The sequence below is a fragment of the Argentina silus genome (assembly GCF_951799395.1).
Source record: "Argentina silus genome assembly, chromosome: 14".
Lineage (NCBI taxonomy): Eukaryota > Metazoa > Chordata > Actinopteri > Argentiniformes > Argentinidae > Argentina > Argentina silus.
The window spans coordinates 1,794,661-1,866,749 of NC_139668.1; the positions used below are offsets into that span (position 1 = coordinate 1,794,661).

At 41.9% G+C, this 72,089-nt stretch overlaps 4 protein-coding genes across 4 annotated transcripts; 3 read left to right on the plus strand and 1 right to left on the minus strand.

Moving 5' to 3' along the window:
• Positions 1–1,075: 1,075 nt before the first annotated feature.
• On the minus strand, positions 1,076–7,682 carry ftcd (formimidoyltransferase cyclodeaminase; the record flags this gene model as incomplete). The annotated part of the gene is made up of 14 exons (XM_083684631.1): positions 1,076–1,207; positions 1,305–1,400; positions 1,786–1,924; positions 2,391–2,434; positions 2,905–3,066; positions 3,608–3,737; positions 3,842–3,903; positions 4,091–4,222; positions 4,321–4,458; positions 5,170–5,349; positions 5,509–5,597; positions 5,785–5,913; positions 7,062–7,245; positions 7,629–7,682. 14 exons carry the CDS (start codon positions 7,680–7,682, stop codon positions 1,124–1,126), a joined length of 1,623 nt encoding a protein of 540 aa, XP_083540757.1. The 3' UTR covers positions 1,076–1,123.
• Positions 7,683–10,128: 2,446 nt separating this feature from the next.
• cnot9 (CCR4-NOT transcription complex subunit 9) lies at positions 10,129–21,361 on the plus strand. Its single transcript, XM_083684426.1, has 8 exons — positions 10,129–10,264; positions 13,021–13,200; positions 13,302–13,417; positions 13,514–13,623; positions 15,394–15,503; positions 15,599–15,697; positions 15,780–15,871; positions 20,882–21,361. The coding sequence occupies exons 1-8, from the start codon at positions 10,247–10,249 to the stop codon at positions 21,048–21,050; spliced, it is 894 nt and encodes a 297-aa protein (XP_083540552.1). The 5' UTR covers positions 10,129–10,246; the 3' UTR covers positions 21,051–21,361.
• Positions 21,362–25,071: 3,710 nt separating this feature from the next.
• On the plus strand, positions 25,072–38,252 carry plcd4a (phospholipase C, delta 4a; the record flags this gene model as incomplete). Its single annotated transcript, XM_083684817.1, has 15 exons — positions 25,072–25,096; positions 25,214–25,372; positions 25,740–25,968; positions 26,598–26,727; positions 26,928–27,159; positions 29,069–29,270; positions 29,532–29,676; positions 30,154–30,306; positions 31,253–31,420; positions 32,845–33,001; positions 34,927–35,043; positions 35,643–35,821; positions 35,966–36,098; positions 36,196–36,345; positions 38,161–38,252. 15 exons carry the CDS (start codon positions 25,072–25,074, stop codon positions 38,250–38,252), a joined length of 2,271 nt encoding a protein of 756 aa, XP_083540943.1.
• Positions 38,253–39,924: 1,672 nt separating this feature from the next.
• Positions 39,925–54,579, plus strand: slx9 (SLX9 ribosome biogenesis factor). Its single transcript, XM_083684873.1, has 6 exons — positions 39,925–40,228; positions 40,492–40,603; positions 48,412–48,480; positions 51,406–51,565; positions 53,644–53,712; positions 53,989–54,579. Exons 1-6 carry the CDS (start codon positions 40,013–40,015, stop codon positions 54,113–54,115), a joined length of 753 nt encoding a protein of 250 aa, XP_083540999.1. The 5' UTR covers positions 39,925–40,012; the 3' UTR covers positions 54,116–54,579.
• The last annotated feature ends 17,510 nt before the right edge of the window (positions 54,580–72,089 follow it).

Consider the following 72,089-nt stretch of genomic DNA (forward strand, 5'->3'; position numbering starts at 1 on the left):
GCAAAGATCCTCAATTCTTGGCGCAATGTCTGATAAACATAGCCTCAAATCATCCTTGATTTGTGCACGATTGCGGTATTTGCGGTATTTGCTTCATCGTACCTTTGAAGCTTTTTTGCAGCTGGTGGTGCGTCGGTTGCCTTGTTGGTCCTCACTAGAAATCTCTCCATTTTTGTTTGGTTTTGAAATAATTTGGATATGGATTAGTTGTGTTTTCAATAAAGTTTAGGCTATGATGTAACGATGTGTGCGTGTGTGGCTATGTTGAGAGACTAGTATCGGGGGCTAATCAGTCGGGACTTAGGCACGATCTTTAATACAACAGTACACAATAACGATTTTGCAGGCAATGCAGATTTTATTTTAAGATTTAACAATTGTAGTCCTTTGTGAGTGGGTGAGTGTGTGTGTGTCTTAGTCGCGTGGGTCGTATAGTTGTGTTCCAACACGGTGAAAAAGTTGCTAGCTAGTTAGCTAAGTGCACGCCTAGCAGTTAAAAAAATTACTGGCTAGGGCTGAGATGGGAATAATCTTTAAAAAGACTGTTTGTGGGGTTAGTCTTTAAAAAGACTGTTTGGGTTTTGAAGTATAGGCCTAAGTAAATCGATATCGAGATTGATAACAGATAGACTAGCGAGAGTTGGCACAAGCGAACTTGGCAAGAGACTAGACTAGAGTGAATGGAGCTACGACGCGTGTGCGGACGCTTATATAGTAGCACTTACGTGACGTCGCGTCACAGGCTCAAAATACTACCCCCTGTATTGGTAGATTTGAAATGAAACTGTGTGGTTGATTTGTTTGTGTGTTATAATAGTCCAACCACTTGCATTTCGACATGGGGGGAATCTGTTGCATCTCATTTGTAGGTCTACTAATAGCCAGTGAGTCCGTGATTTTTCGTTTTTTTTTTTTTGTTTGTTTCCCATCCTGTAGCCTACTCGCGCCCCCCGGGAGAGTGTCCGCGCCGCGCCCCACCGGTTGAGAACCACTGGCTTAAAGCATCCACACTAGAGCCAAGATGAATGATTGTTTATTTTGTACAGTGTCATTTACGGTAGTAGTGGTAGTTGTGAAGGCCTGCTTTGTGTCCTAGGCTATAGGGGATACGTCGGTAGGAACTTCACTTTCTTCTGTCAGCCGTGTCTAGGATGGCAGAAACGTTCTCTCTGGCCTCTCCAAGCAGTACTGAAGCTCTCTGCTGAGTCTGAAACACACAGAGGACATCATGTCGTACACCACTGGCCATCACCAAACATGTTCTTCCTTGTTTATTCACTTTCCCGAGATAGATTATGACTCACAGTCAATTTGAAGGGCTCATCTGTGATGTCTTTGAGGTTAATCACAATATTGTAGTATGCTCCAAAAACAGCTGTCTCTAGGGCTTTAGCTGCCACCTGCACCACAAGAAAAGATAAGGAAGGAAGATTGTGGGTTGTGGGTAAAATAAGGAAGATGCTACTGCTACTGTAGAAATACAGCTACTGTAGGCTATATCCAGCTCTCTGGAACATCAGTCGTTGATACGGCATATGAATAACCAGACATTTTCTAATGATATCCTGAAGAAGGCTGGCACTGTAGGTATACCAGAGGAGATGAGTTGAGGTGGATCAAATGTTCCATGTCTATATCATTTAATCAAGTCTGTGCGTGCCCTCAAGCAAATGTTTATATATAGCCGGCACTCTGGTATGCTTGCAAGTCCACAGACAGATTTTGCCTTTGTTTGTTCTTTGTTTCAGCTGAGTGTCTCAACAGTGTCTCACAGCCCACTCGTACCTGGAGGTCAGACTTGCAGGCCACGTTTCCATAGAGCACCATTTCTTTCAGACAAGGCCACAACATGTTGACTCGTTCTGCCAGAGACAGGGGAATCCTCACAGCTTTCTTGAGACCCTCCTGCATGGCAGCTTCCCTCCTGTACCAAGGGTAAGGGGACAGTAGGAGAAGGTGGAGGGACAATAGTAGAAGTAGAGTGGTAAGATACTGTAGATGTGAAACATTACAAGGTGACAACATCACTCGAAAAGAAACAGCGTTTTTCACTAACAGACATGTCCAGGCTTTGTGGCTGATGGCACAGGGAGAAGGCGTGTTGCCAGTTAGGGTGTGTTGCGACTGAGACCTGTAATTAGTTAACTAGTTTCACGTTAGTTTAATTTTTTGCATCATCACATTTCTGAAATAGTAAACACTGGAAGCAGGTCCAACTGGCTGTGCTAGATATGGAGTTGTTTGTGTGTTCTGTGTACAAAAATTACATTCTTGCCTGAAATATACTCCTTGGTGACAGAAATGGAACACATAATATACTTGACTTGTATGCGATGTAGTCTTTATTCTGTGACTGATGTGTCTCAAGAATATTAATGAATGATAATCACCTTTTGACCTCATCTGCTGTGTTTCTTGGCATTTTCAATGCAGCCTAAAACAGGTTGAGGGAGTGAAAAATCAGTATGAATAGGTGTTTAAATGACTAAGAATGTCAGTATGGGTGGCGATTATGAATAGCCTTTTCAAGCACAGACAAAACATAAACCTCATATTGTGCTTCATATGAGCTAACACTAAATTAAGCAATGGCACTGCACCCTATGATGAGAATGTAACTGGTTTGAAATGGGAGTGGCTATATTAAGTGGCTATTATTAAAGTGATCCATTGAAGAAGAGACAAAAGGGTTATGACATACAATAGTTGTTCCACCCCCCACCCCCCCTTGTTCCCTAACATTTATATCAATGATCCTGTTCACATTTTCACGAAGCCATAATACAAATACCAAGACCTTAGGTTGAGCTTTGAATGCAAGCAAAGCAGTTACAAATGAGCATGGTCACATATATCATATCATACGGCTGGTATCTCCCTATAGAATCATTCCTTTCCCCTCACCATGTAGCCATTGAAGGCTGTGGAGTCTGCATCCACCATGACCAGCAGCTCATTCATGGCCTGGTGGAAGGGAGGGATGAGTCTCCTCATGACGCTGTCCAAACCCTCAAACTGCCTCTTCCCATAAGTCATCTGTCCAACCATGGCTCCCAGGGCAGCCCCCTGAAACACACACAGCCATGTACCATAGACACACACTCAGCACCACACAGGTGGGCCTACACTAGACACTTGCTGCGCTGTGACAACATATGGTTTTGAATCATCCATATTTAATTGCACTGTTATAATAATAATAATAATAATAATAACATATAATAATAATATATGTCATTTAGCTGGCGCTTTTATCCAAAACGACTTACATTGCAGTGAGTGCATACATTTTTCAGTATATATGGTCCCAGTTGGAATCGAACCCACAAGCTAAGGGTTGTTAGCACCATGCTCTACCAACTGATGCAGACTGCTGTATGTAGACAGGTGTATTTGTATGTCTGTATGTAGACAGGTGTATTTGTGTGTCTGTATGTAGACAGGTGTATTTGTGTCTGTATGTAGACAGGTGTATTTGTGTCTGAATCTAGACAGGTGTATTTGAATGTCTGTATGTAGACAGGTGTATTTGTATGTCTGTATGCAGATAGGTGTATTTGTATGTCTCTGTGTGTGTTTAAGGCACATGAAGGTGGAAGGTTGTTACCATGGCAGCGACAGCAGCAGAAACCGACCCCCCTCCTGGGGCCGCGGTCCTTGCCCCGACGCTCCGGACAAATTGCTGTAACGACAGAGACACCAGCCGCGTTTCCTCCTGGGTGCTCTCCACCATGTACCTACAGCAACGACAGTCATCAACACAGATATGCTTCAGGTACATACACCTGCTCCCCTGTTGTCCAGGAGACATCACAACAACAGTCAGATGATCTGCACTCACTCTATTATCCTCTCCTTGGGATTGAAAGGCCCCAGTGAATCAAGTCCTAGTTTACTGATGACCTAGAGTGGAGAGAGAGAGAGAGAGAGAGAGAGAGAGAGAGGGAGGGAGGATGAGACAGGTAAAAATAGAGAGAGAAATAGTGAAATGGAGGAAGAAAGAGGGGGTTTGGAGAGATCATATGAGATGTATTCATTATTTAGAATAGTTTAAGATGAACATATATGTTGTATATCACCTGATACTTACCAGTCGCACTTTGTGCTCTTCCTCCACGATGAAGAGCTTGTCTCTGTGGATGTAGAAGTCAGCACAGTCCAGCACGGCTCTCAGAGGGATCAGGCCTACGATCTGAGAGCCTACCACCGGCAGATTCAGATCCTGTATCGCAGAGGAACGAGACGTGTCAAGAACTCTCAACGTGTTGAAATGGATGAAATAGAAAGTGTTGACTGTTGTTGTCATTGTTGTTGTTGTACCTTGGCGACTTTGCAGATCTCTTCGTACACAGTGTGGACAGGAGTGAGCTCAAAGTCCAGGATGTTGGTGGAGACTTGGGCGATGTTAGCCTCCTCCAGGAACCAGCCCATTCCCTGGACCTTCTTTAGGACACCTGGCTAACGTAGCAACACACCAAACATCAATTCAATGCAATCATTTATAGAACCATGTCATCCAATAGGTGGCAACACACCTGTTTGAGAGAAGAACATTTTAGACAAACATTCACAATGACCCATAATTCCCTAACAAAGCTACATTACATTGCTTTCTCCTGTTGCTAGGGAAACTAAATGTGAACTGTATTACGTCTGTGCACGTGTTCATGCATATGTTTTGTTGGGGTGATTGGCCCTGGTGTGAAGTGTGGGGCCCTCCACTTCTTCTAAATAGAATTGCCACACAAGGTCATTCATCTTTGAGGTCTTTTTTAAATGATCTGCACTAGGCTAATACTACTAATGAAAAAGATAACATTTATGGTTCTTCAGCCTATAAGCTTCTTGCGTCAAATAGAGCATGGCGCTAACAACACTTAGGTTGTGGGTTTGGTTCCCGCTGGGACCATATATGCAAATGTAAGTCGCTTTGGATAAATGTGTCAGCTAAATTGCATATAAAAAAAAGCCCCTGTGTATGTCTATGACCCAATCTTCAGGCTAGAATGACACCTGACACCGCCCCCTATGGGTCTTTCAGAAGAAGCATTTAAAATGGTTCAATATACTGTAGAACCTTTTGGAGTGCCATATACTATATGTATCAAAGCATGGTACCTGTTTTGGTTCCATATAGAACCATTTTTACGTAGACCGTATCAAGCCTACCTGGTCTTTGGCTCTTCCCTGTTCCCGGATGTCTAATGCGATCCGATGGGCTTGTTCCTTGGTGCTGAGGAGGTTCACGTTGTAGGCAACAAGGAACTTGCGAGCACCTGTTACCGTGGCTCCCCACGAAGGTACGAATGTGGCTGGGCCGTAGTCAGGAGCCCACTCCTCTTTCTTCAACTGAAAATACATGATCATTTGTTCAACCACTTGTCTCATGAAACACATATATCTTCTAAATATCACTTGAGTATCAAATTAAATTGCGCTAACATTTTATTGTCAGTGTGGAAGATATAAAGTAGTATAGTCTCATGTATCTAATGAAGTTAGCCTCACTTTCTCAGACAGGGCCTCATATTCTCCTGCCCGGACAGAGGGAAGGGATCTCCTGTTCTCTTTCTGAGCTGCTTCTCCGTAAAGATACACTGTGGAGAAACAACATGTTCTGTATTAAACATAACGATTTGGCTTGAGATGAATAACGGATGGGATATCTGGGTCACCCTGCTGTTGTGCTATACACTCTTAACGATTTTTGTCGGAGTTTGTCAATACAGCTGAGTAGATCATTTGTAGAAATGTAACTGAAAACCATCAGAGAGGAAAACCAACCAGGTATATGCAGCGCCTCTGTTAAACGCTGGGCAAAAATGTTGGCACATTTGACACAGTCGTCCATCGTCACGTTCTGGACAGGGATGAAGGGACACACGTCCATGGCACCTGTGCGTGGGTGCTCGCCTAAACAAAACAGCATATTATTCTGTAAACATTATGAACAACTCATCAACAGTGGCATGGCATTAGGGTTTATGTGAGATAGTAGCGTGAGTTTCAAGTTTGGGAGAGCCTGGGTGGTCCTCCCCCATAAAATAAATGACAATCGAAAACGCATTTCCTGAAATTGTACACATTTTAACAGGACACTAATAAATGTAGGGCCCGTTTACAATTAAAATCCATGACATAAAACGGGACAATTGGGTCTATTGGAAAGGCATTTTAATCCAACAGGCCCAGATTTTACATGACTATTTGTTGCGCATGTTGGCCACCTGTCTCCAAGGTGGGGTTTGGTGTGGAGGGAGGCTGTGCTCCACCTGTAAAGATTTGATTCAGCTCGAACCCAACTGGACTCTACCGAAACGATCAGTGCAGCCGCCTGGTCAAGATGGGCAGGGTATTGCACCATGGCCCAAGACCAAGACACTCTCCCCCCCTCTGCAATACATGTAGCCAAATCTTAATTGTCTGTATCAATGGTCGCCTGCAAAGTCAGGGAGCTAAATAGTTGTGTCCACTACATGTTGCACTCACTTGAGACGCAGCAGTAAACCGTTCACCAGCGGTTACTGTTTAAAAGATAGGGCAGGATCAAGAACGGAGAGAATTATAAAAGGAGAAATTAAAACAATTTACTCCATGACAAATTGACTCCATCAGTGTCAGTCTTGAGGTTAAACTATAGGCCAGCCACCAGTCACCCTAACTGCAAATGAGATAACGCCTCTGCTTAGTGAGAATAAATGATTGACTTTCATCATAATCACAGGACTAATTATATAATTTTGGTACATTTATTTGAATTTACTTTTGGGTAAGCTTAGCTTCCCCTAGCCTATGGAACCACCTTGGTAAAATTACTTTTATATTGAATATTCGGTTTTAATATTGGATATTCATTTTTCTCTCTTCGATGGCTCTTCAACCCAGCATAACATGTCTATGAAAATGATATATTCTGAGTCAGGGGAGGATGGAGAAACATCAACGCTATCTGTGAGTTCAGGTCTTTGAACTCCTCTGTCCGAAGAGTCAACAGTGTGGCAGGGGTCATGTGAGAGGGGCCAGCTCAGTTTCAGATGAGGAAACATGTTTCTGTCTGTCACCTGAGTGTTTGGTCATGTCGATGAGTGGTAAGGCTGTGCGTGCTGCGTTAAGAGCCCCCTCCACCACAGCCTGAGGTGAACCTACAAAGGTGTAGACAGTTCGGTTGGTGGAGGACCCGGGGTCCACATCCAGCAGACTGCATCCCTCAGTGCTGGAGATGGCATCAGCAATGGCATCAATCACCTGCATGCAAGCATCTAGGGTTAACTCTCTCAGGATACTGCAGTGCACATTGACCCATATACAACTGTTCAGAAAATAGCACTGTCATTATGTATCAAATAAATAAAGTCTAGTCAAGGGATAATACAATTGTTTGTTTCTTTAGGAATGTCTTCAAACTTCTCAACACACTCATCCCAAAGGTTGAAGAATAATTCAAATAATTCAACTTCAAATAAAACACAATTATTACGGCCAACCTTACATTTGAACAGTACTGTACTAGTGCTGTACTGGATGACCGACAACAGCTCATGTGTATTGTCTGAATCACATTACCTGCTCCTCCAGACGATACTCCTGCCACAACTTAATCCAGCTCCAAACCTCCCACACCCACTCACCTCTTTGTTGCGGCCCTCTGAGAAATTGGGCACACACTCCACCAGCTTAGCCATGGTGTCTAGGTATCACAGGACTGACAAAGGGGAAAATGGGACAAAAATCCTGCTGTCTGCTCCCAGTGTACAAGCAAACATATCCAATCAGTCCCTTCATCCCCAAACCCCACATTTAAGCAACAGTTGAACACTGGAACACTGGTTGAATTATTAACCAGCTCTACTGTCTTCTATGTAGGTCACTTGGCAATGATTCCCTCACTGCTCAAATCATTACCCAGACCTGAGAGGCTGACATGATACAAATACTTGTTACAAATATGATACAAATATTTGTTTAAGTAAGTGAATCATCTATCCATCAGTCATCATAAGATAAAGTAATCAATGCTCGGACCAGCGGCCATAGGCAGTCATTCATTTTTTAAAAGTCCCATTGAGACCAAGATCTCTTTTACAAGGGAGCCCTGCATACACACAGTTTACAGTGATACATAATACACATACAAAATTACAACATAATAAAACACAATCAGGAAAAACAAACTGCCCTAGCGGCACCAGAGCAACCAACTGAAATGTTCTCTGCAGATTGTTCCAGCAATGAGGTGCACCACAACTAAAATCGGATTTACTCAATTCAGTGGAGACCCAAGGAACCTCAAGAGTAAACCAACTCTGAGAACGAGTTGGGTAATTGATGTTTTTGAATTTCAATAACCTGGGAGTTTATACAGTAAGGCTTTATACACAAACAGGAAGTACTGCAGAGATCTACGGGACTTTAACGAGGTCCAGCCAACTTTTTGATAAGGTATGCAATGCTGAGTATTAAACTACCACCTGTGATAAAGCGAATGGCGCTATAGTAGATGGCATCCAAAAGTTTAAGAGTAGTGGCTGCTGCACATCGATAGATGACATCACCATAATCAAGCACTGGCATGAAGGTTGATTGCACAATCCACTGTCTACTGTTCAGGGAAAGGCAAGATCAATTCCTATAAAAGAAGCCCACCTTAAATCTTAGCTTTTTAACAAGCTCCTCTGTATGTTTTCTGAACATCAAGTCTTTGTCAAATCAAATGCCCAGGTATTTATAAGCAGGACATGTTCAATGGGGGCACCACCTAATGTACATATGCAGAAATCAGATACATTTTTCTGTGATTTGGTAAAAACATTAAGCACCAACCTCAGCCCGACAAATGCTCTCTGCAGGACAACGAATGCGGCGAACGCCCCCCGTTTGGTTAATAAGTAATGTTACAGAGGGGATCTAAAATGGACAGATTGCTGGGCACAAACAGTACAAAAAAAAGATAAGCCCTTATTGGTAAAGTGAAATACTCCTCCTCCTGCCTGCTCTTAGAGCCAGTGCTGCTGTTGCTGTACTGTAAAAAAAAAAAAAAAAAAAAAAAAAAAAAAGAAGTCAATCATAACAGACAAAATAAAGTTAATATTATAATTATTAATTGCTGTCCTTGTGAATAGTAAGACAGACATGTCTAATAAAACTGAGTATTTTAGCGAGAGATTTGACCACATATATCCTAGAGAGTAGGCATACAATGTTATACATTAAAGTGTATTTACTATTTGTTTTAGTTTTTTGTCTAAATTGGTCTCTGGTTTGGACCACTGATCTAGAAATCTAGAAATGAGCTCAGTGTTTTCAGTCAAAGAGAGTGCAAACCTTAATTATCAATGGTGGGGCGGCAGGTAGCCTTGAGGTTAGAGAGGCCGGCCAGAAATCGGAAGGTTCGATCCCCAACCCAGGAGGGAGCCGGATGTGAGCTGGCGACTGGAGGGTTGCTGGCATTATATCTAAGGTGATTACCACTGCCGTTGTGACCTTGAGCAAGGCACTTCAGGCACTGCTCCAGAGGTGCAGAAGATGGCTGATGCTGTGATCAGAACTGTGAGCTCTGTTCTCCCTGGGGGTGTGCACGTGTGTTGTCTGTTGGAAAATTACCACATTCCAACAGTTGATTCGATTGACTGTATGGCTAATAAAACATTGTTTGTTGTTTGTTTTGTGCGAGTGTACCCTATGTATTTTTATATTTATATTTATTCTGCTATCTACCTATGTTACTGTTAATACATATATACTGCTAGACTGCATTACCTACACTGTTTATACTGTAATTTATTTATTCTGCTATAATGCTACTGCTACTCATATACTGCTACACTGCACTACTTATATTATACTGCACTACTTACTGTTCATATATTGCACTACCTGTAAATACTGTTCATTGCACTTTCTGCTATTTTGCACTTCTGGTTAGACGCTAACTGCATTTCGTTGTCTCTGTACTTGTACTCTGCACAATGACAATAAAGTTGAATCTAATCTAATCTAATCTAATCTCATCCTTCTTTCTGTCTCATGTGAGCGGATGACCCCTAGTGGACAGAGAGGCGCACAGCAGCAGAATAAGTCACATGACCAGGCAAGTCAAGTTGAAAGGTCAACAAACGCATTTGCGCTCTCGCGAGCATCGTTCTCTGTTTTCACAACAGAGAATATTTTTATTTTACCAAACGGTCTGAAACTATCTAAAATAGGTACTCAACAGCCCACAGGTGACCATATCCAAGCGCTGCAGAGAATGCTGGCTACAGGAGCAGTAAGTACACTAAATATGGCGCTTATTTTGTTATTATATTTTGCTCGCCTGCACAACTTAGGCCCAGTCGTACTTCATTGAATTTGAATGGGCAAATCACGCTAGCTAGTTAGCTTCCTTCCTTCCCCGTGTTAGCAAAGACATTAGCTCGGTAACCCATTTAGTTTATGTACTTTTATTTTATTCAACCCTTATTTTACCAGGTAAATTAACAGAGAAGATATTCTCTTTTGTAGCAACGACCTGAGCTAAGAGTAGCCGGGATAGCATCCTCCTCTAGCTTTATAGGGGCTATGCTAGTATGGGCAGTCGAGGCTTTGCCATGATGTATCGAAATTAAAATGACCCCGCCAAGACACAGTATGTGATAAAATCCTTCTTTCACTGACTGTGGTGGTTCTTCGTGTGGTTGCCCCATTTGACGTGCATCAAGCTTGGCAAATGTGCATTGCAAAAAATAAATAAACGCTCTTTTCAACTACTTGATGCGGGGTATACTACGAAGCGATCTTAGGGGGGAGTTAGCGAGCTAACTTGAACTCCAACTCGGGATTTCGTTCAAATTAGCCCGCTAACTCTCTTTGCTTGCTATTACATTACTGTGCAAGATACATACCAGAGTCAGTGAACGAAGGATCTTATATACAAAGCGGGGTCTTTTTTAAATTTATTTCGACACATGGCAAAGTCTCTGACTTCATCTGTATACAATTGGACTGGACTGGGTGAGGATGCTATCCGGCTAGGAGAAGTGTTGCCGGGAGAGGAGAGGGGGACGATTAGGTGGACATTTAGCCAGGACACCGCCCTTAACGCGATAAACCAAGGCGGAGAGGGTTACAACTCGGGGACGGGGACCTCGGTTTAACCTAGAGATATGCCTTAACGTCTCACCTGGAGGATTTAGTATAGTAGACTAGGAAATAAGCTGTTGGAAAGTACCTGATTGTGTTTTGTTTTGCGAGGGTTGGACGTGCTGTTAGCTTGATCGCTAACTAACACACCTTACGGTGTTAGTTCGGCAATAATGCCCAAGAGCCCGTGATTTATCGTGACAGGTGTCGTGTTAGTATGTATTCCCCTGTCAGATAGTGTTCCCCTTTATGAATTGTGGTTTTAAGAGTTATCTAACTTGGCAAAACCTAATTGATGATGGCTTACCTACACGTCACCATTGCATTCCAAGCGTTTTCATGCATTTTAAAGAATATTTTAACATTCATTATTTAACTCAGAGCATTCATTGATGTTTTGATGACCAAAATTAATCAAGATTTTCATTTGAATGATATTACTGATTGCATCTGTAATCTTATATCACCTGCAAGTGTCAGAAACGTCTTCCAAATGAATACATCAAAATACATAGATAATTATATTCATACAGCCGATCTAAAGTGCATGGGCATGGGAATATCAAAATCACTGTTATAATATTTACTGAAATGTGATGAACAAGGTTATTACATGATGACAATCATTACTGAAGTGGTAATTAATCATAATTGCAAAAGTTGAGTAATTTTTCTAGCCTCTTCGCCGTTCCAAATAAATTCACCCAACATTGAAGCCGCGCTCAGCATCCACATGACTTTCTGTAGTATAAACATGACCACATCACTTGGTTACTGAGTTACAGAGCCACACAAACCTAACTTTGATACACTGTACATCGATGTCCAACCAGGGCAGGAGGGGAATGTGATCACAGCTAGCTGGCTCTCATATATTGTTGCCGGCGAACGATACAATCTGTGCTTAACCCCAACCCTTGAGACCTCTTTATCCCCTGTACAAGTTCTCTCCTGTTCTCCTTCTGGCATTGCGACTGCCAATGGCCCCTGCTGTGAGCATTGATTACTTTGTCTTATGATGACTGTTGGATAGATGATTCACTCACTTAAACAAATGATTTTGTTGTAAGTCGCTTTGGATAAAGGCGTCTGCTAAATGCCATAAATGTAAAAATGTAATCTAAATGTGCTGCGCTTGGCATTGATGGACACAATATACAATGGGTTGATGAAGAAAACAAGTAGTGTGATTGGCTGAGAGGCGTTCAAAGCTGTGATTTTAATAACTATTATAGGACGGTTTGATCAGAACAAGTATTTATATATAACAGTCGTTGCCGTGCTATAGCCCCTGATAAAGTAACATCAGTGACACGTTTTACCTGTATACCATACGTTACAGAAATATCCCTTGAATTACGAAGAAGGTGGTCGTTTTGAGAACACTATTTCTGAACGCAGGGCAGAAACTACCACAATCTATCACAAAATAAATACTTAAGGTATTGTTTTCTTGTCACAATGATCCGTTTTGTAACCCGTTGTATAAAAAGCAATAAGGCACTTGAGTCCGTGCTTTATGGTGAATTAAGTCACAGCTATGACTTGAGCTAAAGGAGCTGTGTCGTAGGTTGTGTGGAACCCCGGCGGCGTGCATTAACAAGGATATCCCCACTTTTCGCGACGTTTTAACTTTGCAGCATTAACCCTACCCCTGGATACGAAATAGCAGGCCTAGAAACGAAACGCACTAACTAACCTAGTTGTATTATATTTATGAAATTCTATATATTCAAAAGTTTGCCAAAACCAGATGACAATGCCTTTTCTCAAACAAATAAATGATGCACTTATTTTGTTGTAGTAGCCGTGGGATAATGAAAATATCAATATCCCTTACGTGACATTTTATGAATGCAGCTTTCTCATTGGTCACGGTGCTCCATTTCTCTTGTCCTTCAGGCTGTAACCACGGCGCTGGCGCAGGTGGATAGGGAAAAGATCTACCAGTGGATCAACGAACTGTCCAGCCCAGAGACCCGCGAGAATGCCCTGCTGGAACTCAGCAAGAAGAGAGAGTCAGTGCCCGACCTGGCCCCCATGCTCTGGCACTCCTGTGGCACCATTGCTGCTCTCCTGCAGGTAAGACCATCAACTTTTGATTTACTGTTTGCAGGATGAAGCTAACATAAGTATCCTCACTGTGATGTACTTCACTAACGATGACCCTCTTTTAAACACAGGAAATTGTCAACATCTATCCCTCAATAAACCCTCCAACCTTGACCGCTCACCAGTCCAACAGAGTATGCAATGCCCTTGCACTCCTGCAGTGTGTGGCCTCCCATCCAGAGACAAGGTGATTTGATTTTCCCCTCATAATTGAATTATCTAAAGAGCACCATTTCAGTGAGTAGGCAATTACTATATCATGCACGCTCTTTGTCTTTTTCAGATCAGCATTTCTGGCTGCACACATCCCTCTATTCCTGTACCCCTTTTTGCACACTGTCAGCAAAACACGGCCCTTTGAGTACCTCAGACTCACCAGCCTAGGGGTCATAGGTGAAGTAGTGTAATTTTATAGTATTTATTGTGGCTCTGATAAGATGAAATGCTGTGCAGCACAGGTATATTGTCATATTGCCTACGTTCCTGATACAGTGCATTCATAAAGTATACAGACCCCTTCACTTTTTCCCCATTTTGTTGTTATAGCCCTATTCTAAAATGGATTAAATTAATTTTTTCCCTCATCAATCAATCAACACAATACCCCATAATGACAAAGCCAAAACAGGTTTTTAGAAATGTTTGCTAATTTATGAAAAAAGAAAAAAGTGAAATCACATTTCCATAAGTATTCAGACCCTTTACTCAGTACTTTGTTGAAGCACCTTTGGCAGTGATTACAGCCTTAAGTCTTCTTGGGTATGACGCTACAAGCTTGGCACACCTGTATTTGGGGAGTTTTTCCCATTCTTCACTGCAGATCCTCTCAAGCTCTGTCAGGTTGCATGGGGAGCGTCGGTGCACAGCTATTTTCAGGTCTCTCCAGAGATGTTCGATCGGGTTCAAGTCCGGGCTCTGGCTGGGCCACTCAAGGACATTCAGAGACTTGTCTCGAAGCCACTCCTGCATTGTCTTGGCTGTGTGCTTAGGGTCGTTGTCCTATTGGAAGGTGAACCTTCGCTCCAGTCTGAGGTCCTGAGCGCTCTGGAGCAGGTTTTCATCAAGGATCTCTCTGTACTTTGCTCCGTTCATCTTTCCTCGATCCTGACTAGTCTCCCAGTCCCTGCCACTGAAAAACATCCCTACAGCATGATGCTGCCTCCACCATGCTTCACTGTAGGGATGGTATTGGCCAGGTGATGAGCGGTACCTGGTTTCCTCCAGACATGACGCTTGGCATTCAGGCTTGGCAAAAGTTAAATCTTGGATTCATCATACCAGATAATCTGCTTTCTCATGGTCTGAGAGTCCTTTAGGTGCCTTTTGGCAAACTCCAAGCGGGCTGTCGTGCTTTTTACTGAGGAGTGGCTTCCGTCTGGCCACTCTACCATAAAGGCCTGATTGGTGGAGTGCTGCAGAGATGGTGGCCCTTCTGGAAGGTTCTCCCATCTTCATAGAGGAACTCTGGAGCTCTGTCAGAGTGACCATTGGGTTCTTGGTCACCTCCCTGACGATGGCCCTTCTCCCCCTATTGCTCAGTTTGGCCGGGTCTAGGAAGAGTCTTGGTGGTTCCAAACTTCTTCCATTTAAGAATGATGGAGGCCACTGTGTTCTTGGGGACCTTCAATACTGCGGAAATGCTTTTGTACCCTTCCCCAGGTGTGTGCCTCGACACAATCCTGCCTCAGGAGGTCTACAGACAATTCCTTTGACCTCATGGCCTGGTTTTTGCTCTGACATGCACAGTCAACTGTGGGACCTTATATAGACAGGTGTGCCGTTCCAAATCATGTCCAATCAATTGAATTTACCACAGGTGGACTCCAATAAAGTCGTAGAACCATCTCAAGGATGGTCAATGGAAACGGGATGCACCTGAGCTCGATTTTGAGTGTCACAGCAAAGGGTCTGAATACTTATGTAAATGTGATATTTCATTTTTTCATTTTTGATTAATTAAATTAGCAATTTAAATGAATCCATTTTAGAATCAGGCTGTAACATAACAAAATGTGGAAAAAGTGAATACTTTCCGAATGCACTGTATGTCATTATGGCCTAAAGAATGAAGCACTCCTGCCATTGATTGTTTGTTTGTTGATGGAGTTGTTTCTTACTACATCATGGCTCAGGCTTTTCTGACATTCACTTTTTGATTCAAAGGTGCGTTGGTCAAAACAGATGAGCAGGAAGTGATCAACTTCCTGCTGACAACAGAAATCATTCCACTGTGTCTACGCATCATGGAGTCTGGCAGTGAGCTTTCCAAAACGGTACGTTTTTTTTTTTGCACTATCAAGAGCTCAAAGATTCATTTTTTTATGACAGTAACCCCACTTTGTAGTAACCCCACTTTTATTCCTCACAGGTTGCAACTTTTATACTACAGAAAATTCTCCTTGATGACACAGGGCTTGCCTACATTTGTCAAACTTATGAACGCTTCTCCCATGTGGCGATGATACTTGTAAGTCCAGGATGAACAAATATTGAAATATTCTAATTTCCTTTACCATGATGTTTGTCCTGAAGTCTTCTCTCTGTTTCAGGGCAAGATGGTTCTTCAGCTCTCAAAAGAGCCCTCTGCTCGTCTGCTGAAACACGTTGTGCGCTGTTATCTACGCCTTTCTGACAATTCCAGGTATGAAATAGAAATTCTTATTCATATAAAAGAATACATTTTTAAAAATCCTTTGAGGAAGCTTTTTTTGTTAAGTGGTAGGCTACAAACAAGCACACAACCACAGCAGTAGTTACACCGGTCACCATTACAGTGCCAAAAAAAAATAACTACAATTGGCTATAGAGATTGGGAGCAAACACTGACTACATTTACATGCAGCCTTATAGGAGAATATTAGCTAGTACTAGAAAAATATGTTCAGGAGAGACCTTGTAGGCTTGTTGGAAGGTCTTATTTTGGTTGTGGAAAGTTTAAAGATGGTTTGGAAGATGGATAGACAGACAGATTTGCTGGGTAGTTGAAATAAAGTGAGAGGATGGACAGATGGATATTAGATGGTCAGAGAGTAGCATATAGGCAGATATATAAGAGGTTAGATAGATGGATGAAAGAGGGTATGTATAGATGAGAGGGGAGGGATAGATCAATACAATTAAGAGTTGCGTAAGTATGAGTTATACTGAGAAAGAGGTAGTGACTGTCAATAGGAAGAAAGGATGATGGCTGAGTGGTTGAAAGAAAGTGAGAGAGCAGGATGGACAGATGGATAAAGATAATAGATGGTCAGAGGGTAGGATAGCCAGATAGATGAGAGCAGGTTATACAGTAGGATAGATGAGAGATGGTATTGGTTTTACTGAGTGAAGCAGTAGTGACTTGGTGATGGGAACAAAGGATGATGGCTAGGTAGTTGAAAAAAAAGTGAGAAAGTATGGACAGATGGGTAAAAGATGGTTAAAGGGTAGGATAGCCAGATCGATTTGGATGAATGTTTGGTTGGATGGATGAATTGATAGATGATGCAAAGTTAGATAGATCTATAGATAGATATATACAGTAGAGAGAAGGTTAGATGTGAGGTGTTATGGTAGCGTAAAAAGTTAAGAGTTGGTTGGTTGGATGGATGAATAGATAGACAAAAGAGGATAGATGAGAGAGGGAGGTATAGATGGATCAATACAATGAAGAGGTTAATCAGTATGGGTTGTACTGAGTGAAGCAGTAGTGACTGGTGAAAGGAAGAAAGGATGATACAGGTTCTCCCCAGGAACAGTGTGGCGCTGCATTATCAAAACCTGACTTGCGTTTATTTATATCACAATGCGCAAACGCTGAATTCACTGAGGAACATCATAACGCTTTCACTTTCGCTTTAGTTTTTAACAACTGTCATTGGCGATCAAAGATACAAAGATACTACTCTATTATTACGAAATATATCGTTTAATTTGCCTTGAAATGTTTACATAGCGGCGCCGCCAAGTTCACAGAGTGGCGCAGCAACACTCTTACATTCTTTGGGGAGAACGCTGCGATGGATAGGTAGTTGAACGGTTAAATAGATGGTTTGAAAGATAGAAGGCTGGATGGATGTATTGATGGGATGAGTTGATAGTTTGTGGGCGGTAGTTTGTGGAGTGGGTAGAGAGTTGGTTGGATAGTGGTTAAGAGTGGTTTCAGTGGGGTAGAACTGGTAGCCTAACAAGAGAGTTGAAGAGTTGTGAAAGTTTGATAGCAGTTGCAGTAACAAAGTAACAAAGGTCTATAGATTGATATACAGTGCATTCGGAATGTGTTCAGACCCCTTAACTTTTTCCACATTTTATTATGTTACAGCCTTATTCTAAAATGGATTCAATTCATCAATCTACACACAATACCCCATGATGACAAAGTGAAAACAGGTTTTTAGAAATGTTTGCTAATTTATTCAAAATAAAAAACTGAAATCACATTTACTTAAGTATTCAGACCCTTTGCTATGACACTCGAAATTGAGCTCAGGTGCATCCTTTTTCCATTGATCATCCTTGAGATGTTTCTACGACTTGATTGGAGTCCACCTGTGGTAAATTCAATTGATTGGACATGATTTGGAACGGCACACAACTGTCTATATAAGGTCCCACAGTTGACTGTGCATGTCAGAGCAAAAACCAGGCCATGAGGTCGAAGGAATTGTCCGTAGACCTCCGAGACAGGATTGTGTCGAGGCACACATCTGGGGAAGGGTACAAAAGCATTTCCGCAGTATTGAAGGTCCCCAAGAACACAGTGGCCTCCATCATTCTTAAATGGAAGAAGTTTAGAACCACCAAGACTCTTCCTAGAGCTGGCCGCCCGGCCAAACTGAGCAATAGGGGGAGAAGAGCCATGGTCAGGGAGGTGACCAAGAACCCAATGGTCACTCTGACAGAGCTCCAGAGTTCCTCTGTGAAGATGGGAGAACCTTCCAGAAGGACCACCATCTCTGCAGCACTTCACCAATGAGGCCTTTATGGTAGAGTGGCCAGACGGAAGCCACTCCTCAGTAAAAAGCACGACAGCCCGCTTGGATTTTGCCAAAAGGCACCTAAAGGACTCTCAGACCATGAGAAAGCAGATTATCTGGTCTGATGAATCCAAGATTTAACTTTTGCCAAGCCTGAATGCCAAGCGTCATGTCTGGAGGAAACCAGGTACTGCTCATCACCTGGCCAATACCATCCCTACGGTGAAGCATGGTGGAGGCAGCATCATGCTGTAGGGATGTTTTTCAGTGGCAGGGACTGGGAGACTAGTCAGGATCGAGGAAAGATGAACAGAGCAAAGTACAGAGAGATCCTTGATGAAAACCTGCTCCAGAGCGCCCAGGACCTCAGACTGGGGTGCAGGTTCACCTTCCAACAGGACAACGACCCTAGGCACACAGCCAAGACAACGCAGGAGTGGCTTCGGGACAAGTCTCTGAATGTCCTTGAGTGGCCCAGCCAGAGCCCGGACTTGAACCCAATCGAACATCTCTGGAGAGACCTGAAAATAGCTGTGCACCGATGCTCCCCATCCAACCTGACAGAGCTTGAGAGGATCTGCAGCGAAGAATGGGAATTTGGTAGAATGGTATTCCACGCTTGTAGCCTCATACCCAAGGATGAGGCTGTAATCACTGCCAAAGGTGCTTCAACAAAGTACTGAGTAAAGGGTCTGAATACTTATGTAAATGAGATATTTCAGTTTGTTATTTTTAATAAATTAGCTAACATTTCTAAAAACCTGTTTTGGCATTGTCATTATGGGGTATTTTGTGTAGGTTGATGAGGGAAAAAATGAATTTAATCCATTTTAAAATAAGGCTGTAACATAACAAAATTGAAGGGGTCTGAATACTTTAGGAATGCACTGTATAGATGGATGACAGATGGTTACATAGATCAATACTATTCTATTTTTATACTGTTCAGCTGAAGCAAGCCCACTACTACTATACTACTAATAATAATAATAATAAGTATGAGCACGAACAATTGTTAGGCTTGTAAACAGTCATTCGGTTTACTTGCCTTAATCAGATTAACCAAGTCTCCAATGAGCATGCATTGGTACTAGGGGATTTACCACTACTGATTTTTTATCAGGTTTGTCAAAAAAAAGTAGTTGTTTACCTTATTATATAAAAAGCACGCAGACGGAAGCGTTCTGGGCAACAATGAAAACATATTTTCTTCATATTTCTTAAAATAAGATGTAACACTGGCAGAAAACCACAGGACTATGCACAAACAATGTAGGCTTAGCACACAGCTGTTTAAATAAAGCTTTGCTATCATAAAATGATATCATGGTGTGATATTATTTAATTCAGCACAGCATTATAGGCAACATGCCACAGTAGCAACAACATCTTCAGAAAAAAAGACAGCGGAGACTAGTAGAATAGTCGCACGTAATGAATGGAGAACAGTTTTGACTTAACCCCTATGTCAGTATTTGGTCCTCTCTGGTGAGCCTATGTTAGGCATCAATAATTAGGTATGATATAAAAACTGAACCTATGCTGCTCTGGTGCGTCCTTTGAAACTCTCCGAGGCCACCCTGTCCCTGTGTGTAACATTCTACCAGCGACCTCACAGGTCAGTCTCTCCTGGACTCTGTCACCTTTAGTGTTCTCCACAGACCTGGGGAAACGTCCTCAGTTTCAATGTGCCTCAGTTTCAATACCAAATTGTAATTGTATGCAAACAGTATTAGGCTATAGTTTACAATGGTTATCTGTCCATTAAATGGTGCTATGATGTTACAAAGTGGCGCCAAGCGACTCGTCAAAGGGTGGATAACAAAAGATGAACATTTCAGTGGTGTTATATCCATGTTTAACTTATGAATTAAACTGTTGCTGCACATAATTGCCACATGTTATGACGAGGAGCAAAACCACAGTTTTGACCGTGCAGTCATGTTCCATATCACATATCATACTGGTATAACTAAAACCACATACTCCACGACTAGTCGACAACTGCCTACAGTGCAGACTAGTGGTTATGTTAGGCAATTATTCTGTTAAAGCCCTGATTGAGTGGCCTGGGCTGGTCTAGTGGTCTAGCACTGCGGCCAACAGTGCACACCCATCGAATCCGGCGCATGCTCTGCTGACATGCCCTCTCCTCCTTACTTTCCTGTCTCTCTATCCAATAATGTAAAATGTTTTTTTTATTATTTTTTTTTAATTTATACAAAAAACAAAAACATAAAGCCCTAATCAGTAGGTATTGGGCTCAGCTTCCAAGGGCATGCAGAACAATTGCCAAACGCACATCAACGGGATAGGTGCTGGCACAGAAAAGGCCACTGCACAAGTCAGAAACAACTTCTTCACATTATATATTATATTACACATTATATATATATATATATATATATATATATATATATATATATATATATATATATATATAAAAATAAATGTTCCCTCCAAATGGCCACGTGAATACTAGAATTTGCAATCATATGAACAGAATGTTAGTTCAGAATGAATTCAAATATTGGGTGTGGAAATGTTATTGAGATTAATGACACACAGTGGAATTGTGCAAATAGAAAAAACTATAAACTCGACCATAGATGGCTGGTCTTCTGGTAGTGATTGTTATGTTCCTGGCGTCCTTCCTATCATGTCCTAATGTTACCTTGGTGTTTGTCTCACCCCAGAGCCCGAGAGGCCCTCCGTCAGTGTCTACCAGATCAGCTTAAGGACACCACTTTTGCCCAGGTTCTGAAAGATGATACTACTACCAAACGCTGGCTGGCACAGCTGGTCAAAAACCTGCAGGAAGGCCAGGTCACAGACCCCAGGGGCATCCCCTTGCCCCCACAATAACTCCTCACCAGCAGGGAGAAACACCAGCAAGGTTCCAGGAACAGGAGAAGCCACCAGTTTGAATGACGGACACTTTAGGGCACTTACACATATTTTTTTGTGAAGACTGTATTGAATGAAAAGCCCTCAGCCTTTTTATTAGCGTTTTAGAGCTTGATCAATCTGCCCAATCTCTCTTTTTGAGCCAAATGTGTGGATGCTTTTCACTCTCAACTTTTCTTTGTCATGTTATAAAACAACATTTGCAGTCCTCAACTCACTCAAGTGTTCTAATATTGAAGTAGACTGTACAATAAAATGTTACATGTTGACATGCAATATTTTGGTTTTATTCTGTTTGTTTGCATATGTTGACAGCAGATTATGAGATTTAGAGATTCTATATTTTTTTCGCAATTGCACTGATTTTGAAGTATTTCACAATCCATTATGCAGCGATGTAACATTGGTAAAGCTATATATTTTATAAATGGACTCATATCGGCTGGCATATGTAGATGAAATGAATGTATTGTAGAGGTGGTTGAAAGGTACTGTAGTATGCTTCACAGTGGAGGCCAATGGAAGGGACCCCCCTTTTTAGCTTTGGCACTGTCTGTGTGAAACTTGAGCCAGCAAGCTGAGCTGCTGCAGTGTATTATTGATGCTCTGGAACATGAGTAGGGGGCAGAGGGGAAGATGAAAAAATATTGCTGTGCAAAACTATATTCCGATCCTGTCCGATGCTTTTGAGTGGATCATTTCATTAATGGCCCCTATTATTGGCTGGGGTAATGGCTTCATGTACCTTTCTGCTCTCTTAAACCCTCCTTCCCCCTGGATCTGTTCTCTTCACCAGCAGGTAAACTGGACAAATAAATGTTTCATGGGCAAGGCTTAGTAACATAAGAAGGGTCTGTCTCTAAGCAAGCAGGGCAGCTATAGTTTGTGCTAGTCTGCAGCCCAGAATGTGGGCCCTGGGCTAGAGTTTTACCAGGGGAGAGAAATTAGCTGTAATACTGTCTCCATTGGAGTGGCCATTTTCATATGAGTGTCAGTAATGATGTACAGATGTTCTTGAATCCTTTTATTCCAGCGTCAATGTTCTAAAATGTCCTTAAGTTGTGTGGTGAGTACTCAAATAGTTGGCGTGAGAGTAGCTCAATGAAGTATGGCACCGAGTTGTGTAGGGAAGTCGTTTTTTATCGTAATAATCTAAATGTGAACAGCAAGTATTCACATAGTATACAGAACGTCCTTATCAGAGAGTTATGATACTAGTTGCAGGTTCTGAATGACAGTTTGCATGAATACATATGCAACACTTCTTTCCCCAGAGTATCTACACCTACACATATGGAGTTGTAAAAAAGCAATGTGCCAAAGAGAGACACACAGGGCTGAGCAGACAAACAAGAGCAGAGAGGAGGAGGGAGGGATGGGGAGGAGGAGGAGGAGGGGTGAGCCAATGCATTGCTGTGTTGACTCAGGATCAGCTATCCATGCCCTCCAGAGCAGCATGCAGGGTAGAGCTGATTCAGGCAGACAGGGCCAGCTCCCTGGGGATAGTCCCTGTCTCTCGAGCTCTACGACCACAGCAGGTACCGAGCGCAGCACCCACCTGGACCCAAGGATGTCCCTCTTTCGGGTGAGTGGCCCTGTCCTCCTGCTCCAGCTCCTCCTTCTCTTCAGAGCAGTGCATATGGTCATTCCTCCATGTTTGTCCTTGTACTTCAATCAGAGAAATACATTGTAAGCCAAGCCTCAAATTGTTTAGATGTAATTGCAGTGTTTTTGTAAGGATGAATTGTAATTACAGGGGGTGATGTTTGTGGTCTGATAGATCTCAGCAACAATTATGTACCCAATGATGTTCTCAAGGACAAGACAGAGAGATAAAGAGTTACAGAAGAATAGTTGTTACAAGAGATAAGTCTGTGGTGGCAAAAGTTCTGCACAACTAGTCTAAGTATGAGAGGAGGTTATTTTAAGGTTTAGTTGGTTAAGTTTGTCTTTTATCTGCCACAGGTGAAATGAATGATGAAGCCCAATGGTTAAGGTTAAGCATAGATAGACTAACATTACTTATCAAACACAAGAACACAGTTCAACAATGAGGCTCTCATACGGTTATCAACAAATAAAATGGAACAAGTGGAATGCTTTGCATGAACCTTTTAGTGCTGCCTAAAGGTACACTAGACAAATATTGATTGATATGGCTATATTTTATCATTGTGAAATATCATTGCAAGTTTCTTTTAATGTGTGTTAATATCTACTCAGTGTGGTTTTGTCGGCTGTCCAGGGTATGTTTCAGTGTTAGATCATTCCCTGGCAGAGGGATTCAACTATTCTCTCAGCAGACGTTATGTCAGACATGTTTTAGAGGAGTGTCTGTCCGCCTTAACCACCCAGTATACTGTAGTAGCCTTGGCAACAGGCACCAGACCTGCGAGGTTCCCCTAGTTGGTTTCTGACACAGAGGAACTTCAACTCAATCATTAAAAAATTCAGTCATTCAAGTACTTAGAATGTATTAGTCACAAAAGAAACAATGGCAACAACCTTTGATCCAGGACAGTTATTAGTTTGAGTTAGTTTTCCTCATTCATATGAGAGAGAAATACTGTGCTATTATTATTACAATATTCCATCAGTAAAACATGGATTACAGTAGAAGTTGTTATAAAAAAAGAAAACTAAAAGGACATTGACAAGTGTTATGACAATGTTAGGCCTATTACAGCTTGTCATGTTATTTTTTCAATAGTTAGCCTATGGAATTGGCATTAGTTCAAGGGTCAGTGAGAGTTAGTTCAGGCCAGAGGTGACATTAATCGCTAACCATGGCAGAGCTTTAGGGAGATTAGTGTCTGCTGCCATCATAGTTACCATAGCAGGACAGAGAACAGAAGAGGGGGACAAAGACATGAAATGAAAACATGACACAGCAGAACAGGGCAGCGTCCATCCGGCAGCCTCTGCATTCCGCACAGATGGTTGAGTACAGCCCGTTAACAGGGGAAGTTTAGAGGATTTTACAAAGAGGCTGCTGATTCTGACCTGATTCTAACCATACTCTGACCTGATTCTAACCGCACTCTAACCGCACTCTAACCGCACTCTAACCTGATTCTAACCTGATACTCTAACCTGATTCTAACCTAATTCTAACCGTTTCATGTAAATCCAGCACTGTGGACAGGGACTGTCAAAACACTGTCGATCTAGATGTCATCACATGGAAGAAAAGAGGGCTGACACCTGTGAATACAAGAGATGAATTTATTTCTGCCAATTCAGAGATTGTGTCCAGTAGTCTACTTTTGATAATTTATATTTTTATTTAACCTGTATCCAGGGAGATCACTTGAGAAAGAAATACAAAATATACACAACAAATACAAAACACACACATCAGGGAAAAGCCTATCAGTCTAAAAAACATATGCACCCCTTCATGAGCAGGTCTGAAATCAAGGTCCTAAAATGACAGTCTGGGACTAACTTGAGTCTAAAATGACAGTATGTACTAACTTCTCTAACTTCAGTCAAAAATGACAGCATGGGACTAACTTCTCTGACTCCAGTTTCCCCTAGAGGTAGTTCCATGTCTGAGGGGCACAGAAACAAAATGTGGCTCACACTATTAGAACAATGATACCAGCCAAGGCCGGCGGAGGCTATGGGCAGGGGTGGGCTCAGCCCACCCAAACGTGCGTCTTGCCCACCCAATGAAAATTTAAGCCATTTTTTTTCTGTATTGTTGATATTCTGGGGGCATGTTTTAATGTTTAATCTCATAGTTGTATTTACTGTAGGTCCATATACTATCTATTTAGCGCTGCCCATAGCCACCACCGGCCTTGCTACCCCCACCCCCCACCCCACCCGGCCGACCTTGCGAACCCCCCCCCCCCTATTCACCTATTTCTCATCTTGTCATCTACTCTCTTTTCATGACCTGATTATTTACCAGACAACCAATTGCCTTAACCTGTTCTTCTGGGCAACAGATGGCAACAGTGTGAGTCCACCAATGGCTTCGTCCAGAAGTGGCCTGCGTAAGTTGATTTAGATTTAAGTCGGACATTATAAAATAATAGGGTTCGAAAAGCCATGAAAAAAAATAAGGAGGCTTAGGAGTGTGTCTGATACACTGTTGGGACTGTCTGGCTTAGGTATCCAGGGGGACGACAATCTCCAGTCCATGATAGTTGGCACGGTGATGAGGAAGATCAAGTCTCGCACCTGGAAGAAGCAGCGGTACTTTAAGCTGCAGGAGGACTGCATGACTATCTGGTACAAGTCCAAGAAGGCTGGGAATGCCCACTCAACATGTGAGTTGTGAAAACATAACCAATCACACAGGCTCAGAGGAAAGCTCTGTCATATTTGATACCTATAAGATTAAGATCACTTTATTGTCCATTAATGACATTTACATTATCACAGGGATACCAGTTGTATCACTCTGTCCTCGCCAGCAGTATGGTCTGTTTTCAACTGTGGCAAGTAGCAGGCAGGCAGTTGGAGAATGCTGTTGATGTTGCAGTGCTTACCAAAGTCAAGTTTGTCAAAAGTTCTGTATTTGTTGGTAGAGGTATTTTGTTGTCATTGTTGTGACTGGGGATAATGAGCTGTGGGGTTTGCTGTGTGGCTAATGAGATGGTTTGTGGCTAATGAAATGTCCTCTCCTGTGGCCAGTCTCTGTGAGCGATGTGGAGGCGGTGCGAGAGGGACACCAGTCGGAGGTGCTGCTCAGCATTGCTGATGAGTTCCCCCCGGACCGCTGCTTCACCATGGTGTTCCGTGGGCGCCGTGGCAACCTGGACCTGGTGGCAGAGTCGTCAGAGGAGGCCCAGTCCTGGATCAGAGGGATGAGGAAGCTGATTGAGAACCTAGAAAACATGGGAGAGAGGGAGAAGCTGGACCAGTATCCTTGTCAACAAGCCAAACCAAACCAAACCTCTGGGGAGGTTGTCAACTACATACTTGTGATAGTAGGCCTATCAGTTATGGTACATACGTATTATACGTATTTGTGCTTGGAGTAGGTAAATTTAAGATTGAATATGATTAATATTAAGATATAATATATTAATATGAATAATAATATATTCATATTTAGCCTATTATGGTTGTAACTTGGATGTCCACTGTCCCCGTCAGTCAGGATGTCACTGCGAATGTTGGAATGCGTAATCAAAAATAAAAAAATGTTTTGACAAATACAATTACCATACAGTTGTAGGCAATACATTGAACCACAAGCAGAAGTGTCTATGATATCTTAATCTAACCACTCAACAAGCCTACAGTGGAGCACCTAATTCCACCTGCGAGTCTCCAAGCGCTGTCAGTTTAATGAACCTGTCGCAACTTTTCTCATGCTTTTCTCATTTGCAACAGCTAAATAAATAGGCTATTTTCCATTATCACTCGTGACCCCAAGTCATGAGCATAATTAACTGCCACTTTCTTAATTCAGTTGCCTACATGCATTTATTTATATCATTTCATTGACCTTTTTGGAACAACATTTCCCTTAAGTGGCATTCACAGGTGGATTTGTGAGTGGTTTAAGAAGGCTGATAAGAACAATGATGGGAGGATGAACTTCAAGGAGGTGCAAGACTTGCTGAAGATGATGAATGTGGACATGAATGAACATCACGCTCATCAACTTTTCACGGTAAGATCCACACAGCTTTGGCGGCAGTATTCTCTATGTTCCAGACAGCAGGGTTTTCAAAGTTACATTGTTGAACATAGGAGTCTAGACAGATGAAGATCTTAAAGATAACACAGGAGACTGGACAGGAGAATATCTTAAAGATCACATCAATCCCTGTAATTGAAAGAGCCCTCAAACCATTTTCTATTCGCTCACAGATGGCTGACAAATCTCAGTCGGGCTCTCTGGAGGACGATGAGTTTGTGCTCTTCTACAAGATGCTGACTCAGAGAGAGGATGTCCTGCGGGTGTTCCAGGACTACTCTGGCGACGGCCAGAAGCTGGCGCTGCCGGACCTGGAAGACTTCCTGAGAGAGGAGCAGCTGGAGGTGGAGAGTGTCCAGCAGCACGCCAAGGAGCTCATCCAGCACCACGAGCCCTCGGACACAGGTACAGTACAGTGCATTCAGAAAATATTCACATTTTGTTATGTCACAGCCTTATTCTAAAATGGATTAAATTCTTTTTTTTTTCTCATCAATCTACACACAATACCCAATAATGACAAAGTGAAAACACATTTTAGAAATTGTTGCTAATTTATTAAAAATAAAACATTTAAATATCACATTTAGTTCATTTAAGTATTCAGACCCTTTACTCAATACTTTGTTGAAGCACCTTTGGCAGCGATTACAGCCTTGAGTCTTCTTGGGTATGACACTACAAGCTTGGCACACCTGTATTTTGAGAGTTTCTCCCATTCTTCTCTGCAGATCCTCTCAAGCTCTCAGCTTGGATGGGGAGTGTCACTGCACAGCTATTTTCAGGTCTCTCCAGAGATGTTCGATCGGGTTCAAGTCCTGGCTCTGGCTGGGCCACTCAAGGACATTCAGGGTGAACCTTCACCCCAGTCTGAGGTCTTGAGTGCTCTGGAGCTTCATCAAGGATCTCTCTGTACTTTGCTCCATTCATCTTTCCTCGATCATGACTAGTCTCCTAGTCCATGCCACTGAAAAACATCCCCACAGCATGATGCAGCCACCACCATGCTTCACCGTAGGGATGGTATTGGCCAGGTGCTGAGTAGTGCCTGGTTTCCTCCAGATGTGACACTTGGCATTCAGGCCAAAGAGTACAACCTTGGTTTCATCAGACCAGAGAATCTTGTTTCTCATGGTCCGAGAGTCCTTTAGGTGCCTTTTGGCAAACTCCAAGCAGGCTGTCATGTGCTTTTTACTGAGGAGTGGCTTCCGTCTGGCCACTCTACCAAAAAGGCCTGATTTGTGGAGTGCTGCAGAGGCGGTTGTCTTTCTGGAAGGTTCTCTCATCTCCACAGAGGAACTCTGGAGCTCTGTCAGAGTGATGATCGGGTTCTTGGTCAACTCCCTGACCATGGCCCTTCTCCCCCTATTGCTCAGTTTGGCCGGGCGGCCAGCTCTAGGAAGAGTCTTGGTGGTTCCAAACTTCTTTAAGAATGATGGAGGCCACTGTGTTCTTGGGGACCTTCAATACTGCAGACATTGTGTTGTACCCTTCCCCAGATGTGTGCCTCGACACAATCCTGTCTCAGGGGGTCTACAGAATTCCTTCTTCCTCATGGCTTAGCTTTTGCTCTGACATGCACTATGAACTGTGGGACCTTATATAGACAGGTGAGTGCCTTTCCAAATCATGTCCAATCAATTGAATTTACTCCAATCAAGTTGTAGAAACATCTCACAGATGATCAATGGAAACAGGATGCCTCTGAGCTCAATTTCAAGTGTCATAGCAAAGGATCTGAATACTTATTATAATGTCAGTTTTTTATTTTTAATAAATTAGCAACAATTTTTAAAAACCTGTTTTCACTTTGTCATTATGGGGTATTGTGTGTAGATTGATGAGGGAAAAAAATGATTTAATCCATTTTAGAATAAGGCTGTAACATAACAAAATGTGGAAAATGAAGGGGTCTGAATACTTTCCGAATGCACTGTATGGCTGACCTCTTATCCTGAACTGTGCTACAACTTACCAAACTATCACATCTGTCTATACCCCTCTTCTCATCGCGTTAACATGGTCAAACTGGAGGTCTGTCCAATATTGCACTCAGATAAGAAAATGAACCAGTGGTATATGTCGTAGTCTCACTGCACAAAAGGCCAAGCAAAAAAATAAATCAAAACTTGGTGCCTCATTTCAACCAGTAACAACCATTTGTGAAGACTTGGATGTGCATGTGTATCATGACAAATTATCATGTCATTGTTGGCTGAGATTGAAAAGTACATCTCTAGGAGAAGGATTAGGCAGACCAACCGTGTTTGAACTGATGCTAATGTTTTTTTAATGATGTTGTTGTTTTCCACAGCCAAGATGCTCAATGCCATGTCTATCGATGGCTTCCTGATGTACCTGAGTTCATCCCAGGGCTCCATCTTCAACCCCCAGCAGCAGGGTGTCTACCAGGACATGACCCAGCCTCTGTGCCACTACTTCATCTCCTCCTCCCACAACACGTACCTGATGGAGGACCAGCTGAGGGGCCAGAGCAGTGTGGAGGGGTACATCCGGTACGGCCCTGGGGGCTGATGGGAGGGCTTGTCAGGGAATTCAGGAGGCTGGTGTCTTGTTGTTGTTTTGGAAGCCCATCTGATTCATCTTAGGACAATCTACCTTAAAAACTAATTCTAGCACATATGGTTCTAATGGTTGCCTGTCCTATGATGGACAGTAAAAGTCTGTCAAAACTGCATCTGAATCATTTGTAGTTCGTCCATCAAATTAGCTTCTTTGGGGACAAAATGCAAATATAACATTTCTGTTTCCTGTAGGGCTTTGAAGCGCGGCTGTCGCTGTGTAGAGGTGGACTGTTGGGACGGTACCAACGGAGAGCCCATCGTCTACCACGGACACACCTTCACCTCCAAGATTCTGTTCAAAGACGTGGTGAATGTTCTGGGAAACTACGCCTTCAAGGTACGCACTAAGGTGACTCCATGGGAGTCCCCCTCCTATGGGGGTGTGTGTGCAGTGGTGTTTTTAATGACTCTGATCCATAACTCATCATGATACCAATCTGGTAATATGAACTCAAACTCATACAGTATGAGCATACTCATCAACATCAGCACCTCATTATATGTGTATGAGTTGGAGGAGGATCATTCCATGATATCCCAATACCATAGCAGTTTCAGAAAGTCGAGCCCCGCCAAGTAAACCAGCACATGACCTGCCGAAGAGTATTATTCTGTGCCAAAACAGCGGGCAGGTTCACATATGTGTCAGGGTTCCTGGCTGTATGACTGTCTGCAACTCGATCGTGGCCGTGAGACCCCTGCCTGCCTGAGTGGAACCCACTGGGGTATGGCAGGTATTGCTTTCCCTCCTGATGGGGATAATAATGCTCCGGTGTTGAATTATTCACTCCCTCCACCCCTTCCTCCCTCCCAGGTATCAGAGTACCCGGTCATCCTGTCCATTGAGAACCACTGCAGTGTTGAGCAACAGAGAGTCATGGCCCGACACCTCAACGTCATCCTGGGTGACAAGCTGCTGAAAACCACGCTGGACGGCAAGATCCCCATACGCTTACCTTCCCCTGAGGTGAGGCCAGCAGCCAGGCTCGGTTCTGTGCTCTGACTCTCATGTCATGGCCACCGTGGATCAGGTAAGGTAGTGGTGGTGATGGTGTCTGTCCTCCGCTAAGCTGGGCAGCCTGGTCCTCCTGCAAGGCTGACAGAGTAGAGCACAGCAGAGCAGAATGACCTGGGAAGCACCTTCACTTTCTCCTGTCTGTCACAGCCTCTAGGGCCATATGATCTGTGCATGCAACATGCAACACTGGCATCTTGAATTATTAAAAGCCACAATATTGTTCCCCCAGCATTGGAGAATATGACTGATGTTCTTTTAGCTTCATACAGGACCTGCGACAACTCTGGTCTCTTAGCTTGATATGACAGATGCCCTTAAATATCACGGGCCCCGCACAGCAGCGGTCTGGGATAATCCCTCATATCACTATCCTGTACACGTGTATGCATATTTACTTCATAGTAAATATGTTTGGAGAGCCAAACCAAAGATTGTTGTTAGAATCATCCTGAAAGTTGTCAAATTCCAACAAATTGGAGTGTCATGTGTGTTGGTGACACCAAATATCTATGATGTGTATGATGTGTTTTTATCAGTCAATGCAATATAAAATGCAATACAGAGAATCTGAAAATGATTTTCTTTCTGAAACATGCTCTTGTGTAGACAAAATGTCAGTGTGGACGTTATCATCCTGCTTAACTCACCAACTGCCAAAGAATTCCGGAACATTCACCACCTAGAGTGCCATTCACCCTTGGCACTAAACAAGTTAATGTGTTGGTGACACCAAATATCTACGATGTGGAGGATGTTTTTATCAGTCAATACAATATAAATGCAATAGAGAATGTGTAAAAATCTTTTTTTCTCCAACATGCTCTTGTGTATAAGCAAAGTGTTTATTACAGCATGTCTCTGTGGAGGTTCTGATCCTGCTTCATATGTGTGGCAGGACTTGAAGGGGAAGATCCTACTGAAGGGGAAGAAGATGGGGGGCCTGGAGGAGAGTGTGAACGGAGTGGTGGAGGATTCTCTGACGGGGGAGGTGAGCGACGAAGATGAGGCTGCTGACATCGATGAGGACAACCTTCGCCACGACAGCCTGCGACGCAGGGTGAAGGTGAGCGACTGATCCCTGTGGCCGCCGACCTTTCACCACTTCTTCTTAGGTTCCAACTCTCTGATGTCGGCGCGTGTCACTAAACACTTAGCCTGGATGTAGATTTGTTTCCACCCTCCCTCCTCTCCCACTGTCATATCCACTTCACAGAAGTCACTCACTCACGCCTTCATTGTCTCCCATGTTTTCCATGGAAAATTCCATCAGAGTAAAGGTGTGTCCATCTTAATCTTAATCAGCTATTGTGTTGAGCGCCATGGATCGACATAATCACACTTTACACAGTAGCACCAGTGATGCTCAAAGGTGAAAATCTGGAATTGTTTGGTCTCACTTATGAAAGATACATATGCTGGAGGCAGGGCCTAGACAGAGGTTGTATAAGAAGGTGATCTCACATTGTCATATGAACATGAGAGAGAGAGACAGAGACAGAGACACAGAGAGAGAGAGAGAGAGAGAGAGAGAGAGTGACAGAGAGAGTCAGAGACAGAGAGATACTGAGACAGAGAGAGAGAGAGAGAAAGACAGAGAGAGACGGGGGGGGGGGGGGGGGGGGGAAGCTAAAGGCACCACCCTTTTTTCTCGTCTCTCTACCACTCTGCCATATGAGAAGGACAGGCAAGGTGAAGGTTGTGGGAAGCAAAGACTCTAAAATGAGACACTTGATCCTCTGAACACGGCTAATTGCAGTCAGGGATCACCTCTGTGGCTAAACACTGCAACACCTCCTTCTCTGCGCCTTTCATGATATTAGTCGATGTGAAGTAGATTCAAGAAGTTATAACATTCCTGATGAGCCAGATATTAATACACAAACAAACCTATTCAATACAGTCCATCACGAAACCTTATGACTCGTGGATCTATGTTGATTGATAACTATCAGAAAAGCGTAGGATGTCATTCTAAGGCGGGCGTAGTCTTTATCCACACGGCCATCAGAGTTCAACCCAGCAGTCTTGGGTCCAGGGAGCTCAGTGATGCCCTTGGCACTGGTGTAATTGACTCTGATGATGGCTGTCCTACAGACAGTAGCTCAGAGTCTCCATTTGTGTGGGCCAGGATCAGCTTTCACAGGGAGGCAGCTGTGCACTGGGAGCCCTGCTGGCATCGCTAATTATTTTGGCCTTCAGCCTGCATACCTCTGAACCGTACAGCTATTGAAGCCTGACTGGCAGACCTACTTTGGTTGGCATCCTGGTATGACTAAGTATCACTTACTCCATGTTGGAGTTGTGTCTGTCTGTTCTGTGCTTTCACCCATGGCCACACTCCTGCCCCACATGAGGAGGGCCACCCTGCTCTCTCAGCCTGCTCTGTTGTTATACAAGTCAACAGAGAGGTTTAATCTTGCTTCAGAATGAACCAAGCTTTTGGATGTTGTCAAGTAAAGGTGTGTACACTCTCTTTTTCTTCCTCAGAAATCAAAGCAACGTCTGTCCAAGGAACTATCTGACTGTGTGGTGTACTGCAAGAGCGTCCACTTCAACAGCTTCAAGCATTCCCGCATCCACTCCAAGTTCTACGAGATCTCCTCCTTCACAGAGTCCAAAGCCCGCAAACACATGAGAGAGGCAGGTGGGCACTGAACCTCTGACACAGTCCATTTTAGTTTGGTAGCACTTTACATTACGGCTGGAAATAAGTGGCTAATAAATTAAATAAATTACCGGTAGTCACCAGTCACCAATAATCGGTAGTTACCTTGTTATTACAAGGCAAGGCGGACTGTAATTTTCACGTAATTATTTTGCATGAAAGAATGCTTGTTTTTGTATTATTGAACTGTTTCACATTGTTGCACCGTTTCCATATTGTTCTTGAATCACACCATACACATGTAATTTTATTTAGAACCAAGAAACAGAAGGCAGTTACTATTACATTCTCGATTAGCCATACCTCCCTGTCATGTTGCTCTCACGCCTCTCCTGGAGGTCTGGAGGATTTTAGATTAGCCGTTCTGGCTTGGATTGAACTGGATGGAGCGATGGGAGAATGTGCTCGCAATTTCATTGGATGTTACATACCATGAAACCTCCCCCGCATGCCCATAGAATGGTTGCTTGTTGTTATTTACATAACAGGGTAGGTGTAGGACTATTTTGCAGAGAGTTGTTGCCTATGCTAGCTTGCAACATTTGTTTTTTTGGAGCTCTGCCCAAGCAAGGTATTTGATTGGTTTGACTTGTCGCAAGGCATCACTGATTTCAAACAGGTTTCCACCCCTTTGTAGCTACTTTCTGCAAAGGACTTCCCCAGGCTTTCCTAACTACTATTAAATGAAATAGTATCAATGCTGGAAAATGTTATATGACCCGTTACTATTTTGTTTTCGCATTGGTTGATGGTTTGTTACCCAGAAACACAGAAGGTAGCTACTATGAAATTAAGTGGTATCAGAGCTGGAAAAAGCAGTATTACCTGTTTCCATTTGTTTTCACCTTGTTTCCCATTTTAGCTTTACATGTAAGACTATTGTTACCATAGTCAGACCATCAGTCTGGTTGTACTTCGTATCTGTATGGATCTGTATCACAAACCCAATGTATTGAATATTATGTTCTGTTAAAGGTCAAGTACAGTATGTAACATTCAAGCGTTCTAAAAGATTCCTAATGGTTGTAATGACTATATTTAATTGGTAGCGATCAGGGAATAAGAACCCTTGAAAGAACCCCCCCCCCCCCCTCCCGAGACAACACACATGCACACCCAAGGGAGAACAGAGCTCTGGGCACAGGGTCAGCCATATTCGGCTGGAGCAGTTAGGGGTTAAGTGCCTTGCTCAAGGGCACAACGGCAGTGGTGGGCACCTTAGATATGATGCCAGTAACCTTCCAGTTACCAGCTCACATCCAGCTCCCGCCTCTCTAACCTCTAGGCTACCTGGACTCACCAATTCTTGCCTTTCTGTCTCTGGTGGCTGCCTCTTCGAATCGTACACTCATGCAGAAACACAACAGCTAATGTCCGATGCTACAAGTCCATTTTGGGGTTTATATTATTAATAGGGAGAATGTTGTTTGAAACATTGAACTGAATTTCACTGCAGTGGCCAGAGGTGGCAGATTTCCGTTAAACTTATACCCTACTCCTTTAAAGGGAAAGTTAACTTTTTTACACCTTATAGTCAGATGGTTCCTTACCCTGAAAGTAGTTCATGGGCCAGGAGCAACTGTAATCCATGATTTAGAGTTTAAATTATCACTGTTAACATAGAAACAATGAGAGTGATATGGGCAATTGGACAAAGTTCAACATTGCATGGCCAAACCAACTCAAATTAACTGTCTGACTTGGTTGGTAGTTACTTTGAGGTGATTTGGCCACAAATCCCCCATCACTCCTATTGTTTTTTTGTTAACCATGGTTATTACCATGTTATTACCCACTTATTCCGAGCCGTAATGTAAAGTGCTACCGACACAGTAATGCCATATTTTTGCATGGATCCTCAAACTCATCTCATGTATGATTAACTACCTACCTGTCCCTGCCAGGGTCTGAGTTTGTGCATCACAATGCTCGGCAGATGACACGAGTTTACCCCAGTGGCCTCAGAACAGACTCCTCCAACTTCAACCCACAGGATATGTGGAACACAGGGAGCCAAATAGGTGAGAGGGCAATTTTAAATAATGGTTAAACAAGTAAATTCATATTGTTACTAATTATACCACTTTTAATACTATTGCTAATGGTAATACTATATTTTTTGTTTACAGTACACATCTCAAAACACGATGGCTAAAATAATGGGATCGGTTGAAGATGTGGCATGTAATTTGGAATTGAAAAAATTGAACTGTTAACCTGTTGGGTAACACTTTAGTATGGGGAACAATTATTTGTAGCTTATAAGTGTTACCCAATAAGTTAATAAGTTGCTAATTAGGCTATGTTTTGGTTTTACTAGCTATATATTAGGTCTTTATTTAGTGGTTTCTTATTCTCATGTTATAAGTCATGTAGTAACTGACCAGTTACATGTGATTTCAGCAACCCTCCAATCACTAGCTCACATCCTAAGATTGAACCAGCGACCTTGTGGTCACTTACTAGTTTTCCTAACCAAAAGGCCAACCTTGCCCCCAAAAACATTGCTGTGTGGGTGTTTGTCTTGAGGGGCTGGGTTGAAAGCAAACACTTATAAGATACAAATGAGTGCCTAATGTGTGTTCACTAAAATAAAGTGATGTTTTTCTTGTTTCCTCAGTTGCACTGAATTTTCAGACTGCAGGGGTTGAGATGGACCTCAATGATGGACTTTTTAGTCAAAATGGTCACTGTGGTTATGTCCTGAAACCTGAGTTCATGAGGAGGTCAGAGAGGAAGTTTGACCCTGAGACTCCCCAGAACCGTGATGGCTACCAGCCCCTCATTCTCTCCATCCAGGTACGCCCTCAGGAGCAATAAGTGTCACAGAACATGAAAATGCTCACATGAACATGAAACATGAAACATGAACATGAAAACCTCATGCTTACACTCACCTGCCCTGAAACATCCTGCTCATATCTGTTTTTGTGTGTTTCCCAGGTGATCAGTGGACAGCAGCTTCCTAAAGTGAACATCAAAGAAGGCTCCATTGTGGACCCACTGGTTAGAGTGGAGATCCACGGAGTTCCGCTTGACCAAGCGAAGCAGGAGACCAGATACATCGACAATAATGGTAAAGAGTTCAATGCCAGTCGCATGAGCGCTTAGAATGTGGTGTTTTACACCAGTGCTGATACAATAACACATGTTAACTCATTCTGTTTTCTTAGGGTTCAACCCTGTGTGGTATGACACTCTGAGGTTCACCATCCACACCCCTGAACTGGCACTAGTACGCTTTGTGGTAGAGGACTACGACAAGACATCCAAAAATGACTTTGTTGGACAGTATACCTTGCCTTTCACATCTATTCAGCAAGGTAAGGTTAATCCATGTTATGCATTTTGAACGAAGCACAAAAGTACCATCATGTGCCGCAATTACACATGTATCCTGTGGTGGCATAGCTTAAATACAGTGCCCTGCATAAGTAATTGGACAGTGAAGCATTTCTTCTTCTTTTGGCTCTATACTCTAAAAGTTTGGATTTGAAATCAATGACTTGAAACAATTACTATGATGGTTTAAACAATTACTTGATGGTTTTTATTTGTGTACATATTGGTCTTACCATTTAGAAATGACAACATTTGGGTATCTTCTCTGGTGATGCTCTGCCAGGCCTGTAGATTAGATTAGATTAGATTAGATTCAACTTTATTGTCATTGTGCAGAGTACAAGTACAGAGACAACGAAATGCAGTTAGCGTCTAACCAGAAGTGCAAAAAAGCAGAAAAGTGCAGTGTGAACAGTTAGTTACAGGTAGTGCAGTATATGTGCAGTGTAAGCAGTATATGAATTAGCAGTAGCATTATAAGCAGAATAAATAGAATGCAGTATGAACAGTGTAAGCAGCATATGAGCTGTATAGACAATGCAGTATAAGCAGTATATATGTCTTAATAGTAACATTAGAGTGAATAGCAGAATAAATATGGAATGCTGTATGAACAGTATAAATAGGTATGTACAGATATGTGCAGTGTATTAACAGTAGTATTAAAAGAAAAATATAAGAATATGTGCATTATGAACAGTATAGACAGATATGTACAGAAGAGCAGTGGTATACTGCAGCCATCTTCAGTTGTTGATTGTTTTGAGATATTTTTGCCAAAAATATTATCATCAAGAAATTAAATGCATGTTCAATTGGATTTAAATCTGAAGGCTGACTTGGCCAGTCAAGAACTTTCCACTTTTTGGCCCCTAGGTGCTATGCCTGTATGTTTTGGTTCATTGTCTTACTGTATGATGAAATGCCATCCAAAGACTTTGGAGGCATTTGCTTGTACTCAAGCAGACAAGATGTTTCTGTACACATCAGAATACATTCTACTGCTGTCAGCAGTTACATCATAAATTAAAACAAGTTAGCCAGTTCTAGTGGCAGCTATACATGCCCAAACCATAACACCCCCTCCACCATGTTTCACAGATGAGGTGGTATGCTTGCACTCTGGTACATTGTTAATATTCATATTATCTGTCTACAATACCTTTTTCCAGACCTCTGCAAGCTTTTTAAGGTACTTTTAGCAAACTGTTACCTGGCCAAACTAGTGGTTTGTACCCTGCAGTGAAGCCTCTGTAGCTTGGCTGGTATTCTGCGGATGGTAGTCTCTGACACATTCACACCTACCTCCTGTTCCTGATCTGTGGGACAGTTGTTTTTTTAAATTATTTTTTTATTATGGTGAGCATTCTTCAGTCATCCACTGTGGAAGTCTTCCCTGGCCTACCCAGGCTGTTTGCGATTGCTGAGGTCACCAGTGCTTTCTTTCTTTTTAATGATGTTCCAAACTGTTGATTTTGGTAAGTCTATGGTTTTGGCTATGTTTCTTTTTTCTGTCATTTCAGCTTCATAATGGCTTCCTTGACTTTCATTGACATCTATTTGGTCCTCATGTTGACAGACACCAATAGCAGACTCCAAAGGCAAACGCAAAGCCCAGAATCAATACTAGACATTAACAGCTTTCTTATGCCTGCAAAATGATGTGATGTAACTAGCCTTGGGTGTGCATTATTTTTTTGCTTTTATACTTTTTGAACAAACCCATCATACAGTATGTAATGTAACATGTGTGTAAAAGCTATACTAAATGTTACCTGTTTTTCTGTCTTTTCCAGGATATCGTCACATCCACCTGTTGTCTAAAGATGGAACCAGTATTCCTCCATCCTCCTTATTTGTGCATATCAAAATAACTGAGCTTGAATGAAGTGGACATCAGTGAAGTTGCTGCTTACAATTCCACGACTTGATTCAAAAGTGTGACAAAAAGAGAACACACCATCCTGCAGTATATTGTTGATTAAAAAAAAAAGTCATTTAATATTGTAGTTATTCACAAACTATGCAATGAATACCTTTATTTTCTCAAAATAGTATGTCATTTTAATGTCATTTTAAGAAATAGCCAAATGTTTTTTAAGCTAATGTGCTTTCAAAAAGTAAGATAGTGTTAAGGTTTTCACTTTTGATCTATTAACCAACTATATTTATGGTGTGTATTCAAAATGTGATGCATTACTGGAGAACTTGTGTGATGATCTTGCTTTTTTCAACTGTATACCATCAAATACTTATGTTTGATATGACAGTAGTTGAGAGGTTTTGTTTTGTTGCGATGACATCGTATTATATTGTAGAGGAGAATGTGCCACCAATGGTCTGGAGGTATGACACATCATATTTCAGTCTGTTTTAACAGTATTTTCCATAGACAAAGCAGAGCACTTTGAGAGCATGGCTTCTTCAACCGTGTAGAGGAGGTAACCTACATTTTGATCACTTTGTCAGGTTTTGGTTTCAACTGGGTCATGATGCTGGGTGTCTGCATGCACATATCATTCTAGTCATGTAATGATGCATACCACTACACGCTATGAATGTCCGTACATAACTGTGACGTCTGTCTCCAAAAATGATGAGTGTTTTCAGTTATGTTTACATTCGACAGTTTGTGAAGTACAGACTTCCATAGCATATTCTCATTGTTATGCACAACTCATGTTATTCTGAGCAATCACTAATGCATCCTCTTATTGTTAATGGCAATTAGGGGAAATCTTAACTTCTGCACAGAGATTAACTTGTGTCATCTGTATTGGATACTTTTGTAAAGGATGTACATATTTTCTGCTGGTTTAATAGTTGTCTATTTTTGTACTCACACTATGTTACTGTTGTATATTATGTATAGTGTATTGTATAATTAATAGCTAATTACTCTTTTTGTACTGTTATTCAGTTCAGACTTTGTAGAGCTGATCTACAGTCGTTATTAATCCGCCACACAACCATATGTAAATAAAGATGATTTTCATTTATCTCTTGAGTTTTATTTAATTGATCAGTTGCTGTGTTGCTTTGTTGAGATTTGATTCCCAATGAGGCCAACAATAAATAAGTGGGCCTATAAATCATGTTTTAGATCAGTAGTTAAATCTGTTAAATCATGGTTTCATCATTCATTGACAAATGATAATTGACATAATGTCATTTTGAATCACTTTGAAATCACTGGTTTGTAAAACAGATATGGTTAAAGAATGTACCCATTATTCTAAATGTTATTTTTAACCTTTTGCACAGGCACTGAAGTCTCACATTAGTTGCTCTAGCTAGCCCATATACTTCTACTGTAGATATAGGACTGGTTTCCCGGAACTAGATTATGTCCAAGACTAAAACTATTTTTTTTAAAAGAATCTCTATTGAAAATGTGATTTAGTCGATGACTAGGCTTAATCTGTGTCCGGAAAACCAGCCTATATGGTCTAGTCTAGTGGTGGTGTAACCATTTAGTAGGACCCTTTTGAGAAGATGTTGAGGCGGAACGGTTTAGAAAGCATTCTTTTCTCCATGCACATTTCACTGTAACACTGATTTCGCTGGTTGTCAAATTTCCACGTTGTTGGAACTCTTTGTAGGATTCGCGACTGATTTGTTATTCGTTCTACTCGGTTAAAAGGCAATATGGTTGGAAAGATAAAGCGAGTCCGTCAAAAGCTTCACCAGGGAGCAGTGAAACTTGACAGTGCAGCGATCGGTGTTGCAATAAGGTCCACATCACTCGATTTAGAAAAGGCACCGATACCTGCGGTGGTTCCAGGTGGTTCATTCTTTGATGTAAACAAGACGAACCATGTACAGCAGAACACAAAGAAGGACGCAAACGCCAAGGGTGTACAGGTAGCTAGCTAGCCATGTCAAGACAATAGTCTTGTTGCTCGCTTGAAAATAATATCTAATAATAACTCTCAGAGGAAAGCCTGCTTGCCATAGCAGGCAGCTGGCAGAACATTTCTTTACAATTTTGCCATCACAATGAGTCTACTACGCCCAACCTGCTGTCAATGTCAATACACAATAGCTTTGTTGACCAGCCCAGTAGAGAGACAGAGCAGTAGCTGTTTTTGATCAATGTGTTTATTCGCATTGTGCTCTTCCAACAGATACAGAGTTCTTTTCCAGGTGGGATCTTCGCTGGCACTCAAATCAACCCAGAGGCCCTGGTCCAAACTCTGAAGTTTGAGGAACCTTCCGACGTGACACCTGCACAGAAAGGTAACGACTGTTTGGGTCTATCGTATACCAACAAGACAGCTGGCAGAAAATAGTTATTCTCCCATGCAATTCTCAATGTCCTGTCTCACAACAAATCATGTGATTCCACCATTATGTACATTTTCCGTGTGCATTGCATAGTTAGTAGCTGCTCCTTCAAAGGCCCATAGCTAGATCATTCATACTATGTCTATTCACATTTCATCTTATTCAATGTAGGCCTTCAAATTGCATTCTTCTCTCCTCCCACTAGATGGCAGAGGAGACTCAGGTATCACTCAGCAAGTGATATGTGATGAATGACAACAGAGTCAAGGCTCTGCAATATTTTGTGTAGGAGCTTACAATTAATGTAATATTGATAACTATTATCACATGGGGTTAAGTGTTTAAAGCAGAATTTTACCCTGTAATACAGTGAATTTGTTGTTTTCATTGAGTCAAGATATCTCGCTTTGAATGCCCTGATCAGTCTTAATGTTCCAAATTGGCCATTAAGATTAACAACAATGAAGTCTCCATTTTGTGGAGCATGAGTTGATATGGCTTGGTGAGGATGTAGATGCAGTGGTTTGTAACTACTACTGTATATTACTCTGTGAAAAGGGTTCTACATGGAACTTAAAAGGGTTCCAAAAGGGTTCTTCCACAGGGACAGCCAAAGAACCCTTTTAGGTTCTGTACAATCTGTTAATGTAGGCATTAACACAGAATGACCAGTTTTAGTCACTTATTCATTCATAAACTAAATCGATATCAGTAAAAACACGACCAGTATTTGCACATTTTTAAACACTACCTATACTTCTTACTTTTGTTAACTTTCATTATCCTCACTCCTCATAACAAAATGACCCGGAGACTGGGCAATGATTCTTAAACTTAAAGAAGCCAAACCATTTCCTCAAAACGAAATATAAGTGTTGATCTATGCCCATGATTGAGTATACACCAGTCAACTTGGTGTGCTTGCACAGATAGTGTGAGCATCATCTTCAGGGACACTGTAACTGCATGAGAAATGGAGACATTATTTGCGTGTAACAGGTGTACAGAAGAAGCAATAATAAACAGGTGTGTCGGTGCCCTAAAACATAAATGAACCATTCAGATGATGTCATGTCGTGGAAGCATACTAAATAGACCGAGATCACTGTTATTTTGTCATTTTAAACAGTTGACGGTTTTCTCATTCGTTTTTATGCATTATCCAGCCTCTTTCCTATTGTGACCTAGGCTCTGTGTGTAATCTGTATTGAAGAGCAGCCAAATCTGACTCAGTCAGAGCAGCCAGCTGCAGAGCTGCTGCAAGGAGCCTTGTTAGACAACGGACTGGAACTATTTTTAGACACGCTGCAGTATAAATAGCTCATGCATGAAATCAAGGTTCAGCTGCATCAATGCTCCCGACTTTAGTCGTGGCACTGAGGCTGGTGCTGTGTGTGAGAGGAGAAGCATTTGGCCCGGTCCTAGTGCTTTGGTTAGGGTCACCTGCTCCATTGGTAAGCATCTGGCCCAAAGTGTATTAGAGGGATGTTGATATAGCACAATGCTCAGTCTGCGTGGTTCACTCTTTAGAAAGATCCTCAGACAATTGTGAGTGTCGCTTTCACTGTTGGGATTCCACATTAAGGATCTCCTGATTTTATTTTTATTTTTTTTCTTCGTCTTGATGTTTTCTGTTGATTGGTGTCATGTCTGCAAGTGGAAGGGCTGTTGTGGGGAGCCAGGTCCCTGGCTCACTCTCTGCAGATGATGGCTGTTTCCTGTGGCTACAGAACAAGATTTGAATAGCTCCCAATGTCTGCATTAGCTCTCCCTGCCTCTTCTCTCTTCTTCTATAGTTGTCTTTCTTGCACAAACTTACCTTTTCATAATCCCTCTTGGTCTAGCCTAGTTCTCACTTTTTTCTGATGTAAAATGAGTAGTCCTACTTACTGCTCAGCCACTTCTTGTCGAAAAACCATTGGGTCTTTAGTAAACGGGTGTGAATGGTCTTGTAATACCTAGCCTTTATTCAGCGGTGTATATTGACTGGCTACGGAAGGAGCTGTTGCTGACAAATGTGTTACGTGAAGAAATCCTGGCAATGAGTTTCAGTAGTTGGTTGCCATGGTGAGAGGTTTCTCTGGGTGTTCTTGCTTTATCACACAGTATCTGTTGCCCGTTCAAATCCATTTTCCGTTCGATAAAACTATACAATTGGGAAGTTGCCAAATATTTAGTACAAATGAGGGCATGAAGCTGAACCATTAGTGCCTTATTATTAGCGCTGACAACATTATTTGTGTTGGTAAGTTGTCAACCTGTCACTTGAGATAAATGCACAAACGATTCTTGGAAGGATCCCTGACTGACTGCACTTCATTAATATTTCATTGTATCTTGTTTTAAGAGCACCTCAACAGGGATGTAAAGCTTTCAGGGACCTGATCAGGCATACTGTATATCCAGTTAGTCGCTTCACTCTGCTTTTAATTATAGAAGTAGAAGTAAAAAACAGTTTCATCTGTGCCCTGTTGTTGTATGCCCCTGTGGGTACTTGTAGCTGAATAAATGAACTCTTATCAGACAATTTTAACTGGATTGATTTAATTACTAGGCTTACTACTTGGCATATACATTGGCAGCAAATGCCCTGTGTGTGCTTTTGAGCAAAATTATCTCCTACTCATGCTATGAATATTAGGCTACAGTGAATGGTCTATTATTATTATTATTATTATTATTTGTAATAGTTGGAGTAGTATATTGTGTATTATTTAATTGTGTAAACCTTCCTTATGACAATCCTCCAGTCTCGTTTAGCAGCATGCTCTTCTGTCTTGGGTTAGGGTTAGGGTTAGGTTAAATGTCTTAACAAACTTCCAGAGAGCAAAATATGAAAAATTATTGTAATCTATGTATGGAACAACTGTTACTAGAATATGAAGTACTTGGACAACTAAACAATCCATGCAACTTGAGATTGTAATTCACTCGAGGTATTTACATACTGCTTTAGATAAAAGCTAGATAGATACTATATGTACGATAGGTACTTTAGGTTCTGATCACATTTTGACAGAATCAGTGACATTGGACGTTGAGTGGTCAGCATTAGCCAGCATACTGTTGGAACACTGTATAGTACTTGTTAGCCTACAGAGGTCAAGTGGTTTTGTGAAAGTGTAGTCTGTGAATGTACTACAAGCCCAAAAATCCCATTATTATTTCCCATCAGATTTTTTTCAAATAGCTAATATGAGCGTTGTGTTACACAGGTGTACAGTTACTTGTAAGTTTTTTTTCCCGATTCACTAGCGATTCGTTAACCATTTCTCAATTATTTTGTCTCTAAGTCAAAAACGTACTTAGAGACGCTTATATTAGCCGTTTTACTGAAACTAATCTTTATTTAAACTAATGGGGATTTTCTGCTTGAATCAGAAATGAATTAAACATACTACATTCTGGTAGCACACGAGAGTACCCAGTCCAGAGCTCTATATGCCAGTCCACTCCTCCCATGTTGAAATAGAGCAGGGCTTGTGTGTGGGTAGCCTGGCATTAAAGAGCGCTGACCTATATTTGCTTTCCCCATCCTTCTCTTACTCATCATTTAAATCCAGTCTGCTTGAGTACTCTCTCATGGTGGACTGGGCCCGTCCTGGACCTCTATCTGGGCTGGGTACTCTCCCATTGTGGACCGGGCCCGTCCTGGACATATATCTGAGCTGGGTACTCTCTCATGGTGGACTGGACCCATCCTGGACATCTATCTGGGCTGGGTACTCTTTCATGGTGGACTGGGCCTGTCCTCGACCTCTATCTGGACTGGGTACACTCTCATGGTGGAGTGGGCCTGTCCTGGACATCTATCTGGGCTAGGGCCCTTTGTCTCCTCATGGACCTCTACATCGGCAGAGATGACAATACTGTGACAACTGCTTTTGGTTTTCAAGCACATATAGTGCAACCTAACAAACGGGCTACTTCCTTTTGACCTGCTGCACGGCTGGATGTTAAAAGTGATGACTGTAAGCAGTCGATCAGCCAGCACCGCTGCTTTGACAAACAGCACTCTCTGCACTTTAATTAGAGGTATCAGTGTCTGAACGGGACCCAGAGAACCCTGTTCACCTTGGGGTCAACTCCCAGCGGCCCCCGCCCCGCCCTGCTTCCCTCACAACACAGTGCTGTCAATGGCGCCGGAAAAGAGGGAAAGCGGAGAGACTAAGCGAGGCAAAGCAGGAAAGGGAATATGGAATTCTCCAGCCACTCATAATTAGGGCTATCTATTTCACTGGTGCTGAGAAGATGATGCTCCCAGTGGGACCTGAGTGGTGGTATAGCCCTCCATCTCCCCACCACAAACACCACTGAGGCCAGCCAGGAGATTGGGTTTCTCCAATCAGCAGTCAGGGATGGGACTGCAGCAGAGTAAAGATGCCAATCTGCCCCTGTACTCTGCTGCAACAGCAGGACAACAGATTTGTTGTTTGCACTGCGGTGGCAGATAAAGATTTGCCAGGAACTGTCATAGAGGCTGGACTAGAGGCTGGAGTTAGCCCCCCCTCAGGTTAACCCGAGCATGTGCTGAGCTGAGAGAAAAGAAGAGGTGATAGGATGAAAATACTTTGATGTCCTTCGTTTCATTCGACTTATGATACTCTTAGTGAATCCATCTTGAAAGGTTAACAGATTTCCAGTCAGTGTTATTTCCAGTCACTGTTGATGATATTTTGTATACTCTCCCATCCCCCATTACAACCAATAAACAAGTCTTGGATTTGATGAGTTTGAGATTGATTGATTGAACAGGGCTATCTGGAGGGGACACCCCTGGGGCTCAGAATGACCCTGATGTGTTATGAGGAAACTGCTGACCTCTATCGCCACGGCAGCAGATTCAAAAGCAGGGGTGGCTGGAAGCTGATGAGGTCAGCCAACAACAGACAGTCCATCACACTGATCATCAGCCCAGGGTCTTCTCTCGCTGACAGGCCGTTCCACTAGACACCTGACGTGAACCTTCTTCTTTTATGACTGTATATTGGGGTTCAGATGTATGTTACGATCAATTCTTTTTGGTGGACTGAAGGATAGGGATGGTTGATTTTGTGAACCAGTACAGTCATGGGCTATATTGAGAGTGCTGAGGATCAATCAGGGACAGAAAGCAGGCCAATACAGACTTATCCAGGAGCATTTGTCTCTGGTCAAAACACTAATCACTTACAAGAGGCCTACTATAACATTTCTGTGGTTTGAATGATTTGGGTCAAACCCAAGAGGGGTGGGCCATCCACCCCCTCTGACATCCTGGGTGTGCACACAGTGTTGAAGTCTGACAATCAAACCGTCGATACAGTAGGCTTACCCTTTCCCCTCATAAAAAGAGAAAATGTGAGGCTGTAGAGGTTATGGAAAGTTTTCTTCTAGACGTGGGTGAGATATGGGGGAGGGAGGATGAACACAGTATGAATGTCCTCATGTGACCATGGCTATTTGCCTCCTACACTGACAGGTGTGGGAGAGGTAATGTAGTTGGCGGCAAAGACTGATGGTACCACACATGCCTGGCATCCTAGGCTCCCTGCTGTTCTGCCTACTCCTCCAATTCTACTTGATTTCCTTCTTGCAACCATTAGATGAGTAATCCTTGATTTTATTCAAGGATGAAGGGTTGGTTTGTATTAATAGTGCGGGCCTACATTAGTTTAGCATATTTATGACTGGAGGATGCCTGCCTATGTATCTCATTTGCATTTCTCTTGATTGGCTATAAGCATCTTGGGTCCCAGTAAGGTGCACTACTCCCTATAGATTCAGTTTCATATTCATCTACAGCATATAGAGTCTTTCTTCTCCATACAGCTAGATGTGACTGTATCCCTGGTCTTGTGGTGCTCCGATATGGAGCAATGCACCCCTTTGGCACTTGGGTCCTGGGTCCACTCTAGTGGCACAGATGTGTTTTGTGGACCGACGGCACCACAACAACAGATTCCATAACTCAAAGGGCTCCAGCATATGACTTACAAGTTCAAAGCCATGAGGAAGCTGAAGTTAAAAAGGTAGCCATTCAATGGTGATAAATTGTTGAACCAGGGCCGGAGCGCTGGAGGATGAAACAAATCCATCTTTGGCCCAAGCATCAGGTAATGTGGTTAAAGTAAAGGCAACGGAAGAGATGGAAGTCTCCATTCCACTGTAGGGGTAACAGAGCTTGCATCCACCAGGCAGGCTCTTCATTAGGACCTGAAGATGGCCGTTAGAGCTCATTACTGTCCTCGATGTTTTACTGAACAGAACCAGCCTCATTACTGTACTATGGCAGCAGATATGATAGGAAGTAGCCGAACGCCAACCCTATTAAAACTGATTTTTTTTCCCACAGCATTTGAAATGTACTATAAAGAGTGTATTACCCTGCACTCTTAGACATGGCAGTCATGGACTGCTGCATTGCTAATTACAAAGCCAATTCCATCAGCTTTCTAAAAATAGACCGCTGCAATACTGACACTTAATTTTCCCAAAGTCACGGAGCAGCCGATCTATGCTGCTCCTCTCTCTCAACATCAACAGATGGAGATAGAGGGGGGTGGTTTTAAAAAAGCGATCTGCCGTTTAAGATGTCATTCATGTTTTGTGTAATTTGTCCCCCACGATGAAATCGGGAACAGGACGATGGATCGGTCTCTGTCCGTTCATATGTCACATGCTTTTTCTCATATTTTTCATACAGATGCGGCATTTACAAAATTACTCCGATTGGCCCAATTATGACGAAATGCCATAGAAATCAGTGTCAGGAGTTTCGAGGTGATGCCGATTAATCTTGTGACGGTGCGGCTAAAGTGATAACAACCTATCATTAATAGGGGTCATAATATGGTGCAAAGAGGAGAATACAAGCCTTTTCAGAATAAGCTCCGGTAACTTTTCAGCCTACCTCAAATCTGTGGACTGCCTTCAAATAAACGCAACGCTGTAAGAAGCAAGACTGATAATGAATCAAATAAGCACTACATGTTCCGGTTTTTGCTGGAGGGATTTTATTGCACATTTTATGACAGCATGTAGTAGGCCTACAAGTGGAACGGTGGACACTGGGATGTCGCCTATGGTTATTGTCATTCTACCACAGGAAGCCCTTGTTTGTGTGATGGCCAGTGTTCACTTTCTCTCTGTCAGGAATGGCAGGGATGGGAACGGAGGCTCACTAACTTCCTCACACCCGTAAACACACTAACCCTCTGGGGCTATCCTCGACATGGGGGACATCAAGGTGGTTGTCCTGATAAAAAAATTAAAAAAACGTTCCATCCCGGTTCAGGATGTTGTTCTTAAAGAGGGGAAACAGAGATACTGGTGGTGTTTTCTCAGCCCCTCCCTCTGTATCTGTATGCTCTCGTCTGGCTCCATCTCTGGGAACAGGGAACACAGGCCACATGGCTCATGTCCTGATCCAGCTGTATCCTAATCTGGAGGACTCTAAACGCGGGTGTGATTGCCCACTCCCTTTGGAGCTTAATGTGCACGGTTGCTCTGGGACAATGTGTGTGTGTGTGTGTGTGTGTGTGTGTGTGTGTGTGTGTGTGTGTCTGTCAAGTCAAGGTCATTTAGACCCTAAACTCAAACCTGTAAAAAAATGTACCCCCAATGACCTTTTGTAGGCATGTACAAATATTTGATTAGTTTCTGTTCCTTAATTGTTATGAACTGCTTAATACTCCTGGATCTTTCTCTTCTGAATTGAGGTGTCCTGAGTGTCATGTTGTCTGAGGTACTGTAATGCTGTGGATGTGCTCTCTGTCTAGGACCAGAGGAGAAGAAGCAACAATCAAAGAAAGAGAAGATGAAGGAGAGAAGAGACCGGTGGCTTAACAGTGAGTACCGTATGCCTTGTATTTGTACGAAACTAAAGTAATCCATCAAAGAGCTTGCATATAACATCTTGCCATCACAAGTCTATACCTATCTATACCTTCAAGATCGATGATGCCTCAAACAGACCCCATATCCAACACATTTCACTGATACTTTGTAGCTAAATACAATTTAGTTTTCTAACATTGGAACTGTCGAGCGAACAGTTAGAATGAGTGATGTGATGGGCTCCAGTCAGAGGGGTGAGGTTTCTTTGCTGGGAGAAAGCTAGCAGTGTCTCTGTAATTACAGCCCCACCAACACCACCACCTCCTCTATAATTGTGATCACTGGTAACTGAATCTGCTGATCCAATCAATTCCTGTGTAACACAAGATGTACCCTCTATGCATATAATTAGGCACTAATGGTCCTTTTGACTCTGAAATCCAAGACCGGCCCAGGGCCCGACAGTTTTTGGAAATTAACGAAGAAAAAAAAATTGTTGATGTTTTTTCTGTCATAGCCTGACTGTGTTCCGGGAATGGGCAGGGCGGTGTCTGCAGTATGCTGATCTGGCTGGGCAAAATCTGAGCTGTGTTTACGAGTACGGTTTATCAATAGTGAAACAATATCCTAGTAATAGATCTCTCTTCAACTCAAAGATGTCAAATACCACGTTGTTGTTTGATATTTTATATTTATTGTACAGGCACAATCTTAGGGGTAGTTTTTTCATAAAGCCTAAAAAGAAAGTATTCATCATCAAGGGGAAATCACACTGTGAATCTTTTTTTTTTAAGACCTTCAAAACGTCCTGCCTATGATTGTGTCCTGTAAGGCAGAATTTATACTCCACATTATTTTTTAAGACCCTGTTGTATTTAGTGCAGTGTCCCATTTGTGGTTATAGTCCATTACATGGGTAAGACTGCGCATGACAATCCACTAGCTCAGTCCTAACTCATGGCTGGCACACTCACCACACTACTGAGTGCTAAAGCTGTACAGAGGATGGCACACCAACCCACTCCCCTCCTTTGGTGTTACAATTGCAAAACATGTAGTCATATAGTCAGAAATAATTTATCTCAGATTTAGGGCCGTAGCTATTATTTACTATTTTTGTAGTCACCTATAATAGAATCATGACTTTTCACAAATCTACTTACAAATTTCAACAAATTTGACCAAAATTGCCCTAGGTCGTATACATTGAGATATTCTATTTCTGCATTGTAAATGTGATGAATGCAATATGTCTGTTCTTCTCAATATCACCGTAATGCTTAAAATTAGTGTCACAAGCTAAATTATGGGTGTTGGAACATGATATTGGTATTAGTGGCCTTTCTAAAATGTATTTTGGAGTGCATATGATATGACCTATTATGATAAGGCAAGCCAAGAATGTGAATAGTCAGTTATGAAAATGTATAATCAATACATTCTCATCTATTGAAATAATTGTTGCAGCCATACACAGATAGAAGAATAGGTACCTCCTGTTTCTATGATGTTCTACTGGGATGCAGCACTGGCCGGGGGATGTGTTTCTGCTGGGATGAATGCGATGTATCAGTCATTGTACAGCTGTCTCACTCAAACACAGCGTATAGGGTAACAAGGTACAAAAGTAACGCATTAAAGTAATATAATATTTTTATTACAGTTACTTTCAGAATCATATCTCTACCGCCGTGTAATATATTTTTTTAAGAAGTCTAGTTTCATGTTGTCGTAAAGCTGAAAGTGAAAGAAAGATATTTTTTTCTTGTAATAATGCATTGAAATAAAAGGCATAACATCAAAAGGACTTATCATCAGGGACACATGTAAATCAAACAAAGTTAATGAAACAATGGCGGAAAGTACTAAAGGAAATTATGTTCGCTAGTTAGCTGAAAAGTTAGCAACGTAGGCGACTGGTGCTATCTGAGCAAATCGCTTTACCAACTTTATTGTTAAATGTAATGAGTGATAGTGCCTTTGGAAAGTATTCAGACCTCTTCACTTTTTCCACATTTTGTTGTGTTATAGACTAAATTTAAAATTGATTAAATTAAAAGAATTTGCCATCAATCCACACACAAAACCCCAGAATGACAAAGTGTTAACAGGTAAATTTATTAAAATGTAAATACAGAAATACCTCACGCACATAAGTATTCAGACCCTTTGCTATGACACTCTTAAAATTAGCTAAAATGCAAAAATGTAGGAATCAATTACACACTGCGAGGAACAAAATGTCATTACAAACTGAGCAAATGGAGAAGAACAAAACTGCTCAGAAATGTGACCCTGAGGCCTGGGGAGACTTACAAAAATCTACAAAGTTGAATGGTGGAGAGGAAAAAGCACTGTCAATGGGACAACATCATCTCAGTCGCTCTACAAAATTGGTCTATAACCAAGTGGCCAAAAAGAATCCCTTAATGGAAAATAATCTATCTCATATCCATAATTGTGTTTGCAACAATGAATTCAAGTGATACAGCAAAGAAAGTGGCTGGAAATGTATTTATTTGGTTTTACTACAAAGCATTAAGCACATGCAATGCAGTTTCCGCACCGTTTCTCGTGTGAAGAATAGTGGTAGCTGCATCAAGTTATGGGTATGTTTGTCACTGGCAGGGACTGGGGAGTTTGTCAGGATCAAGAGAAAATTATGAAATTTGCTGAGTTGGTCGTGACATCCTAATCTACACAGTGTGTAATTGATTCCAGTGCAAATCAGAGACCCTATAAAAACAAACAGATTAATTCCAAAAGGCTCTTTCATTTGTTTCCCAGATTGTTTTGTTGACTTTCTGTGAGGAGTTGTCAACCGGCCTCCTGTGCTGTGCGTGCGTGTGTGCGTGCGTGCGCGTGTGTGTGCGTGTGCCTGTGTGCGTGTGTGCGTGTGTGCGTGTGTGTGTGTGTGTGTGTGTGTCCTCCGTCAGAGATCAGCTCCATCAAGCTGGCGCGGGAACAGCAGGTAGCCCAGGCCAAGAGGAGGGCCATGCCCGTGGTGGGGGACATGAGGCCCCTGGCTGACGCCCTGCCTGAACTCTCCCAACTCATCCCCTCCTCAAAGACCTCCACCCGCAGGAAGACCAGAGTGTAAGTCACCTTTGTAGGAGTCCCTAACACCTTCACCACCACCCTCACTCCCCCCCCCCCACACACACACACACACTTTACCTGCATTCCACTAATGTGTGTAAACGGGGTGACCTGGGTAACTAACAGTAAATCAAGGCCTGTGTAAATGGTGGTCAGACAAAACATTGTTGGCAGGTACTCTATCAGGAGGCTGGGATAATGAACGTAGTAAATGGTGTATAACCCCTGTTAAAGAAGTGAAGTCAAGGACCACAGCATACTAGATGTGTGTCTACTGTAGAAGGCCCCCAGCAGCACAGCATGAGTCAGATATGAGCTGGAGTCGTGTCTTCTGAGGTGCTGAGAACAGATTGAGAAAAAAAATCTGCTTTTAGCCAGAGGAAGGTAGAGAGATGGGGAAAGAAAAGGCCATAAAATGCAAAAAAGATGAAAATAAAAAAAATCACCCTTCACCTCCAACGGCAATGCAGCAAATAAATCAAGTGGGGTCTAGTCAGAGGAAATTTCAATTATACTGCTGCTCTTTGGATTGTGAATGCTTTGAGCCAGTTTTACTGCTCTGCCATCCAGGCCTATTCATGGCAATAATCAAATCCTGTCTGAGAACCCTCTGTGGAGCTTGTTTATTGTGATGGGCAATTTTTCACTTGGTCATAAATGTCTGACTCACTTTATGCCTCAGAGCCGATGCCTGGTGTTTGTCATGCGCTGCGTCTCTTGCCAGGTTGAAAGGGGCTCACGTAAACCAAGGTAGTGACATGGATCTCTAATATCTCAGGGTCTGTGAGTTGCTCCATGTAGAATCAGAATCAGAATTCTTTTATTTGGCCAAGTATATTTGCACATACAAGAAATTGACTTGGTGAGGTTGGTGCATGGGACATAAAAAACAATAGCAAATATTGACAAAAAATTACAAAATAGCAAAATATTAACATAATAGCAGTAACAAATTTACAAAATAGAACAATAAAACAATACATTTTGTAGGCTTGCGAGGCTAAGTGGCATTGAGACTAGAGGCCCAAAAGTTGTTTTACACAAAGCCTTTCACCAGACGAGAGCCCGGAGAGAACTGGTTGCTAGGCAGTGGAGGTAAGTGTTGTAGGTGTTTGTCGGATTGGCCTATGGTCATTTCCAGTTCATTTCTTAAAGGAAAGCTATTATGTTTGAGGCCTAGTGAAAAGCACTAGCTACAGGTAATTACAGTATACAGTATCAATCATTCAGTGATATGTAGAACCTCTGGTCTGCCAAGCTGATGGACATGTGAAACGGGGAAAGGTTGTGTGTCTGTGTCTGTGTCTGTGTGACTGTGTGACTGTGTTTTTGTTTCCAAACAGCTGATGAGGATTTAAGCCCAGCGTGTTTGTTGGGATTGGGTTTAAACTGAGTTTTCTCAACAAGCCAACTCACATGCTCTTTTCAGATGCCAAAGATATCAAGTTCTGACTTCTGTGTTATTATGGGCAAAGTTATTATATAATATTTCATTAATTCCTGAGTTGAACCCTTGGACTCCCTGTCCTGGACGGTCCTCTAGGGTTGTGTTTATTGATCTCTCTTCAGCTTTTGCTTCTCACTGCCTTGGGCTAGCTGCAGTTCCCATGCCCCTCTGTTTAAAAAAAACAACAACAAAAAAAACACTCATGTTGAAACTATCCAACATTACACTAAGATACGCTGGAAAACATCTTGGCAAAACTGCTGCTCACAGTCATCTGTCAATGGAGTTGATTTAGGCTTTTTTCAACTATTCTGGAACGTCCTTTGCTTAGGCCTATTTCTCACAATTGGATTAACTGGTGTTCAAGTATGCCAAATTTCCATAGAAAATAGATTTTGTGAAATATTCACTACTTGGCACGGCTCATTGTAGTACAAGGCCAGAATAGATCATAGTGGATCAGCTCACTTGGCTGGCCTCCATCTCACTGTCATTACACACGCGACTGGTTCCGGTTCTGAAGACCAACACAGGAGGACAGGCCATAGGCAACAGGATTGTCTAGAAATTGGTCCTTCTGGTCCTGAATACTCCATGTCCAACTCTGCATTTGTATCTTTGTCTCCAGGCCTGTGAAGAAGAAGCCAGAACCAACAGACTTCAGCCTGATGAAAGCTGCTCAGAAACGCAAGCTGCTGTAAGACATTCTCCTACTTCCCTATCCTTGGCTAAGCATCCACTGCTAATCACATGTCACGTGTCTGTCTTTGTTTTTTCTCCTTCGTTCCACAAGAAATGTACCTATAAAGTTAAAGAGATTCGAGTCTTGAGCATTTTGGCATTGCCTTATCCACTTTTCTGCATCTCAGAGTAAACAAGATATAAGCTGCCCATTCGGTACTCTTACTATTCTTTTCTATGTTGAGTTGCATTGTATTCACCTTGATAACTTGTTTTTGTTCTTTTTTCTTAGGGAGAGTGAGAGCAGTCGATTTAGTGAAGCAGTGAAGGACCTAGCCTCCAAGACCAACCCTCTGGCCGCCATCGGTGAGCATCTGAGGAAGAGGATGAAGCAGGAGGAAGAGCAGGGCCCTAGCTAACTTGGAGCTGCATTCACCTGCCGTTGAGCAGGCCCGCAAAAGACATTACAAAGCCCCTGCCTTTATTTAAGGGAAACCCCATTGCCTACACCCACCAACCCTGCCAAAACGAGAGCCGTTGGTTGTCGTGGTATTGTTTTAATGTGCACTGTAACAGTTGAAACATCAAAGCGGATACACAGGTTGTTTTTGCATAGCAATATGTCCCAACTCAGTCATTGTGCATCATGCAGTGCTGGAGTAGAGTGATTGTGTGGATGGGAATTGGGAAGACACTGTAGATGTTGAGAAAAGAATGGTCAGAAAATGTCTCCTTTAAATTTTCTTATCTTCCACATTTGTTAGGCAATATTAAAAATGCAATACATTAAAACATGTCTTTCATTTGTTTGGCACTATATACTATAGGTATCTTCTTTAATTGTTATGTTGATGGAAATGAATTGAAATCAGATTAAAGTCAAGAAGCGAAACTAATGTGGATTTTGAAAGATGTACCAGGGCCTTTTCTTACAGCTACCTCATATAACCCACTCTTTGATTCTCATGGTCTGAATTATCCAGTATTCACACACATCAGTCTTGATGGGCTAAGCATATCCATGGAAACTGGACATGTGAATTAGCAACGCCATCCAGTAATGAAAGGAACCATCTCCAGTCTGAACTGTTAAACATGAGCTGATGGGGCGGCACTAAGCATACTTCAGACAGGAAGAAGGGCCTAGAGGGCATGTAGATTTCAGAAGAAAACACAGGGTTAGATCAGAGATGGGCCTGGGGCAGAGAAGAGGTTCATTTGCCCATTCAGGCACCAATCTGATTAAATTAGAGAGAAGACAAAGCCAATCAATACAAGGCTCAGTGCTAGTCTGGGCCATTAGGACTCATTAATAATGCATGATGATGAAGGAAGAGGACAGTGTTGGGTGAGTCGTAATCAGAGCCCTGTACTAAATCGCTCTAAATGCGACAGGGCTGTTCTGCCCAGTGCCCATCATCTCAACACGATGGAGACAGATAGGCCTACTCAAGTGGACTGCACAGACTGATGTTGGAGGGCGTGCCATTATGAGCCATGTCAGCAAAAGTGCCAGCAAACCCCTACCAAGTAAGCTTAATAATAATAAGCTTTTATTTATATAGCACCTTTCATACATAGGAATGCAGCTCAAAGTGCTATACAATACTGTGCAGAAAAAGGAACAGGAAAAAGGATTAAAAAATGAGAACAACCAAAACATCTGCAAAGTGCTGTACACTTTACACTGTACAAAACAACTATAACATAATTAATCAATACAATAAAAGCAGCATCACTCAATCTAGTTGCATAGACAGTTGATCAATAAAATAAAATCAGAAGAGATAGCAGCATAGATGAAATGCTAATTGAAAGCTAAATTGAAGAGATAGGTTTTTATCTGGCGCTTAAAGATGTTTACTGAGCTTGCTTCTCTGATTTCTTCAGGTACCGTATTCCACAGTTTAGGGGCATAGTTAATAAATGCTGCATCATCAACTTTCTTTTGGGTTTTGAGAGTAACCTTCAAAAAGCCAGCAGCAGAGGACCAGAGTGCTCTTGAGGGCGTATAGATTGTCAGTGAATCAGTAAGGTAGGATGGTCCCAGGCCATTTAGTGCTTTAAATACGAGTAGAAGGACTTTCAAGTCAATTCTAAACGATACAGGGAGTCAATGCAGAGAGGTTAAGACTGGAGTGATATGCTCTCTCCTCTTAGTTTTTGTCAGTAGCCTAGCAGCAGTTTTCAATTAGTTGGAGCCTGTCTATAGACTTCTTGGGGAGGCCAGTAAAAAGTGCATTACACTAGTCAAGTGTAAAAAAAAAAAAAAACAGCCGCACCTTGGCAATGTTTCTCAGATGAAAAAAGACTGTCACCTTGCTAATGTGGGAATTAAAAACTCAGATCAGAGTCTAAGATAACACCAAGACTTGTAACCTCTGACTTAATCAAGGGAGTTAGATTCCCAAGGCTGTTTAAAAGCATAGCCCGTTTGTCTTTGGGTTAGGGTTAGTAAGAGGATTTCAGTTTTGTCCTCATTTAGTTTTAAAAGGTTATTGTTCATCCATTTATTGACAGCTGATAGACAGTGCAAATAGAATTAGTATAATTTGGTTCAACAGAGATGTATAATTGAGTATCATCCACATAGCTATGGAAGTTTACATTGTGTGCTCTGATAATGTCGCCAAGCGGTAGCATATACAGTGAGAATAGTAAGAGACCAAGGCAACACCAAAAAGTATATCATACTCTTCCGATACATGATCTCCAAGACTGACATAGAAGTGACGATATCGACGACACAGCCCTTTAGGCTTAACTCTCCACTTTGCACCCAATTATGATGTTTTTTTTAATGATGAATCGGCGTCACCTCGAAACTCCTAATCCAATCTCTATGGTGCATCTTTCACCGTAGTTTTGTCAAAATTGAGCCAATCACTGTAATTTCATAAATGCCGCACCTGTATGGCAAGATGCATCATTCACCCAAGTTTAATCAAAATTGTCCCAGCAGTGCCGGAGATAAAGCATGTGACATTCGGACGGACATAATTTTGTGACATACACGATTTCTAATCAGCATTTGGTGAGATGAGCCTGGGAGGCCTGGTAAGGGAGAAGTACTTCTTGTCACATTGTGCGCAGTGATCATTAAAATATAACAGTAAATAGGTTTTCCCGTAGTTTATTGTTATTTTGAGCACAGCTGGAATGCACCTTTTAACCAATCGGGTTCTGATTGTGCCAATCAGTTGATTTAAGATCTAAGTATTTATTTCGTGATTGAGGCTTTTGGCTTGTTTGACGTCAAATTGAAACCAACTAGAATTCGGGATAGGCTAGGTGAGAATAGGTGGGTGCACACTTGTATAAGGGTTAGAAACTGCTTATAATTGATCCTTTCCAACACGCTCGTTGTTTCACGTCAGATAGTGCGACTCTGTCTGCACTAATCTGTCTCGTATCTCGCAAACGGTCATTAGATAGATCAGAAGTAGCCTGGCTGAAATGTGCTGTCATACCTGGGTTACAATATGTGTAGACTACTCGTAACTGAAACAATGTGACAATTATTTTGATGTTTTTCATGGCCTTGAAACTCGCAAAAGGAGGTCCAGCCGTTCAGTGAGCTAGGCCAGCCGAGCAACTCATATTTCCCATGGAACGAAAGGGGTGCTTTATCAGCCACTGTGCAAACTTAACAGTGCATATAAATTATTCAAGAAGTATTTTCAGATCTGAAAATTGTGTAAGGAAATAAAAGGACAGTGACAATGTCTGTGTTTAAGGAATATTTTACTTGGTGTAATTGGCAGCAGAGCAGTCCGTGCCCTGGGTCTATCTGTGTGGTCTGAGCCAAGAACTGAGTTTTACATCTGCTCTTCTAATGTTTTACCCCTTTTGATCTATCACCCAGTCTGAACAGGATACAAAGCATTACCGTCTTAATTGGTTTGATAGTTCTTGTCACACCTAACTTGATCACTCTCCATCAGAGGATGTTGTGAAAACCAGTTCCAAATGTTTGGCCTGATTAGCATGTCTTCTAACAGTCTACATCTTACATCCCACCCTTTGATGCTGTTTTCACTTAATTGAAATAGCATCACAACAATGAAAGTTCTTCAGTTTTAGTGAACATACCATTCTGCTTAAGGTTGTCTCCTTCTTGCTAGGGAAATGTTACTTGTCTCTAGATTAGTATTCTTTCTTTACCCTGGAGTCAATTCCTTTTGCTCCAAAAGCCTGCGAATTTAAAATAAGGTTATACAATATAGTTTTGACAGGAAATATCAAACGCTTGCTTTTAAACCATTAATAGAAATATGTCTGCCTCAGACAAAAGTAAATAAATCAGAATTGGGCAGTTAGTAATCCACGATTGTTCTGGCCATCTAGGAGTCCTTCAAGTGTGATGCTCCATCAACTCCCTCCTGAGCTCCAATTTGTGCAACAGAACAGTGTTCATAGTCTCCAAATACCAACCTCCAGTTTCAGAACGCAATCTGAGCAAATATGTATACCGGTCCTTCAAGTGTAATGCTCCAGCTGCTCCCTCCTCCCTCTTTGATTTCACCATCTTATGGCTTTTTATAATAATAATAATAATAATAATAATAATAATAATAATAATAATAATAATGTATCTATTTTGTATAGCACTTTTCTCAGTACTTAAAGACACTACATTTCATGGAGAGAACAAGAATTGATAGATGAATAAAAAGGAAAACAAAAGCACAGTGAGGGATCGTTTGAAGGAGGAGAGCGTGCTGGATTCTTTGATGTGGTTTCAAGGAATGTTCCAAAGAGTGGGGGCTGCAGTGGAGAAAGCCTGGTCCCCTCAGGTCCGGTGTTTAGTCCTGGTAATATTTATAGTGCAACTATTAGTTGATATTACCTTCCTGTTAAAGTATAATGTTTTAATCATTACAGTGCATACATTGACATTGCCACATTCAGCACCCATCCAAGAATGTTAGTTTCTGCAAATATTCTGAATGGATGTCACTACAGGTAATCAGAAGCAAGCTCTTTCAGTTTTCCACTGCCTGTATTGATAGGTGGATTCTTAGGGTTTCTGTTTGTCATTTCACTGATGACATCCGTACTCTCTCTGGTCCAGGCTTCCAGTAAGCAGTACTGCTAGTGCTCTAGGCAGGGTATTGTCACGATGAGGGCCAGTGGGAGAGCATGGGTCACTGCCTCTCTTCCACTCCTTGCTCTTATTTCAGCCTCAGCCTAGGTCAGTGCTGGAGGGCCTGGGCTACCTCTCCAATTCATCTGAGCTTCCCCCTTCCCCCCTTGCATCCATCCAACAGGATAACAGCCAAGCAATGGGCCACTTTGTCGCCGAAAATAATCAATAGGGTTGAATACGTCACTGAACATAATCTCCAAATACAAGCATCTCTCATGAAGAGACTGCTCCACTTCATTTGTTTTGACACTTTGTTTGTAAACTGAACAGCGAATCAAGATCTGTTGCTCTCAGCTAATACCTTTTTTATATGTGTACATAGTGAATGAGCAATCTTCTTTATTCACATCAGAACCTCATGTCTCCACATCAGTGATGTATTGATTGCAGGAGCAGGGTGTTTCAATATCTTTCTAAGATCCCACCCTTTGCATTGTCTTACGACAGGTGGCGTCATTCCTATGCGACACTCGTAGCCTCGACCAATCAGTGCAGACGGAGTCGCGCCATCTGACTTGAGACAGTGACCCTGAAGCTTAGCGTGAGTCTCATACGTGAGTCATATGCCTCAGTTTGTGTATCTGCAGTGGCAGGCTTCTTTAGTGTGGATGCACCGGCATATCTGCAGCTGCCTGTCTGACAAGCCAGTCTGTCCCTGCAGGCAGGTGAGTCAGTGGCTCTAAGAGCCATCACGCACACACGCACGCACGCATGTAAGCACATGCACACACGCACACACACGCACACACACGCACACACATACACACACACACACACGCACACACACACACGCGCGCACGCACGCACGCACGCACACACACACACACACACACACACACACACACACACACACACACACACATGCACACACACACTCATTCATTCCAGTCAGCCTTGGATGTTTGATTCATTTCAAGTTTGTTGTTTTCCTTTCCAAGTGATCCTGGCAAAGACCCCATCAAACATTTAGAGGCAGCAATGAAACAGCCCAGTATCACCCATCTTGGAAAGGATGCTTGAGTGCAATATCTGATCTATTAAAATGTAATGAGTTTCCTAAAAGTCCAAATGTATCCATGGCACATGTAAGGAGAGGAATGTTAATAAGACTAATAGGACTGTTGTTATGTATTCCAGATGTTTTGGCTTTGCCTTAATTTACTTTTTCTAGATTCATTCAATAGTCCCTCTTCCATTTATTTAATAATTAAAACTGTTCAAAACGCTGTTGTTACCATTAAATTACAATCCAGTTAATGAAGAACTTGTACCAATATACAACGTTGTTGGTAGAGTAATACAACATTACTACACAGGTAAAGTACTAACTTCATGCACTGCAATGTGGTACTCTGTTTAAAAGCCTAACCTAACCCATCCTAACCTGTCCCAATACTGAATAGATGGATAGATTGATGGATTGCATTTACTCTTCTTTTCTCTCTTACTCCATTTGATCTGGTCAGAGAATTTTCAGTTGTCATTCTCACTTTATTCTTTTTCAAAACATGAATATTGTTTCTCTCTAGCTTTAGTCATTTAGCTGACCTGTATTCAGAAGTGAAAATGTAAATATCAACGTGTACTACAATGCTGTTCTTCACAGGATTCACTGTTTTGGGTAATGTAGTAGGGACCTGTTAATAATGAATACGATTGCAGGGATATAAAAATGGCACATTTAAAGCATACTAAATGTGTGGCAGCTGTTCTAAGATGTGGCCATAGCAGCATGCCTCTGACTCACAGGTGGCAACACGTGTCTCTGTGTGTCTTGCAGACATTTCTGCTTGGATGTCAGCCCACCACCTCAAGCTCAACCTTAAGAAGACTGAGCTGCTCTTCCTCCCTGGGAAAACCTGCGAACTCTACTGTGACCTCCTCCCAGACAGCCAAGAGTCTTGGGGCGATCCTTGACAACCACTTATCCTGTGCGGCGAACATCACAGCAACAGCATGCTCCTGTAGATTCTTCCTCTACATCAGAAGGATACATCTATTCCTTATGAGAGAAGCAGCACAACTCTTGGTCCAGACACTTGTGATCTCCTGCCTTGATTACTGCAACGCACTCTTGGCTGGGCTCCCCGCCTCCGCCATCAGACCTCTGCAGCTCATCCAGAATGCTGCCGCCCGTTTGGTGTTCAATCTCCCCAAATTCTCCCATGTCTCTCCCCTCCTTCACTGGCTCCCGGTAGCAGCTCGCATCAGATTCAAGACCCTGGTGCTCGCCTACCGGGCGGCAAAGGGAAAAGCCCCTCCCTACTTGCAAGCAATGGTCAACCTCCAAACCCCTGCCCGATCACTCCGCTCTTCCACCTCGGCTGGCCGCCTGCCACCGCCGCCTCTACATGGATGCAGCGGTCGCACTATTCGGTCACGACTTTTCACTGTCCTGGCGCCCCAGTGGTGGAACGACCTTCCCACAGCTGTCAGGACTGGAGAGTCACTACCTATCTTCCGCCGTAGACTGAAGACCCATCCCTTCAGGCTACATCTTGACTATCCCTCCTAAAGACCTCTTCATCCCCACTACCCCCCTGCACAGTTTCTCTACTGTAAATATTAATAATAAAACATTTAAAAAAAGTAATCCTTCCTTCTTCTAGCATTGTCTGCCAATTTCCCCTGATCCTAGCATAGATTTGTTTTTCTTATGATGACTGATGTATAGATGATTCACTTATGACAAATGTACTTCTTGTAAGTCGCTTTGGATAAAGGCGTCTGCTAAATGTCTTAAAGCTAAATGTAAATACTTACATACAGATACTCAATTAGTGATTGATGCACAGTGAAGTAAACATTGTTATTGATGGATGATGTATCATCCATATGTGTTCCAAATTAAAGTTTTAAGAATAACTAATTTTCTCAAGTATATTATATAATATATTAAATGATAATTTCACTAATATTATCCAAGGCATTTTTGTCATTATGTCAAACACTCTGTACAGCTCTATTGTGTTCAGTGTCAGTCAAGGGACAATTGCTGTACACAACAGAATGTTCCATTGATGAGTAGATGACAGATATGATGGATAAGTAGGAACTTTGCCCACTGTGCCAGTATGCCTGTGATTGAGAGGTAGGCTTGGATCAACAGTTTGATAAACAGTTACTAAGATAAACACAGCCATAGCAACGAAATAAATATTTGAGCACTGCAATTTTTATCAGTCAAGAACCTCTTGACATTAATTAACTTAATACAGAGTTTCAAAACTAAATTTGCTGCAAACTATTCAACAGCAACCATGATGCTACCAGTACTGTAAAGACCTTGTAGATGCAAACAGAGGTTTAGGATGAAATGTGAAATCATAGGCTGGCAACTTGGCACCATTCTGTTGAACCTTCAAGTACTAATACTGTACAACTGATTAATTAAGGGCTTGATGACATTTTAATGTTTACATTACTGTATGTAAGCTTTACTTGGTTATTAGTAGAAGTTACTGAGCTGGAACAAAAGCCAGCACGTCATTTGGGTCCCCAGGACCAGGGTTGAGGAACTCTGTGTCATTTGTTGTATGAGTCATTCAATGAGTCATTCATTCATCATTCAAATGAACTTATTTGAACTGTAAGAACAAAGAAACAAACAATTTCTAAGAGTTAGGCATACTGCATGTGCAATTAGGGTTGCTATAGTGTGTTTATCTGTGGTTTTCTAAGTTGAGATGGTGGCAAGGCCCTAATGAAAACAGGCCAATAGAAACAGTAGGAAAAGAGAGAAATTAAGAACACTTTAACATTATTCTTCTACCTCACATGGCAGCAAACCTATTTGAAGACAGCACTATAAGACACTTACATTTGCTTTCAACAGTAGACCTATGATACATAGTTGCATTATACCACAGAGATAGGAGGAGCCAGAGGGTTCACTTGGCATCCATTTCCGTCCACGGCCTTGGAAAAATAAGGACTGGGCCGTATTTACAATGCTGGGATACAATAGGAGGGCTGTGAACATTAGTTGTTTTTTTTACTAATGTCTGCATTTTCCTTGATTTGAGCTAAACGTGTGTAATATCCAGGGTCTGATGATATTTTCAAAGCACAGCGCGGAGCATGTTAGCCCACCAATCACCATTGGATTTTGAGCCACTCACCCATATTCAATTATACAAAATCTTTGATTATATGTTACATTAGACCGTCTTCAATCAAAATAAACATTACACATCACATATGTGCAGTGCAGTGTTCCTCAGGGTGTTCTGCGTTTTTGAAGTGCTCAACTGTACTAGCTCAACTGTGGTCCTCTGTGGCTCAGTTGGTAGAGCATGGCGCTAACAACGCTTAGATTGTGGGTTTGATTCCTTCTGGGACCATATATACTGAAATGTATGCACTCACTACAATGTAAGTTGCTTTGGATAAAAGCGTCAGCTAAATGGCATACAGTGGGGGAAATAATTATTTGATCCCCTGCTTATTTTGTTAGTTTGCCTGATTACAAAGAAATGAGCGGTCTATAATTTTTATGGTACTTTTATTTTAACAAATAGACACAGAATATCAACAAAAATTAATAAATTAATTTGCATTTGATCGAAGGAAATAAGTATTTGATCCCCAAGCAAAACATGACTTAGTACTTGGTGGAGAAACCCTTGTTGGCAAGCACAGAAGTCAGACGTTTCTTGTAGTTGGTCACCAGGTTTGCACACATCTCAGGAGGGATTTTGGTCCACTCCTCTTTACAGATCCTCTCCAAATCCTGAAGGTTTCAAGGCTTTTGCTTGGCAACTCGAAGCTTCAGCTCCCTCCACAAATTTTCTATAGGATTAAGGTCTGGAGACTAGCTAGGCCACTCCATGACCTTAGTGTGCTTATTCTTGAGCCACTCCTTTGTTGCCTTGGCCGTATGTTTTGGGTCATTGTCATGCTGGAAGACCCATCCACGACCCATCCTCAGTGCTCTGGCTGAGGGAAGGAGGTTCTCGTCCAAGATCTTACGGTACATGGCCCCGTCCATTGGCCCCTCAATGCAGTGAAGTCGTCCTGTACCCTTAGCAGAGAAACAACCCCAAAGCATAATGTTTCCACCTCCGTGTTTGACGGTGGGGATGGTGTTCTTGGGATTGTAGCATTCAGCATTTCTCTCCCTCCAAACACGAAGAGTCGAATTTATGCCAAAGAGTTCGATTTTGGTCTCATCTGACCACATCACCTTCTCCTAAGCCTTCTCTGAATCATTTAAGTGTTCACTGGCAAACTTCAGATGGGCCTGTACATGTGCCTTCTTGAGCAGGGGGACCTTGCGGGCACTGCAGGATTTCAATCCGTTACGGTGTAGTGTGTTACCAATGGTTTTCTTGGTGACTGTGGTCCCAGCTGCCTTGAGATCATTACCAAGCTCCTCCTGTGTAGTTCTGGGCTGATCCCTCACCCTTTTCATGATCATCCTTACCCCACGAGGCGAGATCTTGCATGGAGCTCCAGGCCGAGGGCGATTGATGGTTATTTTGTATTTCTTCCATTTTCTAATAATTGCACCAACAGTTGTCTCCTTCTCACCAAGCTTCTTGCTGATGATCTTGTAGCCCATTCCAGCCTTGTGCAGGTCTACAACTCTTACCCTGATGTCCTTTGAATGTCCTTTGGTTTTGCCCATGGTGGTGGAGAGGTTGGAATGGAAGAGATTGATTCTATTGACAAGTGTCTTTTATACCCATAACAAGCAGAGATTAGGACTACTTTCTTAAAGTGACAGGAGTAATCTGTGTGCCTCATGGGCATATAACCGGTCTGTATGAGCCAGAATTCTTGCTGGTTTGTAGGGGATCAAATACTTATTTCCTTCGATCAAATGCAAATGAATTTATAACTTTATATAATGTGTTTTTTCTGGACTTCTTTGTTGATATTCTGTCTCTATTTGTTCAAATAAAAGTACCATAAAAATTATAGACTGCTCATTTCTTTGTAATCGGGCAAACTAACAAAATCAGCAGGGGATCAAATAATTATTTCCCCCACTGTATATACTAGTTGTTCAGGCTCTGGTCTGGTACCACCTTGATTACTGTCCGGTAATATGGTCAGGTGCAGCAAAGAAAGACCTAGCAAAACTGTAGCTAACTCGCAACAGAGCAGTATGCCTTGCCCTCAACTGCACACACATCATGCACAACTAATATCACCAACATATATGACAGTCTTTACCTGCCTGAGGGTTGAGGAGAGATTGATGACTTCTCTTCTAGTCTTTTTGAGAAATGTTTGTTTGTTGAAATTTCCTATGCATTTGTATAATCTATATGCACACATTTCAACAGACATAAATACCCCACAAGACATGCCACTATTGGTTTCTTCACGGTACCCAAACCAAAAACGAATTTATTGCGTTGCTCAGTTATGTATAGAGCCATGTTTAGATTTAAAAAACAGATAAAAGAATCACACCGCCTCTCTTCTTTCTAAAGATTTAATTTAACTGAACTCTATATAAGAATATGAATATACTGTATATATGAATAGAGTGTAAAAAGTATTGTGTTGTTTGTTGGTGTCTTGACAATCCATGACTCATCCTATTTTATTATTTATGTATTATTATTATTATTATTATTATTATTATTATTATTATTATTATTATGTTTTATTATTATTATATATACTGTATTATTCATATTATTATGTATGTATTTATTGTTATATTATCTTATGTTGTTATGTATTTGACTGTTCTGTCCTGTGTGATTGTGTTTTATGTTCTATGTGGACCCCAGGAAGAGAACAGCTAAATCCTGATAAAACAAATAAATAAATGACGTCCAATCACAATGCCCAATTAACCTGCGACGTATGCGCCACTCTCGTCTCCACCTCTTTCCTTCTATCCAATCGGGATACAAGTATGAAAAAGGCGGAGTTGGGGGATATTTGATAGAATGTATTCTGATATGTGTCTGATAGAAAAGCGCTCATTTCCTTATCCAATGAAATCAGTGCTTCTCTCCATTTTTCTTTCGCTGCGTAGATTCTTTGCCAATGGTGGAGTTCATACCGACCACCACCACCATTGTTGTGTCCCGTACGGGTCGAGCAGTCAGCTGGAGCTGTCAGAGAAGTGGTAGTGAGCAAGAGAGAGACGACAGACAGCATCCCTTTTGTTTCCGCTAAAACCGTAAGTGCTAATGTCTTATTTCATGCATTTTTCATTGCATTGATGCAAGATGAGGAATGTGCTACTGTATTGTTCTGCCGTCCGTATCTATTTTTATCCTCATAGCCTTTTTGGTTAATTACAGGCAGCTCCTCTGCTCCCTTGTATTAGATTATTATTATTTATTTATTCATTAAATTATAGCTCTTCAACAACCGGTCTATTATGTGTAATAATGGATGTCAGAATAGTATCAAAGTGCTATTGGTGACAAGCCACTGTGTGCATGATCTAACATCATGCATTAGCTGGTTATTTAAAATAAAAAATGCAGGGAAGTGAACAAGGAATCAACACTGTGACAGTTCAGTCAAATCTCTTTGTTCATGGAATGGTTTAATAAATATCTTTGTCACTGCATACTAATAATAGCAGAAGTCAGGTCATATTAAACTATTTAGATAGTTTAACTTTACAAATATCTCTTTTGGCAAGATATTGGACACATGATGCAGGTTGATAATGACCTACAAGATTGCACTTGTCTACTCAAAACTACAGCCACAGTAAGCTCCAACCCAGGATGTTTTGAAAAAGTTTGTGTCACATGTGATTATAATGCAGTCTTAGGGGGTAAATTGGTCAGTCATTAATTTACGGTAGCCTATATACAGCCAATATAGTCTACAGTATACTTATATACATACATTACAGGGTTAAATGGTAATGACATAATAATAGCCTATTATTTACTTTTGTTTGGATTTTTATTATAAGAAGCACAATTGAAACCTTTGAAATAAGTCTTTTTACCATACCACTAAATCTCCTAATATGTAAAAAACAGTGGAAAAAATTGATAATACTTCAATTCATTTAATTAAAGATTTGTTATGGATTCTTGAAAACTAGGGCTGCTGTTTGCCATAACTAACTAATTCAGGATTGTGGCCTCAAAGAAAGTGCTACTGGAAAACCATCTCAACCACCATCATACACTTTGATTGTGGTCAAAAACACAATTGGTTCAACTTGGGTCATATGTAAGGAAATACATCACATTGGTATTTTCACTGCAGAATACAATGGACAAAAATCAATGTCCTTTCAGTTTTTTAAATAATCAATGTCCTTTTGGCCTTTTGACGATTTGTGCCTCTGGCTCCAAATCCCCTCTATTGATTATTGGGTGTTTTATGTGTTATCAAGGTCAGTGTCAGTGATCAGTGGAAGCTATTTTATTTGATGAACGAATGCAGGATGTTGTTTTTTTGTTCATGGTTCACTTCGTACATTTTAATGGGAGACCTCTTTGGGGTTTTCTTAGTTGGTCTATTATGATATTATTTTTTGACTGTGCAGTACAGTGAAATGTTTTGGGCCTCTCCGTGAATATTTTCTATTGAATTTATATGACAGATCACAGTTTACTGCAAAACAAAGGTATCATATACTATGTATTTTGTGTTATAAATGTATACAATTTGCCAATATTAATCTTGGTTCATCAGAGAGTGACACCATTTCCCTGTCTTATAAAAGCAACAGGCACATTGAGTGGTTAAGCACCAAAAGATGTTGAGATAGTAGAGGTATGAATGATCTTCTGTGCTGTTTAAGTGACTTCAGTTTCAGTGGTGATTATCCCTTATTCCAAAATATTGGCTCTTCTAGTAAATCAACATATTACCTCAGAAAACCCTGAGACAGAAGCATTAGACATGTTTAATTGGAAGTTGGAACCAGTTGAGTGAAACACTGTATATGATTAAGATAAACAGTGTCCCCCTATGAGATGGACTGCTACTGGTTCTAAGAGGGAATCTCGTGTGTGGAATTACAATACAGGGTTAGGGTTAGGGTTAGTTAGGCTTAGGGTTAGGGTTAGGGTCACTCTGTGTGTTGCAGGCACTTGCTCTCATATACTGCAGATGTTCAGGCAAAGTAGAATTGAAATTGATCTAAAAACAGATCTAAATCAGCAGACAAACAGAAGGTATCTCAGAAATTGTCAGTCATTAGAGTGTATGTATATATTTCTATATACAGTGCCCTCCATAAGTATTGCAAAGATTAAGCATTTTGTCTTCTTCTAGATCTATACTCCAACAGTTTGGATTTGAAATCAATTACTATGGGGATTCTCAGCTTTAATTATAAGATTTTAGGCCATTGACCTCAAAACAAACAACAACTGAAGATGGCTGCAGAACAGGCCTGGCAGAGCATCACCAGCGTCTGGTGGGGTCAATGGGTTCCAGACTTCACACAGTTATTGTAGCAAAGGATTGTCGACCAAATACTAAACATTAGTACTTTCTTTGGACATTATAAAAAAAATTTCCCAATACTTTTGGAGTATCTGTAAAAAATGTTCTACTTTCTAAATGGTGAACCCAATCTGAAAAAAAAACCCATTGAATTAAAGATGTGTGAAAAGACAAAATAATTCCTGTTTCCAATACTTACGGAGGGCACTGTAACTGCATGGGAATTATCAGTAGGCAAACTCCACCAGAGGTACTGAAGTCAAAACATGATGCTTTTAATATTTGTTTAAAAAAATGCTCACGCTTTCAATTGTGTAAAGAGGTGGATGACAAAGAGTGCCTCCTCCACCTAAATTTGAGATGCATTTTCTTAAGCCTCTAACGGAGACTGGAGCTTAAGTAGTGCAAATGAACGATTTTAGAGCACAGGGATGCTGTGGCCACAGACCAGGATTAAGAGGGGAGATTGGGTCGTCTGAACAGGAGGTTAGGGATTTAGGAGAGTTTGTGGTGAATCCCCTCTGACCCTGAAGTAAGCCATTTCCACTCCTCAGACCAGTTGGCCGTCATTGAACTGAGACAGTCCTCCTGACAGGGCATGCTACTGCACTGATCACAGAACAAATGTGGCAGAGAAATGACTTCATATTTGTCAAAATGTATATTTTAGATTTTTAGGGGGACATGTACAGGTTGCCTTGGCATCTTTTGGTAATATGTTGAAATTTTACAGATTCTGCATTCTTTACTGCAGTGTTTAAAAAAAAATAAAAAAAATAATAATTAAGTCAAACATCATCTCAGGGGAGATGTTCATTCTTTTGTGATGATTTTCTTATGTCTAGGCAGATGTTATATCATATCACATCATATGAGTCTTAGAAAACAAGCTAATGGTTGAATGCATGTAGCATTAGGGGAGAATGAACAAAAAAATGTGTTTTTTTTATGCTGTTTATAGGTTAGTTTAGCTGAAGTCACTAGTGTTATTTATAGCGTTGAGGCCACTTCAGGGTTTTTATTTGGGCATGTCAGCTCATTGTACCTTTCATCAGTCCTCTGCTCGCTGGGGTTTAACACACTGCAGTGAGCGACCGGGATGAAGAAAAGCCCTGTTGTTTTCCCACTCTGTCACACTGCGGTTGTTTAAATAGCGCTAAATCATTTGTAAGAACTGTGAATCCTTCTTAATTCGTAATGAGAGCAGTTATTTTTGTGAATAGGAATACTCTATCAAATTTAGACAGTTCACCAAATGAACACTCACACACATTCAGTGTGGTGATATTTCACATCGTCAGGCAAGGACAATTTCCAGTCATTCATTATGACTAGTGTTTTGCAGGACGACAGGTCCTACAGGTATAAAACCTTTGTTTTATTTACCTATACCTATTTACAAAGTCAAGTCAAAGTCAAAGTGGCTTTATTGTCAATTCTTCACATGTCAAGACATACAAAGGAATCGAGAGGACGTTTCTCACTCTCCCACGGTGAGACAGATAAAGTGCCCAGGCACAACAGATAACACATACTAAAAGTAAAACATTCAATAAAAATAATTTAAACAGTGCAAAAAGAGCAGTCAGTAAAGACAGTAAGTAGCAGCCAAATACTGTGTATTCTGTATATAAAAAAAATAATAATAGTGCAATAGTGCATTGTAGCAATAGAATAGTGGATTGTCCAGGGTCCATAGTGTTTTTTGGGGGGGGGGGGCTGAAGGGTTGGGAGGGGGGGTGGTGGTTTCAGCTTCTTGACAGCTTGGAGGATGTGGCTGGGGGAAGTGAGGGGAGAGAATTTAGCTTCCTGACAGCTTGGGGTATGAAGCTTTTCGTGAGTCTGGTGGTGTGGGCACGGAGGCTCCTATACCTTCTTCCAGAAGGCAGGAGGCTGAACAGACTGTGTGCGGGGTGGCTTGCGTCGCTCACAATCGAGGTAGCTTTGCGGGTGAGGCGGGTGGAGTAAGTCTCTTGCAGGGAAGGGAGTGGGGCACCAATGATCTTAGCAGCTGTGTTCACAATGCGTTGCAGTGCTTTCCTACTGTGTTCGGTGCAGCTACCGCCCCACACAGTGATGCAGCTGGACAGGATGCTTTCAATGGTGCCTCGGTAGAATGTTGTCAGGATCGGTGTGGGAGCTTTCGCTCGCTTCAGCTTGCGGAGGAAGTAGAGGCGCCGCTGGGCTGTCTTCGCCAGTGATGCGGTGTTGGTGGTCCAGGAGAGGTCCTCACTGATGTGCACCCCCAGGAATTTGGTGCTGCTCACTCTCTCCACAGCAGCACCATCGATGGTCAGTGGTGGGTGTTCGGTGTGCCCTCTCCGGAAGTCGACCACAATCTCCTTCGTTTTGCTGACATTCAGCAGGAGGTTGTTGTCTCTGCACCACGTGGTCAGAAGGTTGACCTCCTTTCTATAGTGGGTCTCGTCGTTCTTGGAGATGAGACCCACCAGAGTTGTGTCGTCCGCAAACTTCACCATGTGATTGGTGCTGTGGGTTGATGTGCAGTCGTGAGTCAGCAGGGTGAAGAGCAGGGGACTGAGCACACAGCCTTGGGGGGCCCCTGTGCTGAGTGTGATGCTGCTCGAGGTGTTGTTGCCGACTCGTACTGCTTGTGGTCTCTCGCTGAGGAAGTCCAGCAGCCAGTTGCAGTGTACAATACACTGATGACTATTTTGTAACTCTTGATTTGAATGTAATTGTAATAGTTTTGTAGGTGGGTGGGGGTTGGTGATGACAACACAGCTGTTTGTAAGGGAATCCCTTTAAGCCGAAAGAGATTAGTGCTGCCTGTGTTAGAATATTAGTCTGTCTTTGTTATTTTGTGATATGTAGAAATAAAGTTGTTTATCTGGAAGGATCTACTGTTGTACAGTGACAGCCTGACTGCCCCTCTCTATGGAGTGTGCGTCTACCCTCTGCTGTTCTCTACAAGAACACACATTATCTCACCACAGGTGTCGTCATTCTAGAACGACCCGCCTCGCCTCAACTAAAGCTTGGAGGGAGTCATGGTATTTGTCGTGAGACAATTGGAGAGCTCCTTCATGTGTAGACAATGACAGCGACCACTTTGTTCTTCTCTTGCAATCATAACATCCACTCTCTGATGCTTTATTAACATTTAACTGTCAAGTGTCTGGGCCTGGAAGCTGCTGTATTATAGTTGCAGGTTGGGAGTGGGAGTTCCTATGAAACAGACATCAAGTTGCCCCCAATTCGACTTGCTCTGACCTCTGACTTGCCAACAAACGTGACCATCTCCTCAAATACCCAAAAACTAGCAATTCGACAGCGCGGGTGGGGGTATTTGAAATTGAGGAGTGAGTTTACTATCTTAACTCGGTTACACATACTCATTTTAATGTGATATATGGTGCCCCATTCCACTTAGCACAAAGCCCTAGAGTCAATGGACACTTAATTTATGTGAGCTCTTATGAGCAGAATGTCTTCACTTCATTGATTAAGCATGGAAACAGATGGAGGGACACGCATAAGAAGGACAGTACAATGGCACCCTTGTCCTATCTGCCAAAGCACTGGGCTGTATTAACCTAAGTGCCTCTGACCTTTTCACTCACTACTTACTATTATGACCTATCAAATGATATCCTCTTGAATGCACATTCCAGAGTATTTTAGTTAAATACAGTCGGGAGATGTTGTAATCTGCACCACAGAACACTTAAGAGAGGGGCCGAGGAGTGAAGAGGAGTGCTGAGCAGCTCAGGGATAAAAGCAGGGCTCTTTTATCTTGATGACAGCATCCCAAGGTGGATGCAGGACAAAAGCACAGCCCCTTCTCTGTGGTGCAGTGTGGAGAGTGTCTGATCAAGAGCAAGAGG

What these genes read in the sequence shown, in the direction of transcription:
- cnot9 (XM_083684426.1), top strand. An exon ending in GCCTCCCATCCAGAGACAAG is followed by an intron (nt 13,418 to 13,513) that starts GTGATTTGATTT and finishes TGTCTTTTTCAG; the next exon opens with ATCAGCATTTCTGGCTGCAC. An exon ending in CGCCTTTCTGACAATTCCAG is followed by an intron (nt 15,872 to 20,881) that starts GTATGAAATAGA and finishes GTCTCACCCCAG; the next exon opens with AGCCCGAGAGGCCCTCCGTC.
- slx9 (XM_083684873.1), top strand. Translation starts at nt 40,013, where the DNA reads ATGGTTGGAAAGATAAAGCGAGTCCGTCAAAAGCTTCACCAGGGAGCA. An exon ending in CAAACGCCAAGGGTGTACAG is followed by an intron (nt 40,229 to 40,491) that starts GTAGCTAGCTAG and finishes CTCTTCCAACAG; the next exon opens with ATACAGAGTTCTTTTCCAGG. An exon ending in ACCCGCAGGAAGACCAGAGT is followed by an intron (nt 51,566 to 53,643) that starts GTAAGTCACCTT and finishes CTTTGTCTCCAG; the next exon opens with GCCTGTGAAGAAGAAGCCAG.